This window comes from Mus caroli, chromosome X (assembly GCF_900094665.2).
Source record: "Mus caroli chromosome X, CAROLI_EIJ_v1.1, whole genome shotgun sequence".
NCBI classification, from domain to species: Eukaryota; Metazoa; Chordata; class Mammalia; order Rodentia; family Muridae; genus Mus; species Mus caroli.
In genome coordinates, this window is record NC_034589.1 from 56154843 (window position 1) to 56205464 (window position 50622).

The 50622-nt window shown below is 41.0% G+C and overlaps 1 pseudogene; it reads left to right on the forward strand.

The window, feature by feature from the left end:
- Window positions 1–13848: 13848 nt before the first annotated feature.
- LOC110287169 lies at window positions 13849–33329 on the forward strand (annotated as a pseudogene).
- The last annotated feature ends 17293 nt before the right edge of the window (window positions 33330–50622 follow it).

Below are 50622 nucleotides of genomic sequence, written 5' to 3' on the forward strand. Positions count from 1 at the left end.
TTTTTTTTTTTTTTTTTTTAGTTTGTTAGTTTTTTGAGGCAGGTTTTCTCTATCCCTGGCTGTCCTGGAACTTGCTGTGTAAACCAGGCAGGTCTCAGAGATCTGCCTGCCTTTGCCTGCAAGTGCTGGGATTAAAGGCTTCCGAAGCAAATTTTAACTAGAGTAAAGTGCAAGAGGTCAGATCAAGAAGATGACTCAGTGGGTAAAAGTACCCAAACTCAGACTGACTATCTACATTTGATCAAAAGGCCAGATGTAAGAGTGTGCATCTGTAACCCGCCCCCACCCAGTACTCCTATTGTGAGGTGAGAGACAGAGACAAGATAATAAGTGGCTTTGGCAGAATCAACAAGATAGACTGCTTTAACAAGGTCTCTCTCACACACACACTCATACACAGACACAAATATTCACTGTAATTTTTTTTTCTGCACTATGAACTTTTTATCACATTCAGGAAGCCTCCTTCTGTTTCTTATTTGTTGAGTACTCCAAGGGAAAGATGTTCAAACTGACAAAGTATGAGCTAGTATGGTGTGAATGGCCTAGTGTGGGTAACTAGTTCCCAAGTTCCTAAAGAGCTAAGTTCTGTCACTGTCCCCAAAGTATTGATAAGGACCCTGGATTTCAGGTGATAATGCAATTGGCAATGTTCTGTTCTTATGAAAACTCAACCCAGCTATTATATGCTAAGCTTCAAAGCCACAGTACTGTCAGCTGATGAATGTGTGATGTTTTAAACCACTAAGTCATAATTCATTATCCAGTAACAGAAAACTAATAATATAGGCTCAGTCACCCTTCATGATTGCGTACATTTCCCATGTATGATAAAATACTCATTGAATGAGAAAGAGGAGGAAGCTTCCTGAATTGGAATAAAAGTTCACAGTGCACATACAAAAATTGAGAGTGAATATTTGTGTGTGTGCGTGTATGCATGCATATGTGGTATACAAATGTGTGAGAATGTGTTTATGAAGGTGCCCTGGACCATGCATATGTATGTATGTGTAGGTCAATTTATTTTCCAGCTTAGGCTTTGGGGCAGGGTCTCTCACTAAACCTGTAGCTTGGCATTTTACTACACAAGCTAGCCAGAAAGCTTCCTCCTTCCCTACACCAACTCTTGTTTCTATACCCCAAAGCTGGGATTTCAGGTGTGCAATACTACACCAAGTTTTTCCTCTGGATAAAACAGATTTGAACTCAGCTCCTCAGATTTGCACAAGAAGCCTTTTTCTCCCTGATCCAGCTCTCTGAAAATGCCTAAGTTTAGAGATTCCATTGCTTTCTGCCTCAGTGGAAACTGGTGTACTGCCTAGGTCCAGAGTTGCTGCTTCACCACATTTGACACCTCTCTCTCTCTCTCTCTCTCTCTCTCTCTGTGTGTGTGTGTGTGTGTGTGTGTGTGTCTGTGTGTCTGTGTGTGTGTGTGTGTGTCTGTGTGTTGGTGATGGTCAGAGGACAACTAGTGAAATTTAGTTCTCTACTTTCACTATATTGGTTTCAGAGACAGACCTCAGGTCACTGGATGTGGCAACAAGTGCCTTTACGTATTAAGCCAGGTTGTTGGCCCAGGTACTATTTTCTAGCATAAGTGGAATAATTGCATATTTTAATTACAATTTACATGGAATTGACTGCCACCAATGTGAGAATATTGCTGTTGCAATGCATTCATGAACATAGTGGTGACTGCCTATACACCCTAAGTCTTGAGGTTCAGATTAGAATAGATCAGATATTAAGCAGAACAATATGATATGAATACATCATTGCTGAACATTGAAATCCTGGGAAATTGGGTTGGAGTGGTGGCTTTTAGAGGTACAGCTTGGGAACAGTTAATTCAACCAAACTGAGTCTGAAGCTCAGGGGAGAGGTCCAGGGGAGAGATGCAAAGGTAGGAGTCATCTGCTTAGATGTAGTATATGCAGTCATGGATCTGAGTTAGCTCCCCTGAGGAGGAAGTGGAGATAAAGAAAGGAAGTTTGAGGCTTGCCAGATTAGTGGAAGAATGTACTTCCATGGGTTTTGTGACCTTCATTTACTGTAACAGAAGCAAGAAATACCTGTTATGGTCTAAGTGTGAGTGTCTCAAAATTGTGCACTGCTTTATAAAAGATACAGCAGTTCGAAGTGATTAGGTCATAGGGATGGAGCCTTTGTAAAAGATTAGCACTACTAGAAAAGACCCAAGGGAGCTTGTTTGTCACTTCAGCCATGTGAGCACACAGGGAAAGCTGTCTTTTGTGATGTAGAAACCAGCCCTTAGCAGATATTGAATATACAGGTGGCCTTGATCTTAGTCTTTCCTGACTCCAGAACTGTGAGGAGTAAATTTTTGTTGCTGATCAGTCAAGTAGTTTATGTTTTTGTTTTAAATATTACCCTAACCAAATTAAGACAAAATATACTAAAATAGCAATTCAAAATAATTTTGGTAGGTTATCAAAAAAAAAAAAAGAAAAAGAAAAAAAGAAAGAAAGAAAGAAAGAGGAAAAAGAAAATAAAATTAGCTAAGTGTGGTGGCTTACACCTGGAATTCCAACAGTCTGGGCAATATTGTGAGACTTGTCTCAATCATACAAACATACAACAATAAATGAAACAAGTAAAGTTTGTAGTCAAATATTTTTCTTTTCCTTTTTGCCCATTTAGAGAATGCATGGGTTTTTTTTTTTTCTGAGTTAGTATAGTGTTGTCCCTTCTGTTTAGTCCCAGACCACCTGTTGGCAGCCATTTCCCTTGCAAATGCCTCTGAAGCTGGTGTGGTAGAGGAGCCTGCTGCTATTTTGTCCAGGATGAGCTTTTTAAAAGCTCTGTTCATCCAAAGACACCCAGACTAGATTTTAGGATTCTCTTTTCAACCTGCCTTTTGTGTCTTTGTTCTGAGAGGGCCTCCAAGACCCTGGGGAAAACCCCATTTCATATTTCCTACAGTAATAGCACAATCTATGAATACGATCCCTGTCAACAGACATACAAGCATGTATACACATAAACATACACATATACACATGCAGCCTCTTTTTCCATCATGTTAGGGAGAAGTCTAATTACTAACATTTTACTAAATATTTGTATGACAAGCAGATCATGTTGGATTTGCTATTGAGCAGACTAGCCAGTTTGAAACAGTGTCTAGGACCCTAATTTCCTCCCTGGCTGGGTCCCTTGAGAGCACTCACACTTGGTATAAAAAACAATGTTAAAGTAGTTGTCATCTGAGATGTAAACTCCAACTTCTCATTTAGTTTTAAGGGCACAGTCAAAGATTCTTGTGCTCTAAATCCTCTTGAAACAAACAAAAAAAAAAAATCAAATCAAATTATGGTAGACTTTCAACAGCCAATCTTATAGTTATGCCATTTGGTTATGAGTCTATGTTCATCACCTATAGGATGTCTTCAGGATTTGGAGATACAAGTTGAGTTTCTTGGGATTAGGAGATAGTGCTGCAGGGGTGCAGTAGAAGAGTCCTTACCTGGTATGTGTAAGGTCCTCTGCAGCAGTTCCATATGTGTGTGCCGTGTGTGTGTGTGTGTGTGTGTGTGTGTGTGTGTGTGTGTGTGAGAGAGAGAGAGAGAGAGAGAGACAGAGACAGAGACAGAGAGACAGAGAGACAGAGAGACAGAGAGAGAAGCAAAATAAATAAAAACAGGTTGGGTTGCTTCATTTTCTTTAGAGCCCCATACCTTTCAAATCTTTCTCTTGAGAGTTCACTGAAAATTCAAGTAAAAGGGACATCAGGATCTGAAAGGGAATATGCCCTACTCTCTGGGAGAAAAGTGCAGCAGAACAAAGGAGAGACAACATGTGGACCTGAGAGAGAAGCAAAGCGCAATCTAGGCAGAGACCCAAAGTGATTCCTGAGTGCTTAGAGAAACAGAAACATGAATGACTCCAGAGAACCTGGAAGCACATTAGTATTGAAATGTGAAGGATGGCTGCAGAAAAGCAGTGGAAACAAGATAGCTCATCTAGGAAAGACAGCCACTGAAAACCTAATGGCAAAATGTGAAAAATTAGAGGGGGGGAGGAAGGGAGGCAGGGGAGGGAGGGAGGAGAGCAAATCAGAAGAGTTTTACATTCAACCAAGCCATAAAATTTACAAAATATTATCATGATTTACAGCATTTCTAAAAGTATGACACCAAAATAGCTGGATCTGCTCACACTCATATACTATTGTATCCTTATTGTTTTTGTTATTGTTAAGGCAGGACCTTACACAGCCCAAGCTGCCCCCACCTCCTGAGTGCTGGGTATTACAGATGCATGCCACCATACCCAGTTACCTCTTTAGCTCTAGATTTAAAAATTACATCAGTTGTTTACTGGGTTTTGAAGCTTTTTGGACTTATACAGAACTATTTACCAAGGTATATTGTGATAGTCTAATGAAAATGTTTTTACTGTTTACTAAGTTTTCAGGCCTTTGTTTTGGTTTGGTTTGCTTTTGTAGACTGGGTCTCATATAGGTCAGCTTGACCTGAAAGTCCAGATCCTCCTGCTTCCCCCTCAACAGTGCTGGGATTACATGTGTGCACTACAATGCCTGGCCCCGCTGAACTATAGTTTCCTTCCAAACCTGACATATTTCTTTAAATCTACAGATAATATCCTTTCCGTAAGTTTGTTTTACAGTTGTATCCCCACATCAGGCACGATGGTTATCACCTTTAATCCTGACACTTGGGAAGCAGAGACAGGCAGATCTTTGTGAGTTTGAAGCCAGACTTGTCTACATAGTGAATTCCCGGACAACCAGAGCTACATCATGGGACTGTGTCTTAAGGAAAAAAAAAAAAAACTAAACCAAACAGAACAAACACACTATTGTAAGCCCAGAGAAGAGAAGGAAGTGGCCAAAGCTATAATGAAAACTTTTCCTGCTCCCTGACTGACACATTTGATGTCTACTGTGGGGATAGCTTCTTAGCTCAGTTCATTCCCAAGGAATTGGAATTCAGTCTACCCAAACAGGGAAAAGTCTTGATTGGACACTAGAAAAATGTGACAGGAAACTTTTCTTGATGTCCTCTTTCATAAACAAGGCTGTGGTCACTGGTTCATTATTGAAGCTCCATGGTGATCATTAGCCATGAGCATAATGCCTATCAATCAGTACAGCCAAGCCAAATCACTTTAGGATAAAGTGCTCCACACCTTAATTTAAAATGAGCTGACAAAGTAATAGGCTTCATCCTGATGCTTTCACCCAGGATTTCTTTGACTGACCCTCCTTTTTCTTCTTTCCCACCTTTGTACCCTTTCATCCCCATGTCATGTCTTCTGTTAAGCTTTTCTCCTTCTTCAGACCCTCTTTCTTCCTATCTTGTAGTTTTCTCTTATGATCTGGTTTTATAACCTGGACCTCTATATTCATACCCAGAGATGTATGGCCATGTTTATAAGTTTTTAAAACAGGGTCTTACTACGGAGATCTGGCTAACCTGGAATTCACCATGTGTACCAGGCTTGTCTGGAATTCACAAAGAGCCACCTACCTCTGCCTCCTGAGTACTGGGAGTAAAAAGGCATGCATCACCATACGTGGACAAATTTATATAAAGTTAAATGGGTGTGTACATGAGAAAGAACACAAAGTGTTTGTCTTTCTGGGTCTGAATTCCCTCTAGCATTTTCCTGACTATAGCAAATATAGCAGCAATAAACATGGTTGTACAAGTATCTCTGTCTTTTGGGTATATGCCCAGGAGTAACATAGCTGGGTCATATTGTAATTTTTTTTCATATTTTTGTTGGTTATTTTATTTATTTACATTTCAAATGTTATTCCTCTTCCCAGTTTCCCCTCCACAAAGTCCCATCACCTCTCCCCATTCCCTGCCTCTATGAGGGTGCTCCCCCACCTGCCCACCTACTCCTGCCTCCCCACCCTGGCATTCCCCTACACTGGGGCATCAAGCCTTCACAGGACCAAGGGCCTCTCCTCCCATTGATGCAAGATAAGGCCATCCTCTGCTACATATGCAGCTGGAGCCATGGGTCTCTCTATGTGTTTTCTTTGGTTGGTCATTTAGTCCCTGGGAGCTCTGGGGGGGGGGCGAGGGGGGGGGAGTTGGGAATCTGGTTGGTTGATATTGTTGTTTCTCCTATGGGGTTACAAATCCCTTCAGCTCCTTCAAACTTTGCCCTAACTCCTCCATTGGGGACCCCGTGCTCAGTCCAATGTTTGTGGGGACCCTGTGCTCAGTCCAATGTTTGTGGGGACCCCGTGCACAGTCCAAAGTTTGGCCGAGAGCATCTGCACCTGTATCAGTCAGGCTCTGGCAGAGCCTCTTAGAGGGCAACTATACCAGGACGCACATGTGTGTTTTGTTTTAGAAACCTCCACAGCAATGTCCATAGTAGTGGTTTCAGCAGTTTATATTCCTACCAGCAGCAAATAAGTGGGTTTTTTTCCCCCACATCCTTACCAGTATGTGTTATATAGTGGTGTTAGTTTGTGTTATTTTGTTTGCCAAGCCTTTGGGATTCTGAATGCATACTTGAATTTTAAAAGTACATTAGAGAATGTGTCTCTCTGACAAGTGACAAAGACTTGGTGTGGCTGAGACCAAGAGAGAGAAAGATGCACCTCATAACAGCATAGAGCAGTTATTTACTTCACATTGTAGCCTTAGGAAAAGAAGAAAAGGAAAATATTAGGTAGTAGGCAAGAAAAATACATACACAATTAAAAAATAAAATCCTTTTAACAAAGAAAGCAAAGCAAAAATCAGAACATACACCTTTGTAGTATTAAAACATCTTTTTTAAAAAAAGATTTATTTATTTATTTATTTATTTATTTATTTATTTATTTATTTATTTTATGTAAGTACACTGTAGTTGTCTTCACACACTCCAGAAGGGAGCATCAGATCTCATTACGGATGGGTGTGAGCCACCATGTGGTTGCTGGGATTTGAACTCAGGACTTTCAGAAGAGCAGTCTGTGCTCTTAACCACTGAGCCATCTCTCCAATCCCTAAAACATCTTCTAAATAGCCCATATTTTTAAAACTGTGTATGCGTGTCTATGTGGTGGGGTGGGTATTTGCATGTTTTAGTACATGTGTCAGCTGAGTCCACAAGAAGGTATCAGATCTATTGGAGCTGGAGTTAGAGCTGTTTGTGAGTTGTGGATTCTGGAGCCCAAACTCGGATCTTCAACAAGAGCAGCTCTAAATATGGGCTTCTAAGGCACTGAGCATCTCAGGTGAACACACGATTTTCTGGTGGGAATATAGGAATTCCAGAGGCCAGTCTGAGTGCAGCTTGACATTTGAATGAGCTTCAGAACCTCCATCTTTCTGGACCTGATTTCTAGTCTTCCAACATACATATGATCTTTTTTTTTTTTTTTTTTGNTTTTTNGAGACAGGGTTTCTNTGTGTAGCCTTGGCTGTCCTGGAACTCACTTTGTAGACCAGGCTGGCCTCGAACTCAGAAATCCGCCTGCCTCTGCCTCCCGAGTGCTGGGATTAAAGGCGTGCGCACCACGCCCGGCTCATACATATGATCTTTTGAACTATCTTTGAAAGCTAATTCCAGAACTGAAAAGATTTGAAACATTGACCAAGGATGGGATCTGAGGCTAGAGAAGTGGCTTCTTTTGGATTTTTCCAAAAGAAGTTTGAGCAGTCAGTTAAGAACTTTGCCAGCATCAAAGCCAGAATGTCCAGCTCCAGGCCACAATTTTCCTCCTGTATCAGCATCCTCTTTGCTGTATGGAGATGGTGAGGGTATGCGATGACTCTGCAAAGTGTGTCTATGGGTGGCACAAGGTGAAGGAAATTACTATGCCCAAGCACTGTAGTAGTCAGCTTTCCTTTGCTGTGACAAAATATTTGAGACAGATAGCTTAAAAGAAGAAGTATTTATTTTGACCCATCGATTCAGATTTTAGTTTGAGATAGCCTGACTCTATCACCTTTGGTTTTAAGTAGACCATTATGTAGATGGGAGCACATGGGTAAAGGAGACTTTCACTCTGTATAGGTCAGCATACAGAGGGAGATGGAGACAGAACGAGAGAAAAAAGAACAGAGGGAGAAATAAAGGATGAAAGGAAAGGAGGGAAGAATAGAGGGACAGGTAGAAGAAAGGAGAGAGAAAAGTATCCAACCAGCCCCCAACTTATTTATCCTATTCCATGAGGGGTGCCTATTGCTCAGCTCTGTTTTCTTTGTGTGTCTGCATTTGCTCATATGTGTGATTCATGTAGACTTGTTCAGGAGAACAAATTGTGCACAATTGTGCACAAATTGTCAGTACATGTGCATGTGGGTACGAGAGTCAACCATTTTCCACCAGTTTTTGAGAGAATCTGTCTGAACTTACTGGCCACACTAGCTAGCCAGCAAGCCTCAGGTGTCCCCCAGTCTCAGTCTTCCCAAGGCTGGCATGCCTGGAGTGCTCCAGTGCAGCCTGCTTTTTGCTGGGTACTGGGAATCTGAACTTAGATCCTTCCTCATGCTTGTGCAGAAAGCGCTCGGCAGACTGAGCCATCCCCCTGCAGTCTGCTTTTCTTTAGTTTCTTTAGTTTCCCTCGACTCTGGCATGCCTATTACATTCTACATGGCATACTCTTTTTTTTTTTTCAGACATCACTTTGACGTAGCAAAATTATTATCTTTCTTGTTTTCAGATGAGGAAATAGAGGCTCAGATAAGATTGAATGTCTTGCCAAAGATCACACAATGAATATGAAGCAGAGATATAATTGCAGCCTCACTGACTGGCTCCTAAATACCATGCCTATGGATGCTTTGATAATAGTATTAACTAGAATTTTAGCAGCATTGACTATGTGGCAGTTGTTAGCATTCCTTCTAGGCTCCGCCCCACAGTTACCTGGCAACAGCCTGACTCACTATAAAAGGGGCTGTTTGCCCTCCCCTCACTCTTACTCTCTTAACCTCTTTCTCTCTTACTCCTTTTCTTCTCCCTCTCTCCCCCTCCCCCCTCTCTCTGCGAGTTCTTGGCCAGCCTTCTCTCTCTCTCTCTCTCCTCCCTCCTCAACTCCCCTTCCAAAGCCCTAAATAAACTCTATATAGCTGGTACCTCAGAGGGAAGGTATGCCTCAGCATGTGCCCACAGAGGCACCCCCTTCCACCTCTCCATACCGCTCCTCTACCAAAATATATCCTGGCTCTTTCTTTCTTTTTTAAAACTACAACAGCTGTAGCATGTTGAATGTTGAACATGCATTAACTCATTCTAACAGCACTGGGATATATGTTACTATTATCCCATTGAATATGAAATTATTGACATTATAGAGCTCACTTAAGTAAGCACCCTGAGGACACCTAACTTGACTCATAGTAGAATCAAGTCATAGTTGGAACTCAGTTCTGCTTGACTTCATGGCTCATGCTTACAAACACAAGATATTGCTATCTAAATTCTCCATACAGACACTTATGGCTCATGGCCACCACTGTCTTTTGTAGACTGATCAAATGGTACTTTAGGTTTTCCTAACTGACTCAGGCAATAAGAATGGCACATAGGCAGCTAGCAAGTGCCACAAGAAAAGCAAAACAGAATTTAATACATATTTAATAAAATATACTTTTATTTAATAATAAATATTATTAATTAAATAACCCATATATTTATATATTATATAAATATGTCATATATTTATAATATATTAATATATGATTTGTAATATTATGTAATTATTTATGCATTTCTAGAATATATAAATGTATATATTTTGATATTTTATTATTAATATTATTATTATTATAAAACAGGCTTAGGTTGAGTTATTAGGTTATTAGGTTATTTTCCTGGCATGCACTACCTCTGGGGTTCAATCCCCAGTACCAAATCAGCTAGCTGTAACTGTGCACACCTCCACTTTTACACTTGAGGAGGCAAGAGGTCAGAGTTCCAGGGAAGCCTATGTTACATAAGTACTTGTCTCAAAACAACTTTGAAAGAAAAAACAATAAAATAAAAATAAAAGTTACAGTAGTAGTTCCCACATTAAGGCCATCTTGAACCAGGAATGTGCGTGAGGTTAAAAACTAAAAGGAGACCTTTGAGGAATTAAATGAATCCATAAGAGAAAACAATGTCCTAGCACCAGAACTCCCATGGATTCCATTCACAGTCCCAGTCTCTGATTCCCAGAGTCCTCTAGTCATATTTGACAAATGGTTGTTCATCCAAGCGAAGTGACCTGCTAATCAGTAAGCTATATCTCAGCCCATGGAGAAGGCAGCTCATTTTTTTTCTCCTTGGAGATCTATTCTCCCTGTGTCCATATAGTATCACAAGTAGGGTTTATATGGGCCTTTCACCCTAGCAGAGGAAGGACTAGCTCTTCCAACCTGCCTAAAGGATCTTTCTTCCTTGTAGAAAGATCTTAGAAGGGCTCCAAAAAGGTTTATTGCTCTGAGTTACGCTTGCTTAAACGACTCTGAAGTGCTGCTTCCTCTTAAGGATGTCAGCCAGAGAGCAGGAGACCCATTTACATCCAGAACTGCATTGAAGCTGCAACAAAGACCAATTAGTCTTGATTATGCTGGCTGCACTGGGAGGATGACTGTCTTCAGACCACCAACTACTGCCACCAAAGTGCTTATCCCGCCTAGGAGTCAACTCCTGTCCCTGTTCCTGATCTAGCTTCACATGACCTCTGGGGTCAGCTCTCTCTCTCTCTCTCTCTCTCTCTCTCTCTCTCTCTCTCTCTCTCTCTCTCTCCCCTCTTCTCTTTCTCCTTTTCCCCTCCCCAGTCTCCCCCCCTCCTCCTCCCTCTCCTGCTTACTTTCAGTCCTGTCAGACTGTGAAGTATACAGCTTTAGCCCCATTGTACCCTTTCTCTACCCTGGCCAAAAGTTGTTCTTGTTATGAAATGAGACCATTTGTAGCCCAGCCTGGAAGATTATATGTCTAAAAACAAGCCCTGAGCAGGCAGAGGCAGGAAGACTGCGATGAGTTGCAGGCCAGCCTGAACTGTATACAGAGACCTTATCTCAAAAGGGCAAAAAGAAAAGAAGCCATTCAACTTTTGCTGTAGAAAATCTACATGATGTCATTGTAATGTATTCTGCCTCTTGGTGACTCATTTAGAGAATTCATGTCTAATCTTCAGATTACAGTTCTGTGACGAGAAATGGATTTAAGTTGTGTAGTAATGTCTTTCACTTCAAAACATTTCTTGAGTACTTACAAAATAGAGTGAAACTTGAGGGTCTGGTTGTTTAAGATGTAACATCTTCCTTTCTCAGAGCTCAATGCCCAAAGCTAACGATATAAAAGCTCATGATAACCGCTTACTTTCATTCACCATTTATTATGTGCCAACTAAGTGTTTGATCTGCTTTTGTTTTTTTTTTCTTTTAATTTCCAATATGCATTTCTTTTATTCAAAGACACAATGTTGATCTGTGGGAAATGAGCCTGTTTGTCTCCATCTGTCTCCCTATTTAAACCTAAAAATAATGCAGGTGAGGCACAAGAAGCGCCTGGTGAGAGACAGTCACTCTTACCCTTTAATGTAAGCTGTGGCTTCTCAAAGGCGCTGTTTCCCAGCATGCTTTCTTACAATCCACCAATACTCTTAGGTGGGCAAAAACCAAGACATCACCATGAGTTCATTGCCTAGATGAAATATGATACTTCTATCTGCTTCTTAACCCATATGGACTCACAGTCCTTTATGAACCATTGTGAAATTAAAAACTTTAAAAAGCCAATATCATTTTTCCAGAATTACTTTGGCAACAGAATGGATAGAAATTGCCATGAGACTATGAGCCATTTTCCCACTTTTTTATAGTTCTATATTTGTCTCACTGTGCATGTACTAAGGTGCTCCTCTTAGGACAGTATTCTGAATATGCTGGGAGATAGTTTGTAGCATGCAAAGTGTATACTCTGCCTTCTTTTTTAAACTTATCACCATCATCATTATCATCTGTATGTGTGTGTGTATGTGCGTGTGTTTGCATGCGCGCACATGTGTCATCGTGTGTGTGTGTGTGTGTGTGTGTGTGTGTATCAGTGCACATGTATCATTGCATGAGTGCAGGGGTTAGAGGACAACTTTTCAGCAATCAGTTATCTTATTCCACTGTGGACCCCAGAATTGGACTTGGGTCCATAGGCTTACAAAGGAAGCATTTTTACTCACTATGCCATCTGGTCAGCTACCAGGAAATCCATACAATCTTCTAAGTCCGAGCTTCTCTGAATTTCAGAATTCTCATGGTCTCAATATTTAGAAGTGAGGAAATTCTGCAATTATTGCATCAATATTTTTTTTTTGCAGAGGAGGATTTGAAATGAGAATCTTAGTCTGTATCCCAGGGTATTCTTAAACTCATTTTGAGGTCAAAAGTGACCTCAAACTCATAGCAATCCTGCTGCCTAGGCCTCCTGAATGCTAAGCTTGAGCCACTCATCTAGCTTGTTGTTTCCTGTCCCACTGCAACTCATACCATCCTGTCCTAGAAGCATCAGGATTGAAACCCAATTTTATTTGGCTTAAGGCTCCAAGCTGGTCATCACTGCACTATGCCAGCCTTTTGTTAAAAACCAGGAACATAAAAGAAATGCAGGCCAAGAGTTGCAGGGGTCCTGAGGAGGATAAGGGGCCTCTCAGTGGGGATTTAGTTGGAGCTCTTGGAAGGCCCAGTGAGGCAAACCGTGTTCCAGGCAGGGAGAAGCTAGATGTCAAATGGAGAAAACTGGTGAGGGCAAGAGCACACAGGCCAGGCTCACCGGGGTGAGAAGTTTGGAAGCAAACTAGCAATGTTTCCCTGGTGCATCCCCAAGCACGCATTGGACATCGTGTTTCTGTTTCTGTTTCACCTCAGAGGAGGGGAAGTAAGACAAGGACATCCTCACTGAGGGCTGCATTTGTTTTCTTGTATTATGTTATTTTTATTAAGCATATCCACAGGATATGTGGAAAGGCAGTGAGGTAGTCAAGAAGGGCAACAGTCATAAAGATCTATAGCTCAAGTAGTTGTGCCGGCCTTTGTTGCTCCTTTGTGAGCAGGGTTAAAATTTAACCAAGGCCCTCATGCCTCACTGCAGCTGGCAGAGATTCAGTGGGAACTGGCCGGCACCCACAGGGTAAGTCACAGTCCCTCCCTCCCTCTACGCTTCAACAGCCACGTTCTCCTCTTCCTATTTGGAATCCTAGTATAGGTCTTAGGGGGATCCATCCATTACCATGAATTTAAAACTAGAATCTAAATATGTTCTTTTTTGTCATGAATAATCAAAGTTCTAAATTGATATTTTAGAAATCAGGTCCAGTTCATGAGTAGTGAATTGAGTGTGTCTAATTACATTTTATAGTCATTTAACAGCTGTTAATAATGTAATTTTGTGTTATGCCCAATTTGCACTGAATTACTTTAATGGCACACATTGTATTTATTTTCCTTTTGATGAAACAGTAATCAAACACTGGAGAATCAACTTGGACATAGAAAAAAAAATTTTTACAAGCTTGAAGAAAATTGACTTAAAAAAAAGAAAAGAATAAATCATATCATAAAACTTAAGTAGTTTAACACACATGAATGCATTTGGTTTCTTTGTCATTTCTTTTCATAAAAAAAAAAAAAGAAGAAGAACGTAATGAACACATGATGCTTGTTTCCCATCCAAGTCTGTATTGTCTGATGTAAATCAAGTGTTTACAAATACACATCTGATTGGCATGTTAATAAGGTTCTTCCTCTCTAGATAACCTCTGGACAGAAGAAGCCAGATTGATACCTTTCTACTCTCTGAAGGAAAGAGACACAGCACCCGTATGAATACACTACTCAGTGGGAACATGAGACTGGAGCACAAATGCAGTCAAAGTCGGGAGAGAATGGGGCCTTGAAGGAAAACAGAGAAGGTAGGGCAGGATTTGTCTCCCACTGGTTAGAAGAAACTTCTAGGTAGAATTACTGGGGAGAGAAGAGGGTCAGTGATGGATTAAAAAAAAAGGCAAACAATTGAAATGGTGCGTTTTGGAAGGCATACTTTGTATGTTTCCATTCAATTGACGCTCTTAAGGCGCAGCATCTGATAGTGTACCCATAGGTAAGTGATTTCTGTAGCTCCACAGATCAATGGCCTTTGTATTTGAAGTGAGATACAAGAATGGAACAATAAAAGGAGTTCTGTCTATCAATACTGGCTGTCATCTCTCCAGCCAGGGCTGGGCCTAGCATTTTCTGTTTTGCTTACTTGCCTCCTAGGATCTACGTGGGTGGAACTACAAATGGATGGGCTCTGTCTCCAGAAGAGTGGTGGCTGGTCTGTGCTTTGTCAAGAGTAGGAGGCTAATTTCATCCTCATTATTTCTCAGGCCCCATGTGTTGAGGAGGGAGGGTGGTGGGAGAAGTCCACCCTGGCTACAGGCAATAAAGAGAGGAAGGAGGCAGTGCCTGTGGAGCATTCAAAAACAAGAGGAAAACTGAATGGCACTCGGCTTTTCACACTCACCCTATGCTAGCCCTTCCACACAATGCAATGAAATTCTTCCCGCAGGGCCTCCTGTTCCCACTGCTGAGAGCTACTGAGAGCTCTGTCGGGAGTGGGGAAGGATTCTGAGCCTCATAAAGTGAGAGATAGTGGTCACAAGCTGTCCAGTCTGCACTCTTTCTTGTACCGGGAGGCATCCTTACAGTATTCTGCTTCCTGCTCGACTTCTTGTTTTCCCTGACAAGCAGCTGGCCCTTCTGTGTTCCTTCCTCTTGCAGGATTCTTCCCACCTCAGCAGCTTGCTCTTGCCAGTGCGAAGGGGGCTTCTGTCCCTGCCAAGGTCTGTAGATACTTATTAGCTCTTGAAGGGTGTTGTGGCTCCTTTAGTTGATAGAGCTTTCTGTTGAGGAATTTTGGACAAAATGACAAGGAGTGGCTTCAGGATATTTAAGTGGACACAACCCAGTGTCTTATGTATGGTAGCACACATAACCTTTAGATCTTTTCAAAGGAAAGTCTTTAGGAATTGGTAGATAAAAGAGGAGCCTGGAGGCTTAACCCTGGGGACCTCGAGGTCTAATTCAAGTGCTAAATTCTTTTCTCCTGACCAATTCTTCCGGGCTATTCAGACTAGGACACAGTTAATACTTCGTTGTAACTGTGTAGTGAATGGTTATAAGAAAAAAGGAAGGAAGGAGGAAGACAGGAAAGGAGGAAGGGGAAAACACTCTAGATCAATGTCTAGACTTCCGAATATTATGGCACCAGAAGCAAGCACCTAGGTTTAACCAAGGATGCCCTGGGAGCAAACAGCCCACACCAATCAGGAGCAGGGACTGCAGTTTGCAAGGACAAGATAAACTTCAGAAGGGTCATAAAATCCCGTGCTCCAGGCAGGAGCAGACACTGGTCTCCTATATAGCTCAATATGAGTCACAGACTCCAGCAACAAAGGACTCTTCCAGTGACTGTATCTGCTATCACCTTCTCCTACCTCTGGTCCGATTCTGAACGGAGTGGCAATTGAGTGCCTGTCATCCTGGTTGACCAAGCCAAGCACAACTGAGGCCACTGCCAGTTAACTTCGATTTGCTCTCAAGGGGCATCACTCTCACAGAGCATCTGCTGAAGAAACAAAACACTCACCAGCCTTCCCCACCAGCAGATGACATGCACTGAACAAGGGGACTTGCAAGCCACTTTGAGTTTTAGCTTCCCACACTATCTGTAACTGAATCTTGCCTCCAGACATTGGTAGCATTATTTAGAGCGATATTGTGAGGTTGTTGATTTGTTTGCTGTGAGCTGTTTACATTTTCTGATGTGTGAAAACTAAACTTGAATTTGAAAAAGACTCCTGACTGACTGCCTCTCCGTGACATAAATTGTAGGTTGTATTCGAGATAGCTAATTTGTGTGAAGGAACTAGGATGAAGGTCAGTACCTACATTTGAGTCAATAATCCATTCTAAACCTATGCAATTGCCTATGTATTCCATAAAAGCACAGTAGAGTTACCTTAAAAGCCCTTGCCCAGGATTCTTTTTTTTTTCCCCTTTAGTGCACTTTAGTTAAATTGAATGATCTTTGTATGAATCTATCTGGTTTGGGGTCACAAATCTCTCTTTTAATATAGAAAAAGCAGAGAACTCTTTGTGTGTGTGTGTATGTGTGCACGCGCACGTGCCTGCATGGACATCACACTTGTGAAGGTTAGAATATCTCCACAATGAGGTGAGAAGGCAATATGTCTCTTGCTTTCCTGCTTCTGGCTAACACTCCTGTCTCTACTTCCCATGCTGCCTTTAGGAGTGAGGGCTGAGATTAGAGGTAGGTCCCACCACATTCAGCTTTTTATATGTGTTCTGAGGTTGAACTCGGGTTGTTAGGCTTGTACAACAAATATGTGTATGTGATGAATCATTCCCCCAGTTCAGTCACAAATTTCTTAAGAGCATGAGAAATCAATAATAAGGAAAGAAAAGAGGGAAAAATATAAAATGGAGAGAGGAAGAAAGGGAACAGGAGGTGGTCGGGGTGAAGAGGAAGGCACATACAAGATATAGACACAAGCAAATATCATACTACATCTTATTCATTTGTGTAATTAACTGCTAATAATTATCATTATAAAGCTCTAAAGTAAACTATGCTTACTTTCTTAAAACCCATACATGCACAAATCCTTTATAACAAATTATATACTGTCTATATGCAATCTACAAATAGCTTTTAATTTACTTTAAATTGTTAGATGACTTATACATAGTGCAATGTAAGAGCTATGAAATTGTTCTTACATGTTATTGTTTAAGGGGTATTAAGAAAAGGGCCAGCTGGGCGTTGTGGTGCACACCTTTAATCCCAGCACTCTGGAGGCAGAGGCAGGTGAATTCGAGGCCAGACTGGTCTACAGAGTGAGTTCCAGGACAGCCAGGGCTATACAGAGAAATCCTGTCTCGAAAAACCAAGAAAGAAAGAAAGAGAGAAAGAAAGAAAGAAAGAAAGAAAGAAAGAAAGAAAGAAAGAAAGAAAGAAAGAAAGAAAGAAAGAAAGGAAGGAAGGAAGGAAGGAAGGAAGGAAGGAAGGAAGAAAGAAAGAAAGAAAGAAAGAAGAAAAGAAAGGAGAAAAGAAAAGAGAAAGAAAGAAAGAAAAGGGCCATTCATATTAAGCAGAGATACCATATTTTTCTAAGTATTTTCCATCCTTGGTTGGTTGTGTGCATACATGCCGAAACTGCAAAAGATGGGGCTGAATACATGAACAAAATCACCCTTGATGGGCAGTATTAGTCATGAAAGTCACCATGAAGTACTGGACATGCCTATTGTTGCTGTTGACACAGTTCACAGATCCCAAGGATAATGGAGAAAAAGGACAATTCTAGAAAGACTGCCTAGAAGTACAACTCCCCACAGAAAGATGGCAGAGGTAATGTTTTCCCAGTCTGTTGTAAATAGACATTGTGCTTCCTAAGGAATCATCTATATGATAATACACTTTTCTGACTACACTGGCTATCTGTTTCGATAACTCTTCTGAAAAATGCCTTCACATATAGTTAAACTATTGCAAAAATCATCTTTCATGAATGGAGGCATATGCCTTTCCCAGTCTTTGGAAGGTGAAGGCAGAAAGACAAGCCATTTAAGTTTGTCCTCAAATACACAGTGAGTTTGAAGCAACCCTGGGTTATATGAGACATTATCTAACAAACAAACAAATGAGCAAACAACTAGAAGACTTTGCTTCATGCTCATTTCTACTGCTCAGTGGCTATCAGACTTTGGACAAGTCATTTTCCCTCTGAGCCTTATATTGCTCATCTGTAACGTAAGAGTGACCTTGGATTATCTTTCATCATGAATTATTCCAACCTATACGGTTATGCTAATACATGCAGCCCTCTACAACTGCAGGTTCCACATCTGTGGAATTAACCCACCTCACATTGATGAGGTTATTTATTTCCAGTTTGTGTAGGCTTTAGCCTATCTCTTCAATGGCTATACAGTCTCAATGACCTACTGCTCTACTGTGAAGCCTGGCAATGTATCAGGAGAGATTTTTATTTTCTCTAATGTGGCACAGGATGACTTAATTTTGGGACTCTCCTGCAATCAATTGCAAGTTCACTTTCTGCTCTTCTGTTCTCAGCCACTCAGCTCCAGGTACACAGGATCTAGCAGGTGAGTCCAGCTACCTTGGAGATTGGTGACACTATAATGATTAATCTTCACCATTAACTTGATTGGATTAAGAAACTTCTAGATTCAGATTTGCTTGTTTTTGTGAGGGTCTGTCCAGAGAGAACTAATTTAGGGAAGAAAACTTGCTCTGAATCATGGGCTATGGACCCAGACAGAATAAAATTGGTATTAAAATGTCAGTATTCACTTTTCTCTGCTTTCTGGTTTGTAGAGATGTGAGCAAGTCTTCCAGCATACCTTTCTCACTATAATAAATTGTATCCCTTCAGACTGTGAGCTCAAATAAATCCCTTCGCTCCCTTAAGTTGCTTCTTGCCATGTATTTTGTTATAGTAGTGGCAAAAGTAACAGACTAATTTTACAGTTAACTGTGCCCCATCAAACAAAGTGACAGGATTTTCTTTTGCTTTTGGTCTTGCTCAGTCTTTGGCTGTCTCAGTCTTTGGCTGTCATGGCATTCTTGTTCATCAGTGGGGCATATTTCAGACTGGGAATACAATTAGCAATGTTGTGTCATTGACAAGTAACGCAACCAACAGCATTTTGGTATTGCTTCATATCCACACTGCACAGATAAGTTCTCCATATTTGAATGAAGTTAGAAATCAATTACAAAAGATATAATTTATATTATGTTATTATAAATGACTGAAACTTTTAATATGCCATTAACACTAGCAGCTAAAATTATAAGATACTTAAGAATAAATGTAATGAAAACTGGATAAAACTTCTACAGAAAGATCTATAAAACATTATTGAGAGAAATTTGAGAAAACATAGATAAGTGGAGATAAACAGTCTTTGTTTAGAAATTGAAAACCCTGTTATTGTTAATATAATTGTTTCCCCAAATTAATCTATCCATTTAAACCATAATCATGCATGTGTTTGTAGACATGTTGATATAAAATCTATATGGAAGCCAGCAGTAGCTCTGCATAATTGTAATCCCAGCACTTCAAAAACTAAATCAAGAAGATTTTGAACACAGAATGAGCTCAAGGCTATTTTTGGAGATTTTTTTTCTCATATTGCTTTGTTTGGGAGTTTTTCTTTACCTTATTGGTCCTTTGCTTGTATATTATGGTTTCTAATTTTGTGTTTTTCTATTTATTAATGTGTGTGTATATGTGTATCTTTTATATTATGTTTCTTGTTCTTTTTCTTTTTTTAAGTTCTGGGTTTTTTATTTACCTTTTTGTTTTCTAAAAAGAGAAAGAAAGAAGGTATGGAGTTGGGTGTGTATGGAGCAAGGGAAGAATAATAAGGGAGGGGAACTGAATCAGAAACTATTTTATGAAAAAAAGTTTCTTAACCAGGCAAAGATGACTCACACCTTTAATCCGAACACTTTGGAGGCTAGATCTCTGAATTTGAGGCCAGCTTGGTCTACAGAGTGAGTTCCAGGTCAACCAGGGCTACCCTGTCTCAACATCTCCCCAAATAGATTTAAATAAAAATGCATAAAACTAAAAGGGAAACTATCTGAGAAGAAAAGGGGACCAGTGGGTAAGCTAAGGAGTAAAAAATGGGTAGGGGTAAACATGATCAATGTACATCATGTGCAAATATAAAAATGCCACAATGAAACCTATTATGATGTACAACTACTATATGATAATAAAAAATGAAAACGTAATAAGAGATTTTGAGTGAGTTTGAGGTTAAACTGTATAATGTACCTAGGCTGTATCTCAAAGAAAAATATCTATGGATATCTTTACATAAAGAATCTGCAATACCCAACACAAACTTGAAAAAGAATAGTGTTTACATTTCCACGTAAGCTTGACAACAGATAAAACAATCTTAAACTTAAAGAAATAAAACTACAGATTCACAGTATCTGGTTTTAATAAATCACAGTAGAAAACCTGGTTGTCGTATAGAAAGTATACCTTAATCTCTAACTCACACTGTACTTAAAATAATCTGAAATTTATTGAAGATTTTAATGTTGAAACTAACACCAGAAACTTCATTACTTTGGGGTAGAAAATTTCTTAGAGGACATGAAAACCATTAGCCATAGCAAATTTAACAAAATAGAATATACCCAATTTAAAAGATTTGCTTATCAAAAATAGTTATGACAGAAAATAGGCAATCAAAAGAGAAAGAAATATATATTCATTATTTATATAATATTTACAAAATCATGTACATATATGTGCCGAAATACTTTGGACTCATCAATAACCCCTTAAGGTATAACTGTCAATAAATAATTAGATTTAAAAAATTCCCCAGTGGCAAAAAGATTTGAACAGAAAACTAATTAAAAAAAAAAGACAGGGGAACTTCAGCCTAGTACATGAAAAGGCACACAGCATATTGGCCATTAAGAAAATGCAAATTAAACCACAGTAAAATAATAACTTCATACCCACTAGAATGACTAAAGTGGAAACTCCTCACAATACCAATGTTAAAGAGGCTATAGAACAAATGGAACTCACATCCTTTGCTGTTTGAGTAGTAAAATGTTGTACCCATGCCTGCCCTTTTCTTAGAATGTTACACATATCCTCTCACTATAACTCAGACTTTATCCTCCTAGACATTTACTCAAAAGAACATATATGCCCACAGGATGAGTTGAACACAAATTTTATGGCAGATATTTACATACAAGATAAAAACTAAAAGCAACTTAAATGCTATTATAGTTGTTAATCTCAACTGTCAACTTAGTGAGCTCTAGAATTGCCTGGAAGATGGACTTCTGAACATACCTGAGAAGGGTTGTCTTAGTTAGGTTAATTGCAATTGGAGGACCCACCCTCTGTGGATACCAGCACTCCATGGACTGTGTCATAAGAGAAAATCAAATCGAGTATAAGAATTTCTTACTCTCTAAATTCTGACTGTGGATGCAGTGTGACTAGATGACTCAAGCGCCTGTTCTCATGGCTCTCCTTCCCTGCTGGTCTGTACTGTCAGACTGTGGGCCAAAATAGAGCCCATCTCACTTGAGATGCTTTTGTCCTGTATTTTATCATGGCAATAAGAAGAGTAACCAAGGCAGAGACTTGGTATCAAAAAGGAGAGCTGCTTCAGGATACATCTGGCCATCTGGCTTGTAGATCTTTGGGACAAGTTTATAGTGGGAGTATGAGAGTAGAACTTTGGACTAGAAAAGACGTTCTAATCAAAACTTAATAGGCCATTTAGGCGAGACCCTAGGAGGCCAAGAAGGCAGAGAGAAGCACAGATAATGGAGACCGAGCTAAGGAGATTTTAGAGGGGAACCAGGACTCTTATCAGGAATTGGGATTGGGGACATTTGAGTGACACTTAGCCAAGAATCTGGTTTCATTCTGCCAATTTTCTGAGAACTTGAATAAACTGAACTTAGAAAAAAAACCTACTGGATTAATTTGTTTGACAGAGAAAATTTCTAGACCGGAGAGTCTTTAAGCTGATGGCAAGCAACCAGCTGGAATTACTGAAGAGATGAGCACTACTGAAAAGAGACTGCCTACACTGAACTAGGACAGCAGGAATGGTGTCCTCAGGATAAAACAGAACCCAGTGGGGGCTCCATCCTGCGAAGATCCAAAGTCATTTATAAGAAGACAGCTTAAACTGAAGGGAGTTCCCTGTTCCTCAAAATCAACTACCCAGGAAAATGTTTTGCCAAAGTCAGCACACAGAAGCTGATAGAACTGTGGTCCAGTGGGTGAGATGCAAGTACATCTTGACCTGGCAGTGGATCTTGGAAGTATGGCTTACATGGTACTGGTATTAGAGGCGTGAAAGATGGAAGGTTGAAGGGGTCCAGGAATCTTGCTCTATGGTTCGAGAGAGATGATATGTCAGGCAGTATGGGACAATATTGGAATTCCTGCTAAGAGGTTCTGAGAAGTCATTTCATGAGGCTATGGACGTGAAGCCTCAGTTAAATGGAGACCATGGGGGTGCCAGGACTGTGGCTTACCCATCAAGGAAAGCTTCAGAAATGGAATAGAGCCATCCCAAAGCCAAGAGAGAATGTGTGTTGCAGACAGCCAAGCTGGAGAGATGGAGATACCTAAGGCTTTTGGTGTCCATTTGACTATATCACAAGTCCTAGTCGACCAACATGAAGGTGAAAGGATTTTGTGTTCGCCACAATGGATATTGGTTTTGGGCTGGTCCAATTATTCTTTGCTATACCCCAATTGTTATATATTGGAATGGGACTGTTTATTCTGTATCATCGTATGCTGGACTATGCAACTTGTTTGTTTGTTTGTTTGTTTTAATTTATAAACACAGTTAAGAGATTGTCTGGAGTCTCAGGTAAGTTGCAGACTTTGGATTTTGAAACTGGATTGTGTTTTTCATTGTGAGATGGCAGGAGCCTTTGGGGAGGAGAGGTAGAAAGTTGTGCTTTAACAGGCTGCATTTTGGTATTAGGTTGATGACGGGTGAATTGATTGTGTGAGCTCTGGAATCACCTGAGAGATAAGCATACAGGCATGCCTGTAAGAGAGGGTTTTGATGAAGTCAATATGGTTTGGGAGATGACACCATTGTGAATGGCATCTCTTGGGATGGAATCCTGAGCCATATTAAAAGGAGAACACATTCATCGCTCTCTTCCTCTTGACTGCAGAGACAATGCTGGACATAAGCATGTATCCCTCTCTTCCTCTTGCCTGCAAGTGGCGATGCTGTCAGCCACCTTCTTAAGGCTCTTGCAGACGTGACTTTCCTATCCTATATCCTTGAACTGTGAGTCACAATAAACTCTTTTCAGTTAAATTGATTTGGTCAGGGTATTTCATCATGGCAACAGGAAATTTAGGACTCACCAGCAGGGAAATGAAGAAGCAAGTTATATAGTTATATGCTGTGATACTATAACATAATAGAAAGAGTTGTTATACTAGTATATTGAATTAAGAATACAGTGAAGAAAAGAAACCTAGTTAAAAATATACAGTGTGGTTCCATTTTATGACTTTTGTTTTGTTTTGTTTGAAAAAAGGTCTCTCTACAAAGCTCTGGCTGTCCTAGAATTCTTTAGAGCAAGCTGTCTTTGAACTCACAGTGATCGGCCTGCCTCTGCCTCCTGAGTCCTGGTATTAAAAGCATGCCACACTGGGCCTCATTTTATGACTCTTTTAAATTAATTTTTTGGTTTTTATTTTATGTGTGTTGGTGTTTTGCTACATATATGGCTGTGCGAGGGCATCAGATCCCCTGGAATTGGAGTTATAGTTATGAGCTGCCATATGGATGCTGGGAATTGAACTCAGGTCCTCTGGGAAAGTAACCAGTGCTCTTAACTGCTTAGCCATCTCTCCAGCCTCTCATTTTATGACTCTTAAAAATAGTAAATATATTCTGTAGTGAGAGAGAAAAATCATTACCTTTGAGGAAGTATATTTATTCGGATGAGAACCTCCGGGAATGTTAAAAAAAAATAGCCTGTACCTTAACTGGGATGGTACTGAGATGGCTGCATACATTTTCCAATTCTCAGTAGACTTGAAATATAGCATTTTAAATACAGTAATTAAATTATTCATCAATAAAATTATTAACAATTTTAATACAATGGCTAGGCTCAAACTTGTATTGATCCTCCTGACTCTGCATCCCTAGTACTGGAGTTATAGGTACGCACTACCACCTTGCCCAGTTGAAGAATTATTTTAAATGATGTTGACATAGCTTGACCTTATTTACTACAGATGGTTCCAGATGACTTTTATTTGCTGTCCAAGAAAAAAAAAAGAGGAGGAGGAAGAGGAGGAAGATGAGGAAGAGGAGGAGGAGGAGGAGGAGGAGGAATCACCAATCTGGTGAGCACAGAACTTCTTGTTCTCTGACCCTTGGAAGATTTGTCTAGGTCAGGCCAGATACCTCCGTGTGAAGCCTAGCTGCTGTTAACATTGCCATCAGTTGCTCAGGTGTCTCAAGTCTGCCAGCCTCTCAAAGATTCGTCCCTTGTTTCTAGGTAGTGTCCCTTAGAAGTAGATCTACTTCCCGGTGCATGGAAGCAGAGAAGAGCAGACGTAGGGCATGCTTTCTCTCTTCTGGCTCAAAAATAAGATGGCGTTGTGATTGTCCTTTTTATGTTTAGGAGGTCTGGGAAAGCTGCTGTATCGTTTCCTACTTCCCAGAACATACCACTACTTTCTTTTAAACTTTAGATCTTTGTACTTGCAGTCTCCCTTATCAGGGATATTCTGGCGCTCAAACCTCAATAGCATGATTAGCTGCCTTCCTGTCCTCTTAGTTTGAGAAGAAACTCTCATTTTCACAAGAAGACTAACTTTTTACAGCTTTTCCCAAGATTTTGTTTCATGAAACCAATTCTTTTATGACACTGATTACCACTGCAATTAAAAATCTTCTGTCACTGAATTGTAAAGTTCTATGAGGGGGCCAGTTTCTATTTCATTGTATAAATTAGTTAAGTTTTCTCACTTATATCTTCCCTACTTAACACAAAACCTAAGAAACATCTGTTGAGTAAAGAAATTGCTACTCTTTGAATGTTATGTGCTTTACTGCTCTGAGCCACATCCTTCTCCCTTTTTGGCCCCCTATCGCTCCAGATATCATTTTACTTCTATGAGATTTATCTTCTTTCATTGGTAGCAGGTTAATTGTTTTCAAAGTCAAAACTAGTCTTGAGGGATTATGGAGATGCCTCAGTGAGTAAACCACTTGCTGTGAAAGTATGAGGACTGGAATTAGGGTTCTCGGAACTTGCATAAAACTGAATGGGTCAACATTCCACTGTAATCTCAGCGTGTTTACAGTGCATGGGAGGTGGAACCAAGAGTTCTCAGGCTAGCTGGCCTGGCATATGCAGGGGTGAATAGCAAGACATTCGGTGAATAGCAAGACATTCTATCTCAAATGAGTTCGCAAGTAAAAACAGACCAACACTGGTCCTCTGATATTCCCATGTGTCCTGTGGAACGAGTGTACCAACACAGAGAGAGGGGGGCAGGGAGAGGGAGAAGGAGGGAGGGAGGGAGGAAAGAGAGAGAGAGAGGAGAGAGAGAGAGAGAGAGAGAGAGAGAGAGAGAGAGAGAGAGAGAGCAGGACAGGCACACACTCACATACACACATGAAGTCTTGAACCCATTTCCTCTCTGTGTGTCTTATGACTCTCCCTCTCCTCTCCTCTCCTCTCCTCTCCTCTCCTCTCCTCTCCTCTCCCTGCTTGTGGACGTTGTACATCGTGGTGCGCACTAGGCTCCGCACCACGATGTACAACGTCCACAAGCAGCTCATCTCCTCTCCTCTCCTCTCCTCTCCTCTCCTCTCCTCTCTCTCTCTCTCTCCCTCTCTCTCTCTCTCTCTCTCTCTCTCTCTCTGTGTGTGTGTGTGTGTGTGTGTGTGTGTGTGTGTATACATGTATCACAGAGTATGTGTAGACATTAGGGAACATCCTGCAGAATCCAACCATGTCAACAAACTTCAGGCATTAAGTTTGGCAGCAAGCACTTTTACCTCGAAGCCAGCCAGTCTTCTAATCCTTGAAGCTCTTAACAAGCAGACTTTTTGGTGTGGTAGGTGGAACTCAAGGCTTTGGGCATGGGAAGTAAGTGCCCTACTGCTGAGCTACATCTCTAGGAGCCAAAAGCAGATACATTTTACTGTGTTCGTTTTCCTTTCATTTCTTTCTTTGTCCTCCATGGTCCCTATGCAGTGTTGGCATATGGCTACCCAGTTGGCTAGCCATGGTAATGTTGCATCATTCAGAAGCATCAAAACTTACCCAGGCTGTGGTCTGCTGTGGTTCTACAGTTCTCCACATCCCTGAATCATTTGAAGAATCACTGCCCACTCCTTTAAACTCTGTCCTGTGATTTTGGTTTCTGCATTTACCTCTTTACTTACTGGTTATTTCTTTACTTTGAGATAGGAACTCGCTACATAGCTTCACAAAGCCCCAAATTCACAATTCTCCTGCCTCCGTTTCCCCAGCTATTACGGCCATGCACTGCCATGCCAGCTCCTCCTTCTCCCTCTATAGTCATTCCCTTTTAGTCTCTTTCATGGATTTAAAAAGAACCCTGGGGTTCTTTTTAGGCCTCTTCCTGTTTTCTTTCATATAATTATTACTTCTTTTCTGTCTTCTGAAAATAATATTCATGCTTCAAGATCCATCTCAATGTTTTCTTCCACAAAGTAGCATCTAAGTAGACATTCACTCCTGTCTCTGAGTTATCAATTCACTGAACACTTCTGGTGTTTGGGAGAATAAGTATTTCCAATTAGTATGGGTTGTGGCAGGCATGTGTACTAGACCAGATATGGAGACTCCATCTGACAAAGACTATTGTTTAATTTGTGGGATAATTGATTAGAAAATTTGATAATTTGATAATGATGTAAAATTAAATCTTATCCAATTATAGTTAGTGAGTTTCTGTTTGTTTGTTTTTGTTTTTCAAGACAGGGTTTCTCTGTGTAGCCCTGACTGTCCTGGAACTTGCTCTGTAGACCAGGCTAGCTTCAAATTCAAAGAGATCTGCCTGTCTCTGTCTCCCAAGTGATGGTATTAAAGGTATGTGCCACCACCACATGGTTTAGTTATTGAGCTCAGTTGTCAAAATTTGAGAAATTTTGGGCCCATGAGATGCCTCCATGAGTATAAGTGCTTGCTTCTCAAGTCTAACAATCTGATTCGGAGCCTTGGAACCCGAGAAAAAGAGTGAACTGACTTAGGCAAGTTATCCTCTGACCTTCACATACACATCATGGCATGTATGCACCTCAACACACACACACACACACACACACACACGTATATTAATAATAAGTAAAATATTTTAATTATGAAATTACATCTAGAAAGGGATATGATTAGAAAGTCTAGTTGTTAGTTCAATCAGAGTATTCTGTCTTACTTTACATGTTAGATAGATCCTATGTCCCTGGGTGTAACTGTGATCTCTTGACTTTGGAACATAAAAGACTATGGGAAAGCTCTTCACAAATATTGAATGAATGGAGGTGCTCTTGATAACTTTTTAAATGACTTCCAAACCAAATGAAAGTTCAAAGTGTAAGATGGCTTTAGTCATCTTTTATACAACTTCCAGTTCTATAAAAAGTGCATAATAGTTAAAATCCCAGGCTTTCTTAAAAACTTAGGTTTAAAGCTCAGTTGTGCCATTCATTAAATATGTGACCTTGCATCCACTATTCAGCCTCTCTGTGAGTTTATGTTCTGACCCATAATGCCTTTAAACAATCAATGAAAAGTACTTATCATTATGAATCCCGGTGGTACACTTGAAATTTTGCCTCAGCAATTATTTGCTTACTGGTTTGCCATCTTCAGGTACTGGAATGAAAATGGTGCGTTACCAAAACTATGACGCTCATGTTACTTCATGTAATACTTTTTAATATTTACTTATTTAGTGTGTGAGGTGATGCATGTGCCAGGGTGCACATATGGAAGTCAGAGGACAACTTGTGGAAACCTCTTCTTCCACCCTGTGGATCCCAGGATTTGAACTTAGCTTGTTAGGTTTGGTGTCATGTGCCTTTATCCACTGAGCTATCTTATTGACCCAGGATTCTCTTGTTTGAGTCAAAGTCTCTTGTAGCCCAGACTGGTCTCAAGCTCATTTTGTAGCCAAGAATGAAGTTGGCCTCTGGGTCTTTCTTCCTTTACTTCCTGAGTGTTCTAACTACAGGCACTCACCACCTCCCTTGTTTTATCAAGCCTAGGAAGTTGTGCCTGTAGGCAAGAAGTCTACCAGCTGAGCCACATCCTCAGACCTCACTTAACAGTTTTAAAGTGTGAGTTCCTGTAAAGAATACTTTAAAAGCTTTGCAAACCGTAAAAGCCACTTGAGAACTTTCGACTTATGGTTTCTATGTTGTTTTTGTTTGCTTGCTAGAGACAGGGTTTCTCTCTATACCCCCCTGGCTGTACCGGAACTCACTTTGTGGACCAGGCTAGCCTCAAACTCAAGAGATCTGCCTGCCTCTCCCTCCCAAGTACTGAGATTAAAGGTGCATACCAGCATGCCTGGCTGGCTTCTGTGTATTTTAATTCCAAGAAACAGCTCATGTCTTAGTTACCTTTCCATTGCTGTGAAGAGACTCGATGACCAAGGCAACTTAGAGAAGAAAGACTTAATTAGGGGATTGTTTACAGTTTTACGAGGCAAGTCCATGATCATCATGGTGCCAAGCTTGGCCACAGTCAAAAGGCAGGCAGGCAGGCATGGTACTGGGGCAGTAACTTATTCACAAGCACGAAGAAGAATAAACTAACTGGAAATGACATGGACTTTGAAACCTCAAAATCCACCCCACCCCCCAGGGATAAACCCTTTAATGAAGCCACGCCTGCTAATCCTTCCTCAAATAGCCACCAACCTGGGGGAGGGGAACCAAGCATTCAAATATATGAGTTTATGGGGGCCATTGTCATTCAAACTACTATATCATAAGTGCTCAGATCAGTCTTTAGAAAGTGACTTAACACACCAATTATTATCCATTACAAAATGGTAAGCCCTGAAAACATACATACAAGTAACATTATACAAACTAAATGGGTTATATTAGGAATATATATGTATACACAAATAGATGTATGTGTACAATAACAGTTAAGGAAAACAGAGACTGTGAATTTGTAGGAGAGTGAGGAGGGATGTATGTGAGGGTGTGGAGAGAGGAAAGAGTAGGGAGAAAAGTTGTAATTAAAATAGAATCTCACAAATAAACAAGAAATAAATGTGCAAAAAAGGTGACATAGAGAACACATGTAGGGTCTTGTGTCTGATCTCCAGCACTCTCCTCTACCAAAATAAGACTTTTAAAGTGACCTAGAGATAGTATACCCCATTAACTACAGCAGTTCAAATCGAATAACTGTAGATGGAAGGGGAAACTGTAATTGCTAAACCTTCATATTGGAAACTGGCCATTGTATCTGTTAATGATTTGATATTCCGTTGTAAAGATGTAACCCCGAAAAAGATACTTATCTGGCCAATTGTACTTAAACAGGTGAAGCTAAGATCTCACTCTTGCTTCTCTCTCTCCCCACTCTGCCATTGGACTAGAAGACCTAGTCTTCATGTTGCCATGCCATCATTTTCAGCTGAGACCTTTTATTTCTTTCTAAGAGTAATATACCATTTCAAACTTCTGTGGCAATTAAGCTAAAAAATGATACTAACTTATACCATTTTTGGTTTTGTTGTTATTTTCAAGACAGGGTTTCTCTGGACAGCCCTGTCTGATCTAGAACTCATTCTATCGACTAGATTGCCCTCTGTCTCCCACGTGCTGGGATTAAAGGTATGCATCACCACTGCTTAGCAACTTCTACTATTTTATAATAAAGGCTTGATCTAATAGAAGTTAGCTTCTGAAGTACTATAATGAGCAACTAAAACTATGATATATTAATTTTCTGTTCTATATTCTCACTAGCTCCTGACTCTACTCTTGCTACACCAGACTTGCCAGTTGCACTATACTTTCAAAGCATTGAATCTTTATGTTCTCTAGAAACAGAGATCTAGTCATCTCTTGTTCCTGACTTTCAGGACCAGGGTGTATGTTCCCTCATGTTGGTGGATGAAAAGGGGTAGTAATGTGATATGAACTGCAGCTGTGATATTTATGAATCATATTGCTTCATTGGAAACTTTATGGTGCTGTAGAAAGTTTCTACTGGTGGTTTCTGCTATAGGCAAAGAAAAAAAAAAAAAAAAAAAAAAACGGCTAAGTACTGACTTCAGTTCCCAGCTTCCGTGTTAGGTAGCTTCCAACCATTTGTAACTCCAGATCCAGAGGGATCCAAAGTCTCTGGTCTCAACAAACACTGGTATTCACATGCACATACCCATACACAGCCACACACATATACAATCTAGTGATTTAAAAATTGGAAGAATGTTGAGAAGGAATAGAAGAACAAAAGTCCCTGGAAGCTGATATTTTCCTAGCATGGTTGACAGCTGTGATTTCTCATTTTTCTCCAAGCATCAGCTTTCATAGCAACATGTCAATAATAATGGATGCTAAATTCAGGAGGCATCATGACGACATATCTATGGTTGAATAATGGACATTAGTTGAAGAAGTCTGGATGATCCAGGATACTGATTACTATGATAGGAAGCTATATTCTCCTCATTTTAAATTTCATTAAATCTTTATCCCAATTTTGAACTTAAAACATCTGTCACATACCACTGCTTTTGAATAGCCTTAATTATGATATTCAGGCAAATTTTAACTCCCTATACAGCAGATGCCCAGATCAAAGGATGTCTCACACCAAACACAAATCTGATCAAATGATCACGGTAGACTTTGTCCCTGCATACTTTGACAATTCAAAAGCTTCTAACCTTTTAGGAAGAAAGGAAGGAACTCCTACACCTTGAACTATCACACCCTTAGACAATGCTAATTGTCTCTAAAGTGTGATCACATGTGAATAGCCAGACAGACCCACAGCCAGCATTGCTGTGATGAGTGAAACCAGACTTCCTGTTGAAGGGCAAGCCCAGAGAAAGATTCCAGCTACACTTTTCCTTGCAAAGGTCTCCACCCCTGTAGCAGAAAGGCTATCAGGTGTTGGCTTTACAATTGGACAATCACTTGTCTCAAAACTCCCTAGCCTGCTGAGAGGTATTACTGACCTTCTGGTGACCTCACACCTACTCTTCAAACTTGAGCTCAGTGCTTCTGACCTAGCATAATAACTAGGAGAGATGAGGAAGGGAACCTGATCTAGATAAAGGTATTGTCAACAGAGAACCTGCTAGTTTTCACAAAGGAGCTTGGCTAAGAAGGAAAATCACCTGGTCTTATACAGTTAAAAACTAGAGACTACCTAGGTTTTCCTTCTTAATAAATATTGCAAGCAGTAGTGCATAATTCTAACTCTGTCTTCAGTCTATCAAGAATAAATGCCAGTTAGAGTGCATTTTACTTAAGTAATGCATGAATCTCTTGTGACATCACTAATAGAACTGATACAACAACAGGTATCACGTAAACCATTTGAGGTACTAAGTGGTGTTCAGATGAGCATCTCATGTTCTCTGACCAAAAATTGTAGAAAATAAGCATTCATTTGAACAAAGCAGAAGTAGAAGAGAGCTAGTGTTGTTCTACCCAACTATATAAAAGGACTCTGTTGTATGATCTTTAAATGACATTGAAAAAGATGAAGAGATATCACTGAAGTGAGTAAGCACCAGCTCAGGAAACTGAGTTCCTAGGTGTGATGGTTTGAATGAAAATGACTCCCGTAGGCCAGCAGGGATTGGTACAATTACGTATGGCCTGGCTAGAGGAAGTGTGTCATTGGGAATAATAGGTTTTGAAGTTTCAGATGCTCAAGTAGGTCCAGTGTTACTCTGTCTTCCTGCTGCCTCAGGATGTAGAACTCTCAGTTCCTTTTCCAGCAACATATCTGACTGCAGGCTGACCTGTTTTCCTGCTATGATGTGAATGGATTAAACCTCTGAATTGTAAGCCAGTCTCAATTTCTTTATAAGATTTGCTGTAGTTGTGGTATCTCTTCACAGCAATCGAAACATAACTAAGACACTAGGTTATATTCCTGGTGGTATGACCTTGAACTAGTAACTTGCAATCTAATTATTCAAATTTGGGTCTATAACTGCTTTAAGTTTGCTCTGATGTGAAGCTGTATATTAGGTTTTTCAGAAAATTAGAGCAGATATGAGGTAGGCAGACAGATTGTTATAAAATACTGTCTCATATACAGAATAAAAAGCCCAGGAATGGCACAGTCCTGTCCAAGACCAAATGTAGTAGGAGACTGATATCTGTTCAAAAACAGCTTCAAGCCTACTGGATGAAGAAGGCAGACTCTCTTTCTCAGCCTTTTAATTCTACGTGGGCCTTCAGTAGTTTCGTTGTAGCCACCAACACAGGAAAGAACGATTTTCTTCTCTTAGTCTGGTAATTAGAATGCTCATCCCATCCAGAAGCACACCCCCAGACACACCCAGAATCATGTTTAACTACATTTTGAATGGGCATCCTGTAGCCCAAGCCAAGTTAATGAATAAATTTAATCATCACAACATAAAACACCTCTAAACTATAGAAATTGTTTAAATAGCTTCCATAACTCTAGTACCAATCAGAAAGAATTGTTATGTAAACTACTCTGCCAGTGTTTGATTGTTTTCCATCTGAAATGCATCCTATACTTCTGTTTTAGAATGGGGACTGCACAGACTACACTTATTCTCTCCCAGTTGGCTCCTTGTTGGGCCTCAAGGCTCTGATGACAAGGACACAAAGAGAGAAAGAGAGGGAGAAGGAGAGGGAGAGGAAAATTGCAAGGCTTCCACTTCATGTTTATTGTTTCTACAAAGATCACTCAATAATCCATCTTTAAAATCCCAGCAACTGCTGGTTCATTGGGAGCCAGCACCGAATTCTGATTCTCACATTTTTTGGAATTGACAAAACAAGGCTTATTCCATCCCTCTCAGAGAAACAGTATGAGCCAGCCAACAATATAATCTTCTTGGAGTGTGGTTGCACCAAACTACTCCCTTTCAAAATCAGCAGCGATGTGCTGAGCCCTCTTCTGAGTGTGGGCCTATATGCCAACCTGATCCAGACAATTTCTCACTGAGATTCTCTTCTCAGGGGATTCTAAATTGTATCAAGTTGACAGTGTATGAAAACAAGTATGTAAAGTTTTTCAAGAATAAACCAGAACTTCCCCCAGGGTTGATCCCTGAGTCCACCACAACGGTCACCCTATTCAGACCTGAAGGTGGTGAAGCTGGCCTCTCCAAGACAGTCAAACACAACCTGAAGCAGAAGGAGAAAAGGAGGCAGCAGCAGGAGAAAGATGCAGAGGCCTTGAGCAGGATTCTTGATAAGGTGTCTCTGGGAGACACAGCCCAGACGACTAGTGCTTTCCACAGCCCCCAAGCCATCCCTCTAGCTGCCTCTGATCCATCTGACTCTGCTGCCACCACAGAGAAAGCCAAGAAGATCAAGAACCTGAGGAAGAAGCTTCGGCAGGTGGAGGTGCTACAGCAATGCATCCAGGCCAGGAAGGTCAGCCAGCCCAGCAGAGAACAGCTGGAGAAGCTGGCTCGACGGAGGGTTCTGAAGGAGGAGCTGGAGGACTTGGAGTTGGGCCTGTGAGGCTTCAGGAGTAGGGGAGTGGACTGCAGAACAAACCTTGGGAATCTCTGGGGTCCAGGGAGTCAGGAGGGGCACCCCCATACTGGCTCACCTCCACCTCCTGTGGCCCAACTCTGTCCTTCAGAGCCTAGGTTCTCCTTCATACCTTCCCCTTCTTCTCAGCTCCTGTTTTTTGGACTTTCCCCTTCCATCCCACTGTTTACAATCTGAGAGCGACCTGAGGTACCTCTGCTGCTGATCTGGGTGTCTTGTTGAAAAGGAAACCGGTGGGTGGAAGTCTGTTAGAGATCCGAGGCTGAGGGTACAAGGAGTACCCAAGTTTTGGAGTCTTGGTTCCTATTCACAGTGTTTATGAGTTACTTCCCTGGCCATCCCAAACCTCTTCCCTGCCCCCCTTTTTTTCTTAAAGAAAGACTAAATTCAAGTAGACAAAAAAAAAAAAAAGCCAAACCAAACAAAACAAAAACGCTCTTTGCATCTAACATTCAACAATGTTTCCATGTTCTTCATACATAAACAGTCCAAGGCATAAAAGGTGTATGATCAGATCTATCAGAGCAACAACTTCACTGTTTTTTATTAATTTCTGTTTTGGTTTCATTTCTGGTGCTGTGGCAAAATACCTTGAACAGAAGTTCCCTAAGTTGTTTAGGGAAGAGATGGTATACTGAGTTTACAGCCTTAGGTTACAATCCATAATTTTGGAGAAGTCTGAGCAGGACTGTGTCAAGTTGAAAATGATAACTAACCATGATACATATGTGCACTTTCCAAAGTAACCAAACTAGTCAGTGATAAATACATAAACTCTAAAACACGTGAAATTTACTACAAAGCCATTGTTAAGGAGAGAGGTCTTGGTGGTGCACATCTGCAGTCCTATCACTTGGGAGGTGGAAGTGGTAATATCAGGAGTGCAAGATTATCCTTGACTGTCTAGTGAGTTCGAAGCCAGCCTGGGCTGCTTGAAGCCCTATTTCTTTTTTCTTTTTTTTTTTTTCGACACATTAGTGGATATATTGTAAGCCATTGTTATTACTGACAATATTCAACACTAGGTAAAGCAAGTGATTGCTTTTCTCCTCTGGTTATAGGAATAACACTTCCCAGGAGTAGGAAAGCAATTCAGTCTGGATGAAGCTACCAGGCCAGTATCAGCTTGATGTCATCATGTTCTAAGAACAAAGTACATAATATCTGCAGCATTATGATTTTATCATCAATTGAAGCCCTATTTCAAAAACTGAAGGAGAAAAGTTTTATTAGAGAAGGAGATAAAGGGGAGAAAGAGAGAGGCTGGTATTCTAGACAGGAATATAAAATGTTTTTTGATACAGGAACTGTTCAAAATATTTATGTTATTTACAGATGTAAGGCTTGAAGATTCAAGAAAGAAGATGAATACAGTCATGGATCAGAGAAGGAATGCTGTGTATGAAATAAGAAAGGAACTTTCATGGTTCTCTAGAGGAAAAAAAAAGACATGATACGGCTGGACTTAAATACTGTGTTTAGTAGGAAAAGGGAGGATGGAGGGTTGAGGAAGTTGCATCTTAGAATTGCAGGATTACTCATAACGTGAATTGCTGCTTGAATTACCTTTTGTTAAAGGTAGTAATGGGCTTAGAGGTACACAGAAGGTAGGGCAAAGGGGAGGATTAGAGACTGAATCTGTAGCAGTGCAAAGCTGTGTGTGGTTGTTCTCTCTTAAAATACACTGACATAAGACAAAAGGTTAGATTAATACAAATTTATGTTGTGCCAAGGAGGTTCATTGAGAGGTTTAAGAGATTGGTCAAAGGAAATGCTATAGGAGAAGAGATAGAACTAACTGTGAGAAAGAAGACGGTGAGATAATTGAAAGGAAAAGAAATTGTGATCATAGAACACATCCTATAGTTTTGGATTCCTGGAGTAGATTATTTCTACAATGTGATAAGATATAATACATGGCTATGAGCGTGAGTTTTAAGAAGGAGGACAGGAGAGACCACTGTAAGTGAAGTCAGGAGAATAAGTAAGGGTATTGTGTGGATTTTAACTTTCAACATTACATTCACTATCTTACTTTTGAAATATTTATCTACCTGTCTGGATCTCCTTCCTTGCTTGCTTGCTTGCTTGCTTGCTTGCTTGCTTGATTGATTGATTGCTTGCTTGCTTCCTTCCTTCCTCCCTCCCTCCCTTCCTCCTTCCCTCCCTCCCTTCCTTCCTTCCTAAAACTAGAAAACCAAATCTGGTCTCTGACTCACTACATAACACAGGCTGGCTTAGAACTCATAATCACCTTCCTGAGTGTTGGAATTACAGATGTCACCTACTATTTCCAAACTGAATTTTGCTTATCAGCCAAAATGTGAGTTGGTGAGAAAACAAGGGTCTGGGATGTAGGTTGACAGAGAATGTTGGGGAGTAGCCAAGAGGTTGCCAGAAGAAATTAAAATGACAGAGGAGAAGGGTAATGGTCTGAAAACAGTAATTAGCATCTAGAGAAAAGATCCTATCACCAGACCCTACCTACAAAAGGCTAGGAGAGTGAGCCTGCTGCCTGGCTGCAAAAGAAACCGAACCCTTGGGGCTTCCATTGTTAAGTTCTGGGGCCTTTGAAGTCCCTTCTCCTTAGACTGAACTAAACACAGTTCCTTTCACAATCTCATCCTAAATGCACCTTTTCTACCCATTTCTTCCACCAACTCCGTGGATATAGCAGGACAATTTTTAATTATTAAAAATCAGAATTTAACATTAAACTATCCAATCAAGCCCCCACCCTGAGCTAGGAATATATTTACTTTATCATATATACATGGTATTATGCCTAAATGACATTATAGAATGCTCCTTGGGAATTGCTGTTTTTGAAAGGCAACTCAAAACAAAATATATAGATTGCTAAAACACTTTCTCCTATGCTATGGTAATTTAGAAGTTGGTCATGTTCATAGATGAAGGCATGCTGATGCTACGATTACTCAGCTCCATCCCATTAGCCACTCACTCAAATAGTCATCCATTCCTGGGCACCTATTAAGAGTACAGCTCGGTACTTTGGTTCTATAACAGACTTATTTATACCTGAAACAACCCTGAAGACAATATGTAATGACTTGTCAAACTTTAGGATGTAGGAGTTCTGAAAAAAGAATGATCACTGAATTGGCTGGGCAAAGTTGTACACACCTTTAATCCCAGAACTAGAAAGGCATAGGTAGATGGATTTCTGTGAGTTTGAAACTAACCAAGGTCTGCACAGTGAGTTCTAAGCCAGGACTGCATAGAGAGATCCTGTCTCAACAAACAAACAAATACAACAACAAAACAAAACAAAACTGTAGAAGGAGGAGAAAAAGGAGGAGGAGGAGGAAGAAGAAGAAAAGGAGAAGCAGGAGGAGAAGGAAGAAAAGGAGAAGCAGGAGGAGGAGGAGGATAGGGAGGAGGAGAGTCACTAGATTAAGGTAGGCCTGAAGAGAAGCTTCAGGGAGACAGACATTACCTACAGCCATAGGGTTGTACTACATAGAGCAATTAATACATCTACAATAGCATGCAGAATGCTTTTTATGAAATTAATCTTATTTTAAAGAATTATTTGTTCATGTGTATAGGTTTTAGCATTTGTTTTGGGTTTGGGTTGTGGCTTTGGGAGGTGTTTTTTTGTTTATTTTTTTGTTTTGTTTTGTTAGGATTTTTGTTTGGTTTGGGTTGCTTTGGTTTTTCAAAATAGAGTTTCTTGAAGGTAGACTTGACTGTCCTGGGAACTCACTGTGTAGACCAGGCTGGCCTCAAACTCAAAGATTCACCTGCCTCTGCCTCCCAAGTGCTGGGATTAAAGGTGAGCAAGCACCACCACTGCCTGGTATATGTGTGTATTTATGTGAATGTATGCCACATCTGTGTGGGTGCCTATGGAGGCCAGAAAATGTCATTGTATTCTGTGGAGGTGAAGTTATAGGCAGTTGTGAGCCACAGGACACAAATGCTCAGAACTGCAATTGGATCCCCTAGAAGAACAGGAAGTGCTCTTAACCACTGAACCATCTCTCTAGCCCCCAATTAATTTTATTTTTGATTGACACATAATGTATTGTCAAAATCCCATAAACACCTTGTGACATATATAAACTCCAGATACCCTATGGTGTTATGGGATACCAGAATTGTTATTTTCATCTAACTATGACATTGTACCCAATGGCTATCTTCTACCACACCCCCTTCTCTTACTGGTTGGGAAGATTTTATGCCAGGCACTGTTCTAAGTAACCATACTTCACTCTCTGAAGTGGGAACTACTTTATCTTTACATCACAGCTGAAGGCCTGAAGTTCAACTAGTTTGAGTGCTCTTCTCAAGACAACAAAACTAGTAGGTGGTATGTATAGCCAGGTTTCTCTTGGGTGCTAAAGACTTTTTCTCACACCCAATTCCATTGCTTCTTGTGAACCTAAGAAGCCAAAACAAAGAGCAACAATTATAATATCAATCACTCATTGACTGCTTAGATGATCTCTAGTCTTCCACTAAGATAGATGTACTAGTTTTCTAGGGCCACTAGAACAAAGTACCACAAACTCTGCAGCTTAAATGATAGAAATGTATTGTACTTCTTGACTTTGAAGGTCCAGGGCTAAGGCTTCCACAGGATCAGATTCTCCTGGTTTGCTGTGATCGTTGCCACTCTTCAGTTTATAGACACATCATGGTGTATTCAACTTTATATAGTGTCCTTTCTATGTGTGTATATCTATTTCCCAATTTTCTCTCTTTAAATTATACCATTTGTTTTATTTGAGATTATCAAGAAATAAAGAACCAGAACCAATATGAGATATAGATGTATGAGAAAGGATTTATTAGTTGAAAGGGCTTTATATAATTATAGATGCCCATGATATGCCATTTACATGCTGGAGACCCAGGAAACTGACACCATGACTCAGTGCAAGTCCAAAGGCAAGAGAACTAGGGGAGAACACGATGTAATTCTAACTTTGAAGGCTTGAGAACCTGGAGGTCTACTGATGCAAACCTCAAGCTCAGTGGACCAGAGAACAGAGTTCTGTTGTCCAAGGGCAGAAGAGGCATGCTCTAGCTGAAGCTGATAGTGTGCAAATTCCATTTCTTCTGTTTTTCACTTTATTTGGGGCCCAGTGAGCTGGATGGTGCCAGTAACAGTGGATGAATGTCCATATTTGTCCCATTGCTTTAATACCTATCTCTTCTGTGTACACTCACAGATGTACCCAGAAATTTGGATGTACCCAGAAATTTCTTTACCAGTCATCTAATTTCCCTTAATCCAGGCAAGTGAATTCCTAAAATTGAATACCACATTGGTCAGATTAAGATCTATTCTAATGACATCATTTTAATCTAGCAGGGATCTTTTTTCTAGGTAAGGTCACATATACAGGTATTAAGGTTTCAACATATAAATTTGGGAGAATTATATAATTCAGTCCATAAAATTATTCTCTCTCCTCTTCTCTCTCTCTCTCTCTCTCTCTCTCTCTCTCTCTCTCTCTCTCTCTCTCTCCCCCCCCCCCCCCCCCCCCCCCCCCCCCCCCCCGCCGCCTCTCTCCCTCTTTTTCTCCAGCTGTCAGATGTCCTAGGTCATACAATTCCTGTGTGTTATAGTTCAAGGATTTAAACTTAAGTTCACCTTCCTCTAAACCCTTTCATAAGTCTGATCTCTGTTAAAAGCCATTGTTTTCATACCAAGGCTAGAGTTCAGGAATTGCCTTGCAAATTTCCTTCTAGAAAATAAATTCATGCCCTGCATAGTTAATGGCTGAGCTTCTGGCTTTTCACAAGAACATTTCATTCTTGCATTAGACTCGATGTTTAGTAATATTACCCCATCAGTGTCCAAAGTACATTCACAGATACTGTCCATTTAGTTTTCATAAATCAATACATTGACATAATATAAAAATTTCTTCATTTGTCAGATGAGAATACTGAGACGCAAAGTGGTTCAATCATTTGTCTAATTTTGCACAAGTCTAAATGCATTTCTGTGGTTGGAACACAAGCCTGTTGTACTCTAAGAAAAGTCAATACAGCCTTCACCACAAAACCTTGGGCCCTGAAGTTCCTGTGATAGAAGCCTAGGAATCCCAGCATTGGGAACTGGGTATGTGTCTCCCATCACTTGTCCTTGGGTTCCAGCTCAGAAGCTAGGGCCATACTACTCATTATTGGTGCATTCTGATGCCCATTTCCTAACATTGAACCTATGCTCTTAGCATTTCCACTACCCTGAAAACAGGAGCAGTTCCATATTCTCGTCTCCCTGAACAGTTATGAACCAGTCTCTGCTAGCCATACCCCAGCATATTACATAGCAGAGTCCATGTCTTCAACATGAACCAGTCAAAAGGCTGCTGCCTTTGCACTTTTCTCGGGGCAGCTTTGACAGGCAGAGGAAGCCCAGGAAACTGGGGCTTTGTAACTATTACATGCTTTCCCCAAAGGTCTACCTGTGCCATACTAGAGAACTACCTTAGATCCTAACCAGTAAGATGGTGTTGGCTAGATGGTTGGTTGGTTGGTTGGTTTGTGGGACAGCATTATGAAACAAGTAAAATGCCAGCAGGAAAGGCCTAAGTGTGAGGAACTGGTGTTGGTGGGAGGAAAGAGAGGAGAGACAGAGCTGTAGAACGTTAGTTATAAGTTATAGTTATAACTTTCTACAGAGCTGTAGAACGTTAGTTATAAGTCAGGAGAATATGGAAAAGAAAGGTCAAATGAGGGGACTAACATACTAAAGGGAAATGGAGAAAAGGCTTGCAAGTTCTGCTTGAAGTACAACTTTTCTTCAGTCCTGATGGGGAAATCTATCAGAGCAACAGGACCACCAGGATCATCACATCTCCCTAATGTTTCGAGTATATTCCTCACCCCCAGATGGTCTGGGGGTTCCCTAAGCAGACACATGTCAAGCTGCAGCTTCCAACACCTGGCCTTAGTGTGAGCGATGGGGGCCCTTTCACAACAAGCTGAGAAGGTTTGTTTTGTTTTGTTTTTAATTTCTCATGAAGACATCGTGCCCCAAATTGCTTGGGATGCTGGGATCTGCCACTGGACATTCCCTTGGCATGGATTTTGGCAGGAAAGGCCCAGACTGGGCAATAATCCAGGGCAGACAGTGCTGGCTGGAGTCCCAGTTCCCTGACCTGGCCCACTGCCCTCCTTGGCTATCAGACAACATTCGCAGAGCCTGCAGACATCTGTGTGCCCATAGGAACGGCTAGGGGGCTGCAGGATCTAGAGACACAAAAGGGTCCCCTTTGTCTCTCTCTGTCCTCACTAATGGCCTGAGTCCCTTCCCAGGGCAGCAGCTGGGTGTTTGGGAGGGAGTGGGGGCAAGATTTGGCCTCTGACCAGAAGAACACAAGGCTGCCCTTAAAGAGGTGGCCCAGCTGTTGGGAATGAACACACAGGTGCACATGAGTGGCACCAACCCTCACCCATACTCCTCCTCCCCTGATGGAGGTGAGGGCTATCAGCCAGACCAAGGTATCCCTGCCCACGTTGTAGAGTGTGTGCTATTTGTCCTGAATTCATGTCATGTGTAGGATCTAACAGGCACAGCCTTCCCACCACTTGCAAGGAATCTTCATTTCGATGTATCGTAGCTTACAAGGGACATTCACCTGTTGGCATCCTACTATCACATGCTCACCCATGTGGACTCTTCTCCTAAAGTAGCTCTAGATGTGTCTCCTTACATTGATTTCATGTGATATCTGCTTGCCCTTTCCCTTCCAGTCACATCATTCTACTCACCTCTGCTCATCTCTCCATTGTCTGCACCCTACCTACCACCTGTTCCCTGGTACACATGCACACTCTGAAATCAGGCCAAGACCTGGGGTTCTGTATCAACCATTCTGGGAATAAAGTCTCTTCCCATTGTCTTACCGTGACAGAAACAGCCTTCAGAAGTATATGAGCAAGTGCCTGACTCTGTAATTGACAGGACAGCTTGTGTTAATGTTGACAGAACAGTGAACTAACAGAATAATTCTCCCCTCACAGTGACAGAAAAGGCTGGTCAAACAGTGATCCAGTGTTTTGCCACCTCTACTTTAAATTACACTGTTTTTTTCCAAGGTGAAGCCAATAGAAATGTGACCTAAAGTTTGATGCTGGGCCCTACAGCTATTTGTTGTTGGTATATGGTAGGAGCTTCCTCCAGCATGTACATACATGTACTGTTAGATTCACCAAAACAGGCTTGCAGCAATATAACACTAATCTGAAAACTCAGTGATTTGGATGATTTTCCTTCAGGCAGATCCAAACAAAATGCCATCCATTCTCAGGCTCAGAACCCCAGGTACAGATCACTGTTGAAGAAAGTATAGCAGGACATATCTCCAAACCATGAAAGAGCACTAAGTTGTGAAAAAAGCTGCAGTCACAGGTCCCATATTAAGCAAGGACCACAGCCCCTTGATTGGAGGGGGGGGGAAGGTCCCAGACAGCCAAAATGAGATCCTGGCTGCCTGAATTCAACCATATAGATACAGACTACTCAGAGTCAGGCTGCATATAGTTTGTTGCCTTTGCATATCAAAATTTCTTTGCCTGAAATGCAGTGTCCAACCACCAGAGGCCTGTAGGCATTCATTCTGACACCTACCATTATACCTGCTTTGCTCTATCAGGTAGGGAGTCTGACCCTTGAAGGATATTTCTCAAGGTGAGTTCCCAATGAGGTTTTGCTATTAGGAGTTTTGCTGTACTCGCTACAGACAGGAGAGAAGAAAGAGGGGAGAAATTAAGGAATTTCTTACTTGTGTCTCTCTGTCACCTAGGTGGTCCCATTTTGTCCAGGACTTTTCTGGCCCATGGCTCAGGGAATCTGTCTCCTCTTCAGATAGCTCCTTTTGTGTAGGCTTTCTTCTGTGGCTTTAGTTTATGCCCTGTTCCAGAGGTTGGTGCCTTGGTACCAACTGCTACTGAGTGATCCCAGCCCCTGGGCTCTGTGATTTTGTCCTTTTCCTTTGTTCTTCAAGTCTTCTGGTGGTAGCAGCTTTCTGCTGCCTCAGTGTCCAGGCTGACTCTTTATCCTCTGTGGTCACTCAGGTCTTTTTTCACCTATGTCACCACTTCAAGGTGTTCAATCCTCAGATGTTTACTCCTGCAGGTAGTTTCTGGCTTATTGCTTAGATTCTGACCAGTGCAGTAAGGACAATAATGCTTACTTTATAGTGTTATCATGAGGATTAAATGAGTTAAATAAACCACTCACAGTCAATGGTTGGCACATGGTAATTGCTTGTTAAATGTGAGTTGTTGTTATTATTAGTGTAGTGCGAAATAACATTTACTGCACACTTGCCATGTGCCAGGCTAATCACTTTACAGCCACAGTTGTATTTAGGCTTTTATTATCCTTTTACCTGAGTGAACAGGTCTTGAGCTAATTGCTTTGGAAACCTGTTTGCATCTCACACCTAGAAACTCTTAGCATCTTTTGAAACACTTCCCACAGAACCTAAATTTATTTGCTTTAGCTTTCCAGGTTTCAGGACATAAAAAAAAAACAAAACAAAACAAAACAAAAAAACAAGCAAACAAACAAAATGAAACAAACCAAACCGAACTAAGACAGTAATTTGCATATGATGGAGAATATTATTTAGTGGGGAAGACAGGCCTATCAGCCAGCTGGTCAATTCCAGTAGTTGGCAGTGGCTCCTAGAGAGTCCTGCAGAGATGCAGAGTAGAAGGACAGAGGGAAGGGATGGGGGCTATTGCAGAAGGAGAATATCTGAGTGTTGCACAGCTATTTCCTTGGAATTGAAATGTTCCATCCTAGAATGAGGCTCATTACTACTCAGGAAGTAAACAAAAACCTACAAGTCTCAAGAAGTACTCGAAATTACAAGTCTCAGGAAACTCTTGAAATGTACATGAAATGTAGGCCCCTCCTCAGTTCTATGCTAATGGTAAGGATAGCTGAGGTAGGAGGTTTTCCAGCCCACTGAGCTGCCCCCTAGGATGCAGTTTTATGAGTCATCACCTATACTGGGTGGGCTTTTTGGTTGTGCAGTGATCTCTGACTCACCCATGCTCCTGTAAGTGACCCCAATAAACTCTTTGGTTCATTAAGCTAGATTTGAGTCAAATAGTTTCTTTGGCCTGTGGTTAGCACATATCTTCATTTATGTCTCTCTAGGAAACATCACACAACATTGGATTTAGATCTAAACTCTGCATCAATCTGTATTTTGTATCTCCTACTTTCTATCAAAAGGTAGGGAAGACATTTTTGACTTTTCTCTACTTCAGTTTTCTCACATGGTAATGAGGCATTTTAAGAATGGGTACCAATCTCCTGGGGATTACTTTGAGGACAAGTGACAACATTTCTTAGGTGCTTTTAAGAATGACTGGCAGATATTAAGCATGTATTTATTAAATTAGAACCAAGTAAAATACATTTAATTATAAGGAAGAATCAATTGTCACTTAGTTGTACCTATAAGGAAACTCTTTGCTAGGACATTGCAACATGTTCTGGTTTGAATGTAAACTGTTCTCCATGGGGTCATGTGTTGAGTGTTTACTCCCCAGTTGATGGTGATGGTTTGGGAGCTAGTAGAAACTTTCACAGGTAAGAAACAGCTGGAAGAAGTAGAACATTGAGGGTTATAGCTGGTCCCTGACCCCTTTCCCCTGTCTTTGCTCCATAAGTAGGAGGAACCCTTGCCACATGTTCCCCCTTCCATGATGTTCTGCCTCACCATGACGCAGAATCAGCAGAGCCAAAGTTTATGGAGTTGAACTTCTGAATAATAAACCAAATGCTTAATTACTCTCCTAAGTGACTTATGTCAGGCATTTTGTCACAAACATGAATAGTCTAAAGCAGAAAGAAAAGATCCTTAAGAAACAGGGCTTTTATTTATTTTTTCACTTAAATAAGGAAGTATCCAAAGAGGACAGGGACTCCACAAGAAGACCAACAGAGTCAACTAACCTGGATCCTTAAGGGCTTTCAGAGACTCAACGACTAACTAAAGAGTGAACACAGGCTGGACCTAGGCCCCCTTACACATATGTAACAGATGTGCAATTTGGTTTTCATGTGAGTCTGCCAACAACTGGAATGGAGGCTATCCCTAAAGCATTTTCCTATCTGTAGATTCTGAGCCCCTAAGTGGGCTGCCTTGTCTGGTCTCAGTGGGAAAGGATGTGCTTAGTACTTAAGTGACTTAATGTGCCCAGGGTGGGGAGTGGGTTGGGTTGGGTTGGGAGGGGTAGTGTTTGCAAGGGGAGTGAGGAGGGAGGAATGGAGGGAAGATCTGCATGAGGGGGTACTGGGAGGAGAGAGGGGGACTAATATGGGCATGTAAAGTGAATAAATAAATACTTTTTTTTAATCAAAAAAGGAGGTTTTGTGAATCATAGGAAAGGCACTTGCAAAGTCACCAAGCCATGAAACAGCTTGGGATGTCTAGACAGTAGCAAAAAGGGAGAAGCTTCAGTTTACACAGCAAGTGACAAGGCTCAGAGGTTCAGGAAAGACCTGGACAAATGCAAGCCAACAGCAGTGATCCAGGTATAGGGCTTTTCCATCTTGGATATATTTGACAATGCTTTCAATTTCATTCGAAGGCATTTAGATTTCATTCTGGAAAGAGATGGCCAATAAAAGACTTTAAGTTGGAGGGGATGTAGGTGTAATACACATGTAGAAGAGAATCTCCTGTCAAAAAGATCAATTTGGGAACATTTGATGCTTCAGACATCAAACTGATGAGGTACAGTGAGCTCTGAGCACAAGTATCCAGTAAAAAGTGAGTGCCCCAAGAGAGACAATGAGTTGGTCTTTTAAGTATTTCCATGAAGTCCAAATATTAGGTCCTACACACATTCAGGTAAAGGTAGGTGGTCAAAATTGTCCCTCTATTTCTGAAATCCAAATTTTAATTGCTTGAGACCATATCCTCTAAAAAAGGGACAAGAAGAACTACTTTGGGGGTAGCAATCACAGAACAGAGTAGCCTTATTTATAATGGTCTAAGTTCTTTCAAAAAGAACATATCTTGGTATTTATTATATATTTGCTTAGTCAGAAAAACAACACAGTAGTACCTATCTATAACATGGTAATAGAAAGTAGTAGATATCATTTAATTAGGACTGCAAAAATCAGTAGACCTGAATTATTATTAATTCCCAAATCAATGGCTTGAATTTGTTTGTCTCTTTCTTGATTGATCCTCATGTGTGAGGTACACTGATTATGGCGGGGACATTTTGCAGATGAGAACATTAAAGATCTGAAATGTTATGTTGTTAGCCTTAGGCCAAACATCCTATAGAAAAATGTTACCATCAGACAAACCACCCGAGTCTAAGACAACATTGGATAATGCCATCATGGACGGCTTAGACAACTACAGTAGCTTACTCGTCTCACTTGAATTCACTCTGCTCTCTAAGAATTTTCCATGTTGCAACTAGAGTGGTTTCCTTCTTCTTTCTTTTCATCTTTCTACATCTTTAATTTTTTTTATTCTTTCCCCATATATTACATCCCTACTCCACTTCTCCCAGTCCCTCCCCCGACTTCCCTTTACCCCTCCACTTTCCAGATCCACTCCTCCTCCAGAAAAGGGTAGGCCTCCCAGGGATATCTTAGGAACATGGCATAGCAAGTTACAATAAGACCAGGCACAAACTCTCACATAAACTCATGTGGATGCCTGACAAGCCAACCCAGTAGGAGGGAAGGAGTTCCAAAAGCAGGCAAAGGAGTCAGAGATAGTCTCTGTTCCCTGTCAGTGAATCTCACAAGAACACTAAGCTACACAACCGTAACATACGTGCAGAGGACTTAGAGGGATTTTTTAAAAGAGTTCCACGTCACCCCTTGATTTAATAAGCCACCCAGAGGAAAACCTCACACCCCTTGTTTTCCCGTAGTATTACTGCAGTTTAAAGCTACTTAGGCTTGTAAAGGAAAACCTAACCTCAAGGGAACACAAAATAGCAACAAAACAAGTGACTAGCAATTAAATTAACTGGAAAGGCAATTTTTGGATAACATAAATTCATCATTTGAAGAACTGGGAGAATTAAAGCATAAAATTAATAATAATAGAAAGGAATATCATATAGTGATTTAGAGAAGAGTCATTGAGCTCAGACAAGCCCTGGATCTACCAAGTTCTGGCTTGGTAATGCCTTTGAACAAGATAAACTTGCTTAGTTTTCCCCACTATAAAATGGTGATAGCAGAACCCACCCCAGAGAGTGGCTGTGAGAATCCAAACGGATTCAGTCCCTTAACTAAATGTTAACACTTCATAAAACATCGACAAAGTGTGCCTACCCTACTCAGAATTATGGTAGAAGACATCTAAAAAGTTTTATCAATGTGATGACGATGGCTGAAGCATGATCGAGAATAGTATGTTAGGAACTACTCCCTCCATCCCTCCCCGGGTGAGAAAAGATATCCAGGGGTTTGAGTATAGTAAACGAAACTGAGGAATATACACGAGTGGTTACAAGCAAGCTTCTTAGCCCCTTGGCTCCTTAGCTTTCTTGTCAGTACAAGAAGTCCCTATCCTCAAATCACAAAGGTTGTAGTAAATTATTGAAATGGCATCCTGCTCCTAAAGTGCTTAGCCTCTGGAACTTGGTGAGTGTTGTTACCATTGATCTTGCTGCTATTATTATCATCATCACTACCACCACTACCATCATCATTATTATTCCAGAGCTTTTGCAATCCTTAGTGGCCCCTGCGGGTTGCAATGGTCAGAACCCCTGGGTGCATCATCCAAACAGGTTCTTAGGCTTCTAAATTTGATGTCAAGTGAACTTCTGGGCCATTTAAAACACAAAGGCGAGGCAAGGGGGCCCCTGAAGTGCCCCGGATTTTCAAAGGGAACGGCAGATGCCTGCAAGAAGTCCTGATGCCCAGAGCATCTGAAGTGACACGGTGGGGAAGCTAGCACCACCCCATCCCACCTCTGGCCAGCAGGTCACCAAGACGTCGCCTGGCCCACTGGTGCGCCCTGCAGGGGCACGGGTCCGCACGAAGTCTACCCAGCCTGGCCCTGGAGGTGATCCCAGGTATCTGAACCTCTCGGTGTTTTCAAGTGCTGGCTGTGAAGCTTGAAAAGGGCCGGCCGCTGGGCCGGGCGTTTTGTGTTTGCCAAACAAAGCATGAAGGGAGAGTGAGCAAAGGGGGCGGGCCAGTGTTGCACAAAGGCGGGGTGGGGGGAGCGACTTGGGCTGGGGAAATACAGTTCAGTGGGCCTGAATTGATATGCTCAGCCCCTAAAGCCCCGGGCTGGGCGATCACAGGGCATGAAGGCCCGGCAAAGAGCACTCAACTGCATTGATCCAATCCCGAGTGAACATGCAAGAGAACGAGGGGAGGGGGTAAGGACCCGAGGGGGCCACTGGGAGGAGGGGTGTCTGCAGGGGCCGCCCGCCCTAGATTAGGCACTTTCTTAGAAATGAAGGAATCTCCACCCTGAGTGAGAGTCCTCCAGATGGAGAGTGCCCTCGAAGTCCAAAAAGGGTCAATGTAGGAATTTGTCCCCCATTTCTGTGGAGAGCGAGCCAACTGCAGGTCAAGAGGTGACAAAGATGTTCTCTCTTCCTCTAGTCACTAGGGTCTAGTGGGAAAGATATCAGGGCTGAGTCTTCTCTAATGCTGGCCCTGTCTTCTGCCCCCACCCTCATCTACACAGCCAGTGGCTCTGGGATGCAAAGATGACTGAGTACATTGCTCGTCATATATCCAGCACCTCCATGGTGCCTACTGTTGTTTAGTAGATGAATGGAGGATCAAGTTGGATGGATGCTATGAAGAACCAACCCATGTATGGTTTAAACAGATAGGTTTTTGTCTCCTTAGTTCTCATCTAACAAAAATTCTTGCTGAAGGTACATGGCCTCATTTCAGCTTGATTATGGATCTTTATTTTCATTTTTTTTTTGTACTCTTGTGTTTCCACGTTCATTGAACATAGTCAGAGATTACTTATGTTATCAGGAAAAAATGTTGACATTGTGCAAAATAGAAATAAAGCAGATGGAAAGGCGCATCAGAGAGCATGGCAGCGTAATAAACACGGCGTTTCACACATTACCAGAAGCCAACTATTTTCATTTGTCCCACTCACAGCCATTACAGCCACCCATATTTGCCACAGGACCTGGCACAGGGTACTGAATCAATAAATGGCTGGATTTTCTCTGGTATGGTGGCAGGCTGCTGAAAGCCAGCACCATTTAACAAACGAAGTAGCTGTGTTGTGAGTTAGCCAAATGCAAATCCAGGGTTCCTTCCCCCAACACCCCCAAAGAATTCTATTTCATTTGTTCATTTCTGGACATTTCTGGATGAGGAGGCCCCAGATTTCCTTGCTGAAGACAAGGCTTTGTTTTTTTGTGGGGTTTTTGTGTGTGTGTGTGTGTGCTTTTTTTTTTTTTTTTTCTTGGTCATAATGAAACACTCAGCATCATTAAGTGTCATTGAAAAGGAATCTTTTAGTTGCATTAGAAACATGGTTTGTGACCACTGAGAGGCCTTGGGAAATGAAGCTGCTAGTGTAACAGCTTTCTGGGGACCAAGTTTCTGCATTCTCTTAGGGCAGACTTTAGCATTATTGCCAAAGAAAAGCCTAGGCCATATCTGAAGGCTGCTGAGACTCGTGTGTATAAACTGTTCAGATGGCAACAAAGCTGTTTTTACCCCAAGACTGTCCCATCCATAATGGGCTGCTATCCTTGACTTGTAAGTCAGAACAGATACAAAATACTTTAAACTCTGTCTTGCTTTGACTTTTGACTGGGGGAATCAGGCCAAGTAATTGAACAAGGGCATACATTTTGATGTTAAGTCACTATTGTTTAAACAATTTCTCTGAAACACTTGAGACAGTTTTGCACCATAATTTATTGCAATTCTTTTAAGAAAAAAAAAATTTATTGCTGTCAGTTTTCTTGCTTGAAAGTACTCCATGCCAGTATTATATTTTCAACTGAAACAGTCATCATAGTAATGAATATCAACCTTTTATTTTTTAAATTTTGTTCTTACATGTGGGTTTGTGAAATACTTAAACCCCACATGCAACATTTTCTCCCAAAAGGCACCGTGCAAATCCATACTGATTTGGTCCATCTGTTTTGATGAAAAATGTCTTGGCTTGGTAGGAGAGAGGATGTGGATATTCCTTTGCAATATTTTCCTTCATTTCAAAACCCATGAATAAGAGCTCAGGATGGCATGGGATAATTTACATACTAATTAGGTAGCACAGTAGACTTGAGAGACAGTGAGGCTTGGGAAGCTTACAGGGCTTCCCAGCAGTGGGATCCTGACTCAGCTATTGTCCTCCCTCGGCCTCCGTTCACTCATCAGTCAAACCCTGAGGGCTATTAAAAGGATAAAATGAGATATGTCTACAAAGAGCTTGCCACAGTAAATGCTCAAGAAATGCCCATTCCTTTTCCTGCTCACAATGGCCTTCAACTTTGTCTTTTATGTAGAGGTCAGTTTCCTTGCCTATAAAATGGGGATAATGACACACACAATAGCAGTAGTATACTGTAGAACATTGGTAAGGAGCACGATCTTTGGACAAAGACTACTTGGGTTCAAATCTCAGCCATACTACCAACTCCTTATTGCCCTCTTGTGTGAAGAGCGGGGTTGTCAGGGCTGGTAAGGTAGTTGGCAATACTCACTGAATGAGTGTGCTCAGTAGAGCTTTTTAACCTTTCTATACAAACCTGTTGAGACCCCCCCCCAAGTCCCTTCTCCAAATCATAGTTTTAAAAGCAAAATCATAATCTTTTGAGTTCAAAGGAGGAAACTAGTTGAAATGAAATTAATTAATTTATTTTGAAATGAATTTGTACTATAGATGCTTCTTTAGTACTATATTGAATAAATAATATGTAGTAGGTCATTTTTCCCTGCTGATATTTCAAAGTAATAATGAACCTAAATGCTAGTAGTAAGATAACTATTACAATATACAGTATAATATAATATAATATACAATATAACTATCTGTTTCATATCTAATGATGAAGTCCTTGATATTGAAAATATGTCTTTGGTTTGTTACTTATGTTCATAATGGAAGGAAAGGTTTGCTTTCTCTTAGAGAGATTACTAAAAATTAAGTTGTAGTTCTTCCCATCTGTACTGGCTATTTTTGTGTCAACTTGACACAGCTGGAGTTATCACAGAGAAAGGAGCTTCAGTTGAGGAAATGCCTCCATGAGATCCAACTGT